Below are 72089 nucleotides of genomic sequence, written 5' to 3'. Positions count from 1 at the left end.
TCTCATTCAAAACCAGATCAGAACATAGAAAAACATAACCCATAAAATCTCGCACAATTTAACCCTAAAAATCAGAAGGAAAAAAACTAATAAATCCAAAAAAACAAAGCATAAATCAAAATTTTCAAATACGATCTCATTTAGAACCTGATCAGAACATAGAAAAGCATTACCAATGAAATCTCACACAATTTAACGCTAAAAAATGTGAAGGGGGGGCACTAATAATCCAAAAAAATCCACACACACACACACACACAAAAAAAAAATATCAAAATTTTCAAATGAGATCACATTCGTAACCTGGTGAGAAAATAGAAAAATCATCGCCGATAAAATCTCAAACAATTTAACCCTAAAAAATCAGATAAAAATCGGAAAAAAAAATCTCAAGACCTGTGCAGATTTGTAAGCGAGCATGGTATCTTCAGCTGCCTCTTTTCGCTCAACTCCAACCTTGAATTCTGCGAGATACCGATGATAATCTCCCTTCATCTTGAGATAAAACACTTTGGATTCACTAGCGGAAGCCGAAGGAATGAGATGAGAATCCAAAAGTTTCAAGATTCCTGCGCAGACTTGCGAAAGCTCTGATTCAACCTTAGATCTGTAATCTTTGACCAACAAAACGTGTTCTTCGTTCTTGCGTCCTTCTTCCTTCTGTTCAATCGAAGAGACGATTCGCCAAGCTGCACGAAGAGATCCGATTACGTTCTTATAGGCGACCGAGAGGAGATTTCGTTCTTCGACTGTGAGTTCGCTTACAGAAGAAGATCCAACGACGAGCTTCTCCATGAAACTTACCATCTCTTCGTATCGTTCGGCTTGTTCTGCGAGCTTGGCCAGGTAGACGTATTGGTCTCTGGTTAGGGTTTCTGTCGCCATTATAGAAGAGAGAGAGAGAGAGAGAGAGTTGCAGCGTCGAAGACTGAAGAGTTGAAGTTGAAGGGCTTATATTCCGACGTACTTGAATTTGAGTTTTATCTTTTGTTTTAGTATTTTTTCTGAAAAAATAGTCAAAATATTGACTACTGTAAAAACTTTGAGAGAAAGTTAAAAAAAAAGCAACGCCCCTTTCTCTCTCCTGCCCATGGTTAAAAAAAAAAGCAATATTTCTGATTTGATCACCTTGGGACATTCAAAAGCGAAATTTGCAATGGAGTTGTAGAGGATAAATTTATATGAATTAAAAAAAAAAAAAAGATAGTTATTTTTTAGGGTTGAATTTTATTTTTAAATTTGAGTGTTGGATAATCGTCCAATTTTAGCACCTTGGATCAAGTTTTAAAAATAATATTTTTAATTTTTTTTTTAAATGTGAATATTTTCATGAAATTTAAAAGATTATGTTGTTGGATTAGCAATATGATAATCAATGTGGGCCCAACAATTTTTTTTTTTAAAAAATTTGAAATCTAAAAAAATAAATATGTGAGCAGCAAACTAGACAGAGAAACTCTTTCTATTGCTGATATCATTATGCCACATGTCAAATGCTTATTGGGTTGTGGCACACATCATAGGGCGTTAAGGGCGGGCGTCAAAAACTGCATCCATTTAGTATTTCTCTTTTTTTAATAAGGAGTTTTCTAATTATTTAAGAGAGTTGTTATTGCCACACCAATTGTCTGTCATTCTTTGATTAATTTTCATAGGAATTAGTATGTTATTAACAAAAGTTGGTGTGGCAATAGCAACTCTCTAATTTAAGGTGAGCATGACATGAACGACTAGGATGGGAGGAAGATGTTCTAGAATTCATAATTTTCTACTATTTATTGGGTTTTGTTGAGGGCAACAGTTGAACTCAAGGCATCTTATTTCTCTCGAGTGTGAGTGGCGTGAGATTTTTCTATTTTTTATGAAACCTTAATTAAAAGAATATTTTTTTATTTATTTGTGATAGTTGAAAAATAAAAAATTCTTTGATTTATTTTTCTCTTGAGAGTTGTAAAGATAACTTTCAGACTTTAGTCCCACATTTATAAGAGTGATGTTCACCTAATAAAGGATCCTACTATCTCACTTACTTAAATGTGAATGAGAAAGAAAGTGGGTCAAGTGCACACATGGGACTTTAGTCTTATTGTGTTTAGGGCCAACCCGAATGCAAAACCTTAGTGCATGCGATGCACACTTAAGCGGAGGGAGCAAATCTCAAATTTAAGCCTCACATGAAAGGCCAACATTTTGCTGAAATTTGTTTAGTCCCTTTTACTTAAAGATTCATTATTTCTTTTCATCTCAATATTGATCTAACAAATCGTTAAGATAATGTGATTTAGATCGTTGGGTTCTTCAATGTTTAGAAATAAACCAAATTAAAGTTCACACGTTTTTATCATTAATCCAGTAAACTATTAGGCTCATTTAGACCATTGAGCCCAAATTCTATAAGAGAGGTTGTGTCCTAGAGATGGAAACACACAGAAAACAACTTTTTGATCACTCATATTCTTCTTCTTCTCTTTATTATTCTATATGAATCACACGGCTCATACTAGACTAATCGAGTTCGTTGTAAACTTGTTATTTCGAGTGTATGATTAGCAAGTATGTGACTGTTGAATCTTGAAAATCAATTGTCAGAGCCTTTTGGCACTGTGAAAACGATCCTAAAGAGGCACGAATTTGATTTTAATGACATCGACTTCTGTATGTCTCAATCAGTGATAAGTTCTTCCAATTTTTTCCCGCTTTTACATTATTTAGAATCTATCTGTTTCAAGAACACATAACCAAAACTCAGAACCAAAATTTACAACAAAATAACACATGAGCTTCCTTGAGATTAGTTAATTTCCAAATATTCATTTTGAAGAATTCTATGAGTAATCTTCCACCTTTGCTATTTGGGGTCTAAAATGATATTAATTAGTAATCATCGAGCATTTTCAAATAGGAAAAGGTTAAAGTGACTAAGTAGGATAGTGAGCTAACATAGAGGTGTGCAGGGAACCCTAAATGCTTTCCTTGAAATACAAGTGAAAAGTATCCACGGTTTTGTGCACACCTCCCTGTCATTCAAGGAAAGCATCTAAGGTTCCATACACACCTTCATACCAGCTTAGTATCTAACACACTGGTTTGTACAATCACTTTAGCGTGACTTTTCCAAATATGCCACTCAAAATAATTAACACAATGCACCTAATCGATTGGGATTGAGAAAAAAATTATCTTTTGTTACGACATATAATTCATAAGGAGAGAAAGAAATAGACCAAACATGGTTTTGATCCAAGATCAAAACCTATGAAGTATCAAATCAATCTATATCAACCACATCCTGATTTGATAGGCGCCAACTAATAAAATGTGAGGAATTATGCAAATTATGTTATATATTTTATATAAATAAATGAATTTGCTTAGGGTGTGTTTGATTGCGAGTGGAAAATTGTTTTTCCTAAAATATCAATATTTTTCACTATTTGATTAGCAATTTGCATGAAAAACCATTTTCCACCATAAACATCAAAATCCAACTAAAAAGGGATTTGGATTTCCCACTTCAACCGCATGGATTTCAATAGAGTCATGTGAAGGTGACATTGGATATACTGCGATTCTTACATTTCTAACATGGAGGTGCGCACATAATTGCAGATGTTGTTTACTCGAGATCCAGTGTTAGTGATTTCAAAATCCCGCTTAATTTTCCTCCCTCTCTTTAATTATTATTCTTCTTAGAAATAGGGACTCGCTCTATCTTTATTTCTAGTTTCTTCTTATTAAAAAAACAAATAAAAATAAAAATCCTTGTTGGAATCAAACCATAGAATTTAGCTTTCCACCCTTCTCCACTTTTTCATGTTAATTTTTCCACGGATTTCAAAGTTGTTGGAAATTGAAAATCAAAGCAATCAAACATACCTTCTTATTACTTATATTTTATAGTGGATCCTATTTTTCACAATGGGCATTATTGTGGTGTGTTCAATCCTAATTGTGACAAATTAATCGATGAATACCCTACATCAAAGATAAAGGGCGAAAAGTAAATAACAAGAGGCACACGATTGTTGATGGGGATTCGTTGCAAAGTCGCAAATTACATCCCCAGGATCCTGAGCCCAAACCAGTCCATCTTACATTTAAATAAAAATAATTTGTAACTCTCCCTTCCTCTTCAATTTATAACTCTTCCACCATTTTCCTTCAAAAATAGTAATTTCCTTTGGGAATATTTTTTTGAGAGATATTTACGAAAAAATTATCAACTTTTGACAAATTTACGATTTCAACTCGCTGTTCGTTTTAATTACCAATACGTGAACAATAATGAATTCAGAGGTTTTAAGGTGACTATTTCGCAAGTTTGAAGTAATAATTTCACTTTAAACCTGCAAAATTGTCACTTCATTCTGAATTTGTTTTTAATGATAAAGTGATTGTTCATGTTTTGATAATTAAAATCAATAGTGTGTCGGAATCATAAATAACTCATTTTCAACTTGCGAAATAGTAATTCACCCTTTTTTTAATCATAACCGTTATGTGTCGAGCTATGTGATCACCATTCACCATGTGTATAATCCAGATAAAATGGATTTCAGTGACCCCTAAAAGTATTAAAAAAAAAGACTTCATAAATATTTGTGATCAATAGATATTTACGAAAAAGTGATCAACTTTTGACGAATTTACAATTTTGGCTCATTGCTCATTTTAATTGCCAATACGTGAACAATAACGAATTCAGAAGTTTTTAAAGTGACTATTTTGCAAGTTTGAAGTAATAATTTCACTTTAAACCTGCAAAATTGTCAGTTCGTTTTGAATTTATTTTTAACAAAAACGTGATTGTTCATGTTTTGATAATTAAAATGAATAGTAAGCCAGAATCGTAAATAACTCATTTTTAGCTCACGAAATGATAATTCACCCTTTTTGTAATCATAACTGTCATGTGTGGGGCTGTGCGATCACCATTCACCATGTGTATATTCCAGATAAAATGGATTTTATTGACCCACACAGGTATTTAAAAAAAAAAGAAAAAACTTTGTAAATATTTGTGATCAATAGAAAACCACCAAAAAGTAAAAAAAAAAATCGGGAAATTTTGTTTTGGGGTGATAACAAGTAGGCCCTAATATGAGGATATCGGTAACAACGACATGAAAGAGTGAGGTTGACAGGAGTATAAAAGGACGAATGTGCCATTTTATTATCTACGTTTGAGTACAAAAAATTAAAACAACTCATTCGCACCATAATACCTTATTTGACAGAGCAAAACTGTGGAGCCCAACAAGTTGGTCACTTGCGTCCAAGAATGTGGGCCCATTATCTGTCTGCCTCTATTCTCTGAATCGACAGTTTTGACAACTGAGGTCACGATCGTGTGAAACTAAGGACTATGTGATCCTCAGTTTCAACAGCTCTTCTATCGTTTTCATTCAGAGTAAAGCTCCTCTGCTCCCAGGAGTTATGTTGTAATTTAAATTTGGGTCTCATTGTTGTCCACGTGGCATTTTAACAACAATGTTGGGTCCACACCTGTTGATCGTACATATCAAGGTTGAGTCTTAAAAGAATCGTTCCCCCCACTCCCATCATAGAACCGTCAATCATTTGCCTCGACATACATAATAAAAGGATTTATTATTCTACGTATCCCAAAGTAAATGATTTACGGTTATGTGATGGAGGTGTAAGAAAATCATTATTCTTTTTAAAAATCCGATGAAAAATGAACTTGCTTGACAGATTCAACGAAATATCTTTCATCCACGTCTTTAGAGAGGTTGACATGACTGCCGACATGCTTGATTCCTATCAGAATAATTTAGGTTATATTAAATTAGATTATGAATTGCTCTCTAGCAACTTTATTTTTGTTATTTATCAAGATGCCTATGGTGTTCTGGTTCTTTGATTGTAGTTGGTATGGGTTTGCCTCAACCTGTTAACCTTTCAAAAAAGAAAAAGAAAAAAAAGTGCACATAGTTTGATTGGGACTTGGGAGTGCCATATTTGACTCAAGTTCTATTTCTTATTTTAAATCAAAGCATGGAATTTGATTTTTTAAATCCATAATCTTTTTTGGTCAGTAAAACCGGTTTCAAAATCTATACTAAGAATGGCTTTTTAAAAATGGCCACATTTCTATAGTTGTGGTCGTGATTTTTAAAATCGAAAACTCGACTCAAATGTCCATTGAGTTGAGTAAAAAACTCAAGACTTGGCTTTGATGAGTGAAACAAACATATCCTAAATTAATAATATTTTGAAAATAAGGTTTCATATATTTAATAAATATTTTTTTTTTATTATTCATGAAATATTATATGGCTAGTCGAATAACTTGGTCAAGTTTCTAACTTTAATCAATGCATTTTTGACAGACTCGATGGAATTTAGAGCAACTTGACGAGTATTAACTATGATTGTGACATATATTTAGCTGAAAATTACGACAACAAAAAATTTCAAAAATACATTCTTATTGCTTTTGACATTAGTCAAGATTCTTCTTATGAGAAATATTTCTACAATCGAAACCAAACATTTTGAATTGGATTATGAGATAAAACTAGATTCCAGAATCCAAACCAGACACTCCCCAAATGCTCTAAACATTCCAAATGAAGCGGGATCAAGTCGAAAACCAACTCTAGTAACCAAGCACTAATTTGACGGTCGTTCAGTTGGGGGTCAATTTGGGTGGAAAAAAAAAAAAAGGTTTTGATAGACTAAAAAAATCACTAATATTTTTGAGACAATCGATGATATTTTTGAAATAGATGTTTTTGAAATAAATGACAATTTTTTTAAATAATAGACAAATTTTCAACTCAATCAATTAGTGGTGGATAAGATTTTCCAAATTTTAGACAAAATTCCACTAATTTTGTGACATTAGAGTGAATGACTAATTCCTTCCATGAAAGTTAGATGTTACCTTAATATATATGATACATCTTGGATTTAGTGGATGGAGGGCTACCATATTAAATGATATCGACAATTTTAATAATAGGAGACCATCACAATCGTGAGATAGGTTGATCCCCACCACTCAAATTTTGGATGCAATTTAACATGGGAATAATTATTTTTAGTAAGACTAATCTTTCTAAGGGTGTTGAGCTCACTTTTTGGCTTCCAAAAACATGATCCGATGCCAATAGGAATGTAGAGGGCAAATTCTATGAACTTTAAAAAAAAAAAAATTATAATTTCACTGCTGTATTTTAATTTTAAATTTTAGGAGTTCGGTAGAAGTTTGATTAAATGTTCATTTTCAAACCTTGAATCAAGCTCAAAAAGATTTTTTAATTTTTTAATTTTTTTTTTAATTTTAAGTTTTTCCATAAAATCTTGAGGGTTGTTGTGTTGGATTGCCAATGTGTTAATTCATTTGAGCTCAATGACTCTTAGTAAAATTTAAAATGTTACTAAGTTAGTAAGGACAGTGCCCTTTCAATAATATTATTAAAATAGAGAAAAGCATATAGAGAGGGATTAAGGATAAGCATAATCCGGCAAGGCCAGGTGTATCCACGTACTCGGTTCCAATCCAAATGGGCAAATCAACATCGTAGCCATCTTTTCATCAGTCATTTTAACCATCTTAATCTTTATTAATGACTTATGATCCAGTGATACCGGTAGCCATCTAAAACTGGTGATCCTATTAATGTTTTCCTTCTACTTTAATGGACTTACCAGATCCAAAAATTGTAGCACTTGATTTGCATCATTATGGGCTTATAATAGGCCCATTATTGATTCCAAGCCCATATTATAGTATGAATTCAATCACTAGAAATTAGCAACCAAACTATTTATTATTTGCGGTCCACTTAGAAAATACATGAATTCAATGGCTAGAAATCATCAACAAAAGTCTTCGGGTGGGCCAAATGATCATAGGGTTTAGACTCAAAGCAATGTGGTCATGATTCTGATCTATGAAACTTTGTTCCAATTGAATTTGGATTTGCATTTCGCTGCTCTAAATAAAACCTGTTACGTAGAGGTATTTAGAGATAATTGGATTCTTGAATAAACTGCCACATGTGTTGTGTGGGTTGGTGCATGTGGTCATGGTCCTCATGGATTAGTCTTGTCAGGTATGGTTGGGAAACTTGGGTTGGGTCTGTCCTATGGCCTGCCTGATGGACCAGGTTCTGATCCTCTACCAACGGGGATACCATGTTTCAAAAAAAAAAAAAAAAAAAAAGATAATTGGTTTCTTGGTTCGCTTATGTTTGTTATTTCAGTTCGCTTGTGTGTATATAAATCAAGCATGCAAGTTACAAGACAACAAATAATATTAAAAGATTTTAAGAGCTAAATAGAAAAATTTATATTTTCATACGACATACAAGAAAGAGGAAGATGAAGATGCATAATTGAATTTCTCAGAAAAAAAATCATCATCATCGTATCTTCACTATTTGGTGATGGGATTGCTTATGTTCGCAATATGTTAGTACGTAGGTTGTTCGTATTTCACGAGCCTAGTAAATTTTTTACTGTGAACTAGTTTACTTCGGGGGAATCTAGTAACACATATTCTCAACATTCAAAAATGCCATGTGACACTCAATTCCAATCCAAATGGGCAATTGGCATGTATATTGCGAGTGGATTTTAGGAATCTACATATATTGAGAGTTATGTGATGAATTATTTGGGTCGAGGTCTTCTTTTTCCTTGTCTCAAACTTTTCACATTGCCAAGTTGTCTATTGAAGGCATTTTGATGCTTGCAATATGATGCGTTCTCATGGTATCTTTAGTATTTTAATGGAAGAGTAGACGTGGTTCGACACCAAATTTTGGATTCCAAAAATGCCCTCACTTAAACAGTTAAATTTAATATAATTAAGGTCATTTTGGTCAAAAATCAGGAAAAATTGCAATCACAAGTATCTAAAATCATGTTGGAATTCTTGATAATTACAATTAACAATATCATTTTTATTATGTAATCTTTAAAACCACCGCTTAATTAATATTTTAAATTATAAATTCAATTATTTGTAGATTTTTTTTTTCATTAATAAGTTCTCTTCTATTTGATATGTTTCACGATTTAAACTCGATTGAGCTTTCATCTTGGCAAGTTTCATTTCTCATGTTGGAATTCTTCGTAGTCTTAAGCTTGATCACACATTCTCTATTGATGAAGGCATATACTTGGACAATTTTTTTGCTAGAGTCGTGATATTCTGACTCACATTTTTTTTCACTTGGTCTGTACTCAATCGATGTGACAAGTGCACATAACCATAATCTTTTTCTTCGGGATACACAAGGAAAAGATCTACGGTTCTGTGCAATTGCCACATCAACTGGATACAGACCGAGTGAAAAGTTTCGAGTCAAGTTATGATTAGTCTTTTATCAGTGATAATGACCTAGAAGATGGGCTCAAGTCATGTATGTCCGATCACGTACCTTGGAGTTTCAACATTTCAATCTTCTCTTGTTCTCTACCCTAGTGACACAATTATGTTCATTTTGAGGTGTCAAACATATTGTTGAGGATGAAATCGTGTTTTTTGTCCTTGCCAAACCAAGGCTTCAATGAAAAAAGGCCCTAGTGTAAGAAAGCTTGGAAAAGTTCTCTTGGTCTGAAGGTCTTGAGAACTAAGCACAATATAAAAATGAGTCGTGCTGGGGTGACACAAACGGAGACACAAAGGTGACAAAAGGATGTGTTGTTGTGCACATTACAGTATATGCTTTTCCACGAGATACAAGTAAATGTGTACGCCACCACATCATTTTTGTCACCTTTGTGTCTCCGTTTGTATCATTCCAGCATTTTCCTATAAAAATACCACAGACAGAGTAGATGGCGAGAGCCTAGTTCTAAGCAATAGTTATGGTACGTGCCGTTCAACATCAGGCGTTTTACTATACATTTTACCCTACAAAGGAAACCCATCCGATTTGGCTCAATTTAACGGATGAAATCATCTTAAAAGTCAAAACATGTGCTCACTTATAATTTATAAATAATTACAGACACTTCCCTTATAATTAAATCACAAATTGCAGAGACCTCCGTGCGTATGAACAAAAATCGAGACATCTTCTCTATCCCTCAAGTAAATCACAATTGTGTGGAAACTTTCTTATCTTGAAATTTCAAACTCAGAAATTTTTTAACTAGTTTTAGATGATGGGGCCAATCTAAGTCAAGTTTGCTCTTATCACTTATTGAGTTGAGGGCTGGATTCATCCTTCACATTTAGGGAAAATTTCCAAATCCTAGAAACGGGGGAATCTCTCTTGAAGGTTTTTCAATCGGTCTATCCCTTGGAAAAACGAATAGAAGCAACATATACTTCAACTGAAGCCACATATTTTGAAGTGAGATCAAAAAGTACACCATGGGTCGCATTGACATCATAAACTTCAGAACCAAGGCAGATTGTGGTCTTAACTCAAGATCTAAGAGGGACGATGTCATGAGGTTGATCCTCCATCTATGGCGAAATACCTCTCCATGCAAGAATCACACTAAAACCAAGTTTGAGAGATAGAGAGAGAAGATATCTTGGTTTTTCTTAAAATGCACTAACACAGGGACGTTGCTGTAATTTATGATTAACTAGAAGGGAGGTCCCTGTAATATTTTATAAACTATAAGTGAGCACGTGTTTTGGCTTTTGAGATGATTTCATCTGCTTGATTGTGCCATATCAGATGGCTGTACTTTGTAGGTGAAACGTAGGGTAATACCTCTGACCCCGAAAGGCTCTCTATATGTATATATATTACTCCGCAAAGCAAAGAAATTGTCAAAAAATATTTCTTAATAAGAGACAATTTGGCCACATTTTAACCAACCACTTTTGTCCTACATGGGTTAGAAGTTTTGGAATGGGCTGATTTTTGGTGAGGATGATCCTCACCAAAAATCAGCCCATTATCCTCACCAAAAATCAGCCCATTCCAAAACATGTGTTTGAAAAATGTTTTGTCAAAATGTTTGGTGCTGAACATTTCCCATATTTACTCCGCAAAGCAAAGAAATTGTCAAAAAATATTTCTTAATAAGAAACAATTTTTAATCTATATTACCTCTATGTTTCTTACTAAGAGAATTGTTGGTACAATTTTTTATCTCAACTAAAATATCCTTGTTATAAAAGAAATTATGTTTCTATGCTACATTAGGTTTTATCTTGAGAAAAGAAAACTGTTCGTCTTCGCCTTGATTCCTCTCCCCAACTTCATCTGAATCGACTCATCATTATTCACCTCCTCTCCTGCTTCATCCGTTTCTAGGGTTTACATATCTTCATAGCCAAGTTCTCTCTCAATCGATTGATACATAATGTTTTATCAATTCATTTCCAATTGTATCTTTTGTAAATTCGAATTTGAGTAGAAGATGTTTTCGATAAAAAAAAAGATTCAAAAATAAAAATTCTTGGATAGTCGTGATGAATTTGGATCACCTCATTTCTTGATTTTGACCTTCTATTTCATAATGAACAAGAACCCTAAAATAATAAATCAAGTACAAGTATAAGTAACCCACCCATGGGTTGCCTTAAGTGGTAAGGGTGAGCACGTGAAGTGTGGGTTAGGCACACGTCATGGGTTCGATTCTCCTCTTGGGTTTTTCTCATGATTTAACTGGTGGACCATGGCTATGGGTTGCTGTGGTAGTCCTCTCCGAGATTAGTCGTGGTGCTCGCAAGTTGGCCCGGACACTCGGTTCGTAAAAAAAAAAAAAAGTACAAGTATAAGTCGTAAAGGTAAATGGATAAATATAAATAAATAGTGGGTTCCATCGTTTCTATGGTTACTTCTTAAACAGTGAGGTCCTCTCTATACACCGGAGCCCCTTCCCTCATTTAATCAAATGTTATTAGTAACTTGTACAGTTCACATTCTTTGACTCTACCCATGAATTATCCAGTAATAGGTCTTTTCACAATGAGATCCACCCATACAGTAACGGCATTTAATTATGAAGGTTGGCTAGGTAGCTGACCCTGTTAGTCCGTTCTTGCAAGAGTAGGAGCATTTTGATTTTATTTTGAAAAATTCACTATTTTGGAGTTTGTTCTTTCTTTGATAAATAGAAATAATAAAAAAAGCTTATGCATTCCCTCACTAAGAGGAGTGGATCCTTGTTTGATCTTTCTTTATATTAACATCCTCTTTCCCTGGGTTGGGACATACACACACACACACACACTCTCTCTCTCTCTTTCTCTCTCTCTCTCTCTCTATACATAACCAGGTTTTTTTTTTCTCTCTCTCTCTACATTGATTGTTGTTGGTCGTCGATGAAACACATGTGAAAGTTGTAACCCTCAATGATACATATCTATGTAATATGTGTGCATGTGTGTTTTTTAATTTTGAATTTTGTGCATTTCTATAGAAAGTCTTCTAAAAAAAGAGATTTTGTTGAAACAGACTACTCAAACAAAGGAGATTTTCCAAAACAAGCGGTTAAAAATGAGCTATTTACCAACAAGGTGTGTATTTGTTTCATTTTTTTTCCTAAACCTAATGGTTGTTTGGGTTAACGAGTTTTCTTTATTTGTGTTGTTTTAACTTCATATAATATTTCTGATTTTTCATCATTTGGGTTAGTATTGTTATGTTTTCATTGAGTTTTTTTTTTTTTTTTTAATATGGTTGTTTCCAAGTATCTGGGTGTCTGGATTAATGAGTTTTCTTCACCTGGATTGCCTTCATCTTGTATTTTAGGTATTTTGTCATCTGGGTTAATTAATTTGTTGGGTATTTTTTAAAAATTTAAAATTTTTGTTTAGGTTTTCATCTGAGTGTTTGGATTAAGGGCTTTTCTTCATTTGGGCTGCCTTCATCTTACATTTTAGGTTTTATATCAATTTTATTAGTAGATTTATTTGGATTTTACTGTTATTTTGATTATTATTTGTTAGGTTATTTCAGTTTCTAGGCATTTTGTTAATGCGTTTTCTTCATTTGGACTAATTTTATTTTGTTTTTCGTTATTTTTTATCACTTGAGTGATTAAATTTATTTATTTATTTTTAATAATTTAAGAAATTTATTTTTTGTTTGTTATTTAGGTGAACCATCTATTGAGGATTCTCTGGTTGGGCACGCTTTAATTCTTGTTGGGATCATGTGAGTAAAATGAACATCTTATTTATTTATTTGGAACACTTACTCAAAGGAAAATATATTTTTGCATTTCTTTGTTAATTTCTGATTTTCAAGATCACAAGATTTTCCACGTGTACTATTTGTTTTATGCCATATCCATTTGTTTTAAATCCTATCTATCCTCTATCATCCTTCAATAACTTTCATCTCTCTTTCTTCTTTGATATACATTTTTTCATATACCAATCCTTCATCTTCATTAATAATCAACATCTTAGTTCTAACCGTCGATTTTACAAGCATGGAGTGTTTGCAGCTTGATTTCTTCATAGGTAAATATCGGAAAAAAAAAAGATGGTTGTATTATCACTCAAATAATGTAATTATTATACACCAGTCCAAGAAAAAACTGGTTTTTCCTAGGCAGTGAAAAGAAAAACTAAGAACATATCATAAAACCCAGACTACACAACCCATAATGGATGATTTTGACGTGTCTCATTGATGACTAAAATCAAGGAAATCTGTCATGAGTTTGAAAACATGGGAGGGGAATATCTCAAATTTTCATCGAAACCTGAGGGATGTATCAAATTGCCAAACTTTAATTAAATTGCTTGGTGTATAAATTTTTTAAAATAAATAAATTCACTTATAGTGTGATTTGACAATAGGATGATGTGTAAACATTGTATTATAAATTTATGGATGGTCATCATCTAATGGCATTATAATCTCATTGCCTAAAGAGTACTTGGAATTTGGAATATAATGTACGAACAAATTTAGCATTTTTATTTGCAATTAAAAAATATTTTTTTAATCAAAAGATGGACCCTACCTCTTTTATTTTATGATGATTGAGAAGTTTTCTTTTCCCTTTTTCTCCCAATCTCTAGTTAGGGTATGTTTGATTGCACATGGAAAATAGGGTGGAAAATCAATTTCCATGGAAAATGACATTTTTCAAGTGTTTGATTGCACATGGAAATGGAAATTCATTTTCCACCCCATTCAAAAAGTCCACTAAATCATGGATTTCACTTTCCCACCCATATGGGTGGGAAAATGAAATCCACCCATATTTTCCATCCTCAATTCTTCCTACCACAACCACCACTACCACCACCACCACCACCATTACACTAACTTCGCCGTCGTCGTCATCGCCGTCGACACCATCGCCGTCGCCTTCGGCTCCATCTCCGACCACCTTCTCTCTCTCTCTCTTCTTATTTTTCTTCTTCTCCTTCTTCTCCATCCCTCACCTCTTCCGCCACCACCACCACCACGTTCTCCCCCCATCTTCCTCACTTACCTCTGTCGCCGCCATCGTTGTCGTCACCGCCGCCATCATTGCCGTCGCCGTCGCCGCCACCATCGCCACAGCCTCCCCCCTCCCTCTTCCTCGTCATCTTCTTCTTCCTCTCCCCCTCCTCTCATCTTTTTCCTCCTTCTCCTCTTCTTCTTTTTTCTCATATTTTTTCCATGATTTTATCCAAGTGAAATCAAACAATGGAATTTGATTTTCCAACCCTACCTATTTTCCACAACTAATTTTCCATGGATTTCAAATTCCATGGAAAGTGACTTTCCATGCAATCAAACATACCCTTAGTGTTTTTTTTTGCAAGCAGCAACAACAATTTGTGTAGGAATGGGTAGCTTTTCCGACCCTTTTGAGTCACAGTCTTTCCCAATTTCTAGGTTTGATACTTTGATTGCCTTGCCTGTCTTTCTTAGGGACCATAAGTTTTGTTTACTGCCTTCAACTACACAGAATAAAATTATAGACTTAAAATGACAGACTAACAATGTAATTTTTATTTTTTATCTAGAATGAAAATCGAATTAGGTAGATAAAAGTTTGCCAATTACAAAGAGAAAATTGTGAAAAAGGAATTATTCGAACATTTAAATTGAATTGTGTACCTCATCATCGAAGCTTTATCCCAAAGATTTATGACTGGCTAAACAAATCTTTTACTCCATTTAATTATGCCCGTAGCCACTTTTTGTGTTATTAAAAGTGTTCATGTCCGCTTTCACTATCTCAATCCATGTTATTTTGATTTCATATACAACCCTTGAGAAAAAAAAGTTGTATGTCCTTCACTAATTTGATGGATAATGTTGTATTGTTTGTTGTTGCGAGTGTGGACATGGTGAATATATATAGGTTAATAAATAATTATAAATCGAATTAACTCTTTATCTCATCCATACTAGGATTTTAGAGCTATGTGTGTATGTGGGGGGTGGGGGGGGGGGCGCAGAAGAGAAGCCAGATGAAGGGTCGGGAGGGGAGGGGGCATATTCAAATAGAAGTTGAGACTTGAGATTGGTTTCTTAGAACTTGAGAGGTTTGGGTAATAAGGAAAGGAGGTCCATTACAAGGAGCTTCATTAAGAAGTGGAAGATAGATGTAGTTGTACCGCAAGAAACTAAGTTAGATCCATGGATAACAAAGTTGGCATAGAATCTTTGAAGGGCCTTCTCAGTTTATGTCTCTTGTAGAAGTAATGAAGATATATTTCGCTGTGTATTCTTAAGCTTTTTTATGGTCCCACAAACATGAGGCCACATTCATATTTTTTGAAACAGTTCGATGTTGTTCACTGTCCTTGGGACAATTTGCTTTAATGGCGATTTCAACTTGATCAGATTTTCTGGTCAGACAAACATGAGTGATTTCGTTAAAACTTGTGGGTAGAATCTCCCTCTTGATGGCTGCTGCTGCTTCACATGTTGTAAGCCAAGAAAACCGAACTAGATTCTTATTATTTGACAGTTTTCTCTTTATTTTGATAGGTAATATTGGACAATTTAGTAGCTTTAGATCGTACACTTTATTATTCATTGCGCCCTTTCCCGTTCTAATTTGAGAGCATGTGGCACATGCTTCGAAATTTTATTAGCTGATTTCATTGGGCAGCAAAATTGGGGTACATGTTTCATTTGAAGTTGAAAAGTTTTGGATGAGAAACTTACATGAATGAAAAAGGAGGTTTTGCTTGGTTAATCGCCAAATAATTTTCGTTCTTGAAGAAATAACTTACGGTGATAGGGAAAATGTTGGGCCCAGGATTGAAATAAAAGATGGGTTCGCCAAGCTTACTAGGTTGGAATAGATTAGTTTGTGATAAAACTTAAGCTTTAGATGGTTGTAATGGGAAATACATATTGGGCTTACACCCATAGCTAAGTTGGTTTAACACATTGCAGAGCAACTTTGAGGTCATGGGTTCAAGTCCAGCTTACCCATCAAAAGAGAAAAATGAGGCATAAATAATAAGTTTCTTCATCCCATCACAAGTGCTATGAGGAGCAACGCTATTTTGTTGTTGTATGGTTGATGGACCCCTTATAAAATAAGAGAAACTACAAAAGTCATGTCTGGATTTTATTCCAATCTTTATATGAAATCTTGCCAATTTAGGTCCACATTAAATGCCTTGAGTTTGATTGCGTCCATTTGGAATAAAAATGATTGGTTGGAGAGGACATTTGACGAGATTTCTAAATTCATTACTCAGTTGAGGGGAGATTGATCCCCTAGTCAATGGAATGGTTGTATTACCACCAGTTTGCATTTGTAGCACCCATAGATTTTTCCTGGCACCTTCGTTCTCATAAAGATCATAACTTTGATTTATTTTTTATCTTCTTCAATTATAAAGTTAAGGGCTTCTGATTTGAGGATTGGTATTTAGATGGGAGGATATTGTATCTGGGTATGCCTAACTTTTTTATGCCTTGTATAGCTTGGCCTTTTTGTAGCTAGCAAGACACTTCACTTCTTCTTCTCTTACTTCATCTTGTGTAATAGGATTTTTTGGTTCCGTTTCTCCTTTTCATTCAAAATTTTATTAACAATAAAAAATTTGTACTAGAAGCCAAACTAATTGTAATTTAGTGCTAATAGTTTGCATAGTCATAACTGCTTTCAAGATTCTAGAAAATGTTGTTAAAAATGGTATTCTAATGAACACTAGTACTAAAGAGATGGGATGTTTCTATCTTTCGCCTATATTTGAAAATCGCATTTACTGCATGATATAGACAATAGTTTGACAAATGTAATCCATAGTTATGGGGTTGAAAATTGTTCTCCAGGTGAGCGGATACTTATATTTGAATCTCCCACTCTTTTTTGTTTGTTTGACATGTACATTTGAGTCTAGTTAAATCTACACTTATTCTTACTCTGATGCTAGAGTCCCTATGAAAATCATGTGAGATAAATCTACCCACTGAATGAATGTCCATATCATGGAGATCAACCTCACAAGAACAATCCATTTCGACATTTGTAATCTCATGGAAATATATGACTTGAAGGTGAAAAATCTAGGTGCTAAAATTTGGTATCCTATTCAATGCATGTCACTTGTGCATGAGGGGGCTCACCATCTTAATCATTCGATATCTGCCATGTGTCTTAGCAAGTAGCTCTGTGTGTTTGAATGTTTGGGTGTCATAGTTGTAAGCATAGTCACCAAGTTGAAATATGGGTTTAAAACAGCAAGGGAAAACTCCTAAAGGGGAAGGAATTGAGAAAAAAATGATAACTATTGAAATAGTATAGTAAAGTTATGAAAAATGTAATATATATATATATATATATATATATATATATATATATATATATATATATATATATATCTATATATATATATATATATATATATATATATATATATATATATATATATAGATATATATATATGGGTCCCGTTCAGCAACAAACATTTTGGCAGATATTTTGGCAAAACATTTTTCAAAACATGGGTTAGAGGTTTAGGAATGGGCTGATTTTTGGTGAGGATGATTTCTACGGTGAGGAGATCATCCTCACCAAAAATCAGCCCATTCCAAAACTTCTAGCCCCATGTTTACAAGTTGAAAAATCGTGGACCGTCCATTTTTTGTAAACCATTTTTGATGGGGTTAGAAGTTTTGGAATGGGCTGATTTCTGGTGATGATGATCTCCTCATCGTAGAGATCATCCTCACCAAAAATCAGCCCATTCCAAAACCTCTAACCCATGTTTTGAAAAATGTTTTGCCAAAATGTTTGTTGCTGAACATTTCCCTATATATATATATATATATAGATAGATAATACATTAGACATTTACTCAATGTTTCCAATATATTTTTTAATAGAAAAAAGAAACACTATTGAGTATTGACTATATATGCATATAACATGTTTCCACGCATCATTATACATTTTATGATGTTAACTTTTGAGCAAAATAACACACTATTGAAAAAAAAAAATCATAACATTAATACATAATCATCAAATCCTACAATGAGCAACATTTATGAACCAAATCACAAACAACCATGAGGCCACAAAAATTAACCATAGTCTTAAAAGAAATGAGTTTTTTCTTTTTTATTTTATAATAATAAAAAATGTGTTTAAAAAGTGAATGTATTTAAAATGTAGACACTCCATTTTGCCCATACCAAACCTGAGGGCATCAAAGACATTCTGAGAAAGGATTTGACTCGAGTCAATTTTCAAATGATCATAAGGGCCCCACGTTGAGCCAACAGACAAACTACAATTGTGATTTTGGCTTAGTATGGAGGTAACCAACGGCCAAGCTTATTTTTTTAGCCTAGCCAAAGGTTACCAACGACTAGAAGGTTTCTTTTACATGGTATGGAGGCGACCAACAGTCAGAAGGAAATTTTACACTGGGTTGGGCAGTTAGGAGGCCCCATGTGCATTCGAATTTGTTAAAGTTAATTATCTTTTAATCCTCATTTTAATTGTTTTTCCCTCAAGATAGTCTTCATTTTTACCTTTTTACTCATAGTTTAATTTCATAATAAACCCACCATCAAGGTCTTCTTGTAAATTCTCATTTTCTTCTAATATAGACCCTTAGTCAATTCGATCCTCACATGAGTGTAATTACTATCCTAATCTCAAGTTGTTAGAATATAATCTAGGTAGTTTATATTTATACCCCCTAAGTCTATCCTCAATCCTAAAAGAGTCAATGTAATTAGACCAAGTTCTAGAGGTTTTGACAATTTTTCCCAACTCATAGAATTTTTTTAGAACTTGTGAGTAAAGACTAGACTAATCCTAGGTTGTTAAAGAGTTAGTTGAGTTACATGACATTAATACCCAAAATCTTCATCCATATTTATATGTCATCTAGTTTAATTCTCTAGGATTTGACCCAAAGACAAAGACCTAAGACTCTTCTATCCTCCTCAAAGAATTCTCTAGAAATTAGGACTTTTTTACAATCCTATCCTCTTGATCATCATGATTGATGAGACCTTAGGTGAGTGAAAGACCTTTAAGTCCAAGGAGAGTAGAGGCCATTTGAATTTTCTATAGAGGAAGTTTCTTGCAAATATTGAGAACTCTATGATTGAAGAATGTGACGATGGTAAGTAGTAGTGTCCAACTGCATTCCACTATTTTCCCTCTTAAAATAGCTAACAATGAAGGACCCATACAGACAGATCTACTGTTCATGGTCATGAGTAGTGGTGCGCAGAAGTATAGTTCTACAGTCCATTACAACATCTATTCTGTCACCTGATGCAAATTATTATTTTGGGACGTATGGTTATGGGTAACTATGGCTGGATGGCACATTTTGATTAGATGAAATTGGAACGATACCCTCATCTTTACTACTATAATGAAAATGTGGAGTAAAAGTGGTTCGACCACAAAATTTGGATTCAAAAAATGCCCCACCTTAATATTTAAATTTAGGGAAAATTACTAAATAGTAGTGCTAAATAGCATTAAGCGTTGAAATTTATAAGCGCTGAATTTAAGTGTTGAAAAAGTTGTTTGTTTAGATGCTGAATCATGTTTGTTACACATTGCTAAAGCTGGTAAATTGTCTTTGTTACCCTTACAATGATATTATACGTTGTTAGCATGTTTCAAATGCCTATTTCTTATCAAACACAATAAAATATATTATTTCTTATAAAATTAAAATACAAGTCATTTTTAAATAATAAATAATACTCAAATATTCAATTTATAAATAATAATTTATATTCATAAAAGTCCAAAAATTTCAAATTAAAAATAATAATGTCATACAAGTCACCAAATTTTGAAATCAACATTAAAAGAACTTAATTTTGGATGAATAATTTTCGATGGAAATGAAGGATGTGTAATTATAAAAGCACCCTTTGAATTAATAAGGGCAACTCACACCATAGCCAATTTTTTTTGTTTTATATAGGTTAAAGTTTTTGGAATGAGCAAATTTTTAGTGAGGATAGTCTCTAGAGATCATCCTTCCTCACCAAAAATCAGTCTATTTTGAAACTTCTAACTCGTCAAAAATAGTTTTTTTATTTTTATTTTTAAAAGGGACGATTTACGGTTCTTGAACTTGTTTTGATAGGGTTAGAAGTTTCAGGATGTGCTGATTTTTGGTGAGGATGATCTCCTCATTGTAAAGATCATCCTCATCAAATATCAACTTATTCGAAAACTTTTAACTCATATAAGACAAAATAATTTAGCCATGGTGTGAGTTTATTAATTTGTGGGGTGCTTATATACTAATGAGGAAATCATCCTCACCAAAAATCAACTCATTCCAAAATTTTAACCCATATAAGACAAAATAATTTAGTCATGGTGTGGGTTTATTAATTTGTGGGGTGTTTATATACTTATCCATGGGATATAAGAGGTAATGTCATTTTAAGAATAAGGGCATACTTGTCCATGCTCAAAAAATCGAAGGGCATACTTGTCCGTGTCGAAAAAAACGAAGTGCTTACCACTTCCGCACTTTTTTTCAGCATTAAAATAGTGCTGAATTTTTTTCACTTATTTTCAGCAATAAGCGCTGAAAATATAGAGTAAACAAACGCGCTATTTTGATAAAAAGTGCTAAATTTAATTTTTTTCAGCAATAAGCACTGAAAAATAGCGCAAATAAACATTGTCTTAGTAACCTTTTTCTTTCTAAATGGTCCCTCGTACTGTCGAATTCAAAAATTTTACTATCGAACTCGATGCTTTTTTATTTAGTGTCAAGTTCAAAAAATTTACTGACGAACTCACCACTATTTACTGTCAAGTTCACCACTTTTTATTTACTATCGAACTCGATACTTTTTAATTACTGTCGAGTTCACGACTTATTAAATAAAAAGTGGAGAACTCAACATTGGTAAAATCCACCCATTTTCAATTTTTGAGTTTTCCTGACTAAAATACATGGAAAGATCGACTAAAAACTTGAGATAACGACTTGTTTAAATGATTTCAACCCATAAGAACCATTCTTGGTAGATTTTCATCCAAAAACTAAGAAAAAAAGTATTTAAAAAAAAAACCATTGAAAATGGCTTCTTCTTCTTTCTTAAATCCTTTCTGACGGAAAGGAGTCTCCGAAACTCAATTGAGATGTCAAAAGTCTAATTTTTGAATGAAAATGATGAGTTCGAATGGTTAGAACATTCAATCGTCTGAAATGTGGGAGATGAGGTCCAAGGACCATTTCGAAAGAAAAAGTTTACCAAATGTCATGTTAAGCTACCACTAAAAACTTAGGGACTGTAGATGCACGAATTTGCTTTACACTTTTCCTCTTTCCTAGCTCGGGCGGACCTGCAAATCAGCCCACTCCGACGATCAAGTTAGACAAATTGATCAGTGTAATTTTTTAGAGAAGAAGAATTCAAACCCCTTTTACCCATAGTTATCTTCTTTTTATAGGCATGCCACTTGATCGTTTTCTGTGCCACCCTTTGAAATGACTAAGGGCAGTTAGCTCACTCCTTGACATGTCAGCTGCAGGAGTTGTTGTAACTGCTCTGCCACTTCTGGGTTGACTAGGGCTGGTCTGACATGATGTGGGTTGTTAGCATTGTCAATCAATGGCACATCTGTCAGGACCGTCTCTCCGACCTACACTGTCGTTATTTCGCGCCTCCTATACAATTGGTGATTCAGGTCCGAGCTTGACGTTCGCGCTCCCGAAGAATCTAATCAACTAGGCCTACATATCAGGCCATCCGAGTCTCGGATTTATACTTCTGAGCTTAATATCATGCCACGTGTCCATATTTAAGAATGTCCCCCACAATACCCCCTCTCGAGGACTCGGGCGGATTGCTCGGGTGCTCGAGAATATTAATAAGAAATTGGGAAGTTGACGCGTGGCAGCCTCTCATTGGCTCTCAGCTAGGATTAATGATTTCTTTATGGCGAATCGTCGTCTAGCCTTTTCGTTCTTCGAGGGCGGCGGTCAGTAGAGCTACTCTCGTGAGATGTGCAATGTATGCTGAGTTATACGGCGCAATTATGTACAGAGTACACGTGGCGTTCTGAGAATAGCTTGATTCGCGTGCGAATTTCGAACGGTCATATCGGATTTCTCAGCAATTAATATTCCATCATCGTTCGCTTGAGAGATCTTAACCGTTGATTTCATTTGCAGATCTCGAGGCCTCTCTGGTCTATAAATACCCTATTCATTTCCCATTTTTACTTTCACTTTCACACTCCTTGCCGTTACTCTGCCCTATTTACTCCGCTCGTGCGTCCGCTGTGCCTTTGCTACGCCTTCGCCGCGCCTTTGCAGTGCCATCTGGTCATCAGCTTCCTAGTGACCAGTTTCTAGTTCTTTTCGAAGAAGAAGGCGAAGAAAAAGGTAACAGAGTCAAGGCCACCCCTCTCCTCTAGCTTCTCCTCTCATTCCTCTGTTATTCCTCCCACATGGCCAAGGGGAAATCTCATTCCCCTGCCTGCCCTCCATTAGAGGTGGTTAGGGGCACATTCGGTGTCCTTGCCAGTGTGGGCCTGTCCTATGTGGATGAGGCCACGCTTTTCAGGGAAAGCCCTCCAAGTACCACAGTGGTACATTGGGGGCAATTTAGAGCAGGCCTCAGAGTCCCTTTAAGTAGGCTGACTCGGAAGGTTCTGAATTTTTATCGGAGAGCTCCTGGCCAAATGAGCGAAAATTTCTTCCGACTTATTAGCGCCTTTGAGCATATGAACAGCAGGCTGGAGGACGGCCTCCAGCTAGGGCTCTGGGACATCAGGGCCCAATTTCTTCTGAAGAAGTGCCCGAACAGGCCGGGCTTCTTCTATCAATCGAAGAGGAGAAGGAAGCCTTCCTTGGTCGAGTTACCCGACTCGGACAAGGAGTGGTTTTTGTTCCCGATACAGTTGTCCGGTCAGTGGGAGAATGCCTCAGGTGACGAGCTTCCCTCCCTGGCCTACTCCTCCTTCAACACCCACGGTGAGTGCTACCAAGTGTTTCTCTTCTTGTTCTTTTCTATTCCCTTGTCTGGAGACTGACTTCGTACCATCCGACTTATGCAGGTCCGACCAAGGACAAGTTTCCAGGGGATTCTGTGGTGATCACCCACCTTTTCTCCAACCTCGACTTATACAATCAAGCCACGACCTTTCTTCCTCCGTCAATCCGCCCAACAGACATGGCCCTGCAATCCAAGCGCCCCCCACCAGCTCTTGGCTCCGACTCCGAGGAGGAGGTTGCTGAGATTCCCCCCACCCTAACAACTGTGACTCCCGGGGTGGGGCGTGCCGCTCCTGAGGAGGAAGAAGAGGAAGACCACCAACCTCTTCTCAAGAGGATAAGGATGGGGCCCCGTTTTCCGGCCCCGGTGCTCTAGCTGCCCCTTCCTCCAACTCTCGAGGGGACCTGCTATCCAGCCGAGCCATCCCAGGCATCCTCGGCTGGATCGGTGCAGAGGGGGGATGCGCATCCTTCCCCCTGGGTGGTTCAACCCACGGTTAGGGGTAGGCCGGTGTCGGACATGGACTCTGCCTTGTCTGACCCGGCCGTAGCCAGGGCGATCTTCGATGCGTCCGCGCTCCCACGGGACGTGGAGAAAGTCCGCCGAAGTTTTGCCGGTGATTCGGCAAAATTTTCGAACGATGCATTCCGAGCCTTGGCAGTGGTAAGCCCTTTATCTTTCATTTCTCTTGATTTGGTACTTATTTTCTGTTTTTCCCTCCGTCTAACGCTTTTCTTCTTCCTTACTAGGCGCAACACGCTGTGGCCAAGCTCGTAGAATCCCGCGATGCTTCCGTGGACAGCCTTCAGGCCGCGGAAGGTCGCCTTCTTCAGCTCCAGGCTGAAAGGGATGCGACTGCGGCCAATTCCCAAAAACTCCAATCAAGCTTGGATAACGCACTATCTGAGCTGGAGCAGAATAAAGATAAGCTAGCTCTGGCGGAGGGGAAGATATCTTCTTTGGAAGAGCTGGTGAGGGCGAAGGAGGTGGAGCAGGAGAGAGCACTCCAAGACCAGCTTAACTCCCTCCAGACCCAGCTGGACTCTTTAGAGGAAGCCTGGGAGGCAGCTTACAATAAGCTAAAGGCGAAGCTACGGAAAGCCGAAGCTGCTGCAAAGAGGCCGGAGGTGATTCCTGAAGCTGTACCAACCGCTGCTCCCGAGCCGAGTCTCGAAGCTCTAGCTGCACCAGTTGACGACCAAGCCCCCAATGATGTCGTAGTTGCGATTGAAGCGGATGCATAATTTCTCTTTTTTTTTGTTGTGATACAATTTTCTGTAATGTAATCCTCTTTCACATTAATAGAATCACTTTTTGCAACTTTGGCATCATCTGATCTTTCTTCTTCTTTTTATTTTCATATTGGGATCTGCTGTTGAAGTTCTGTTTATGTTTTGACCAACTTTTTACGCTCGTCACTTAGGCTCGGCTCCTGTTGAGGGGCCGAGGTTTTGCCCTAGACCAACTCCTCAGTTGGGCTTGGCTCCCATGGGAGAGCCAAGGCTTTTGGCTCCGGACAACTCCTCAGTTGGGCTCGGCTCTTGTTAAGGGGCCGAGGCTTTGTCCTTAGACCAACTCCTCAGTTGGGCTCGGCTCCCGTGAAGGGGCCAAGGCTTTTAGCTCCGAACCAACTCCTTAGTTGGGCTCGACTCCTGTTAAGGGGCCGAGGCTTTGCCCTTAGACCAACTCCTCAGTTGGGCTTGGTTCCCGTGAAGGGGCCAATGCTTTTAGCTCCAAACCAACTCCTCAGTCGGGCTTGGCTCCTGTTAAGGGGCCGATGCTTTGCCCTTAGACCAACTCCTCAGTTGGGCTTGGCTCCCGTGAAGGGGCTAAGGCTTTTCCTTCAACCAACTCCTCAGTTGGGCTCGACTCCAGTTAAGGGGCCGAGGCTTTCCCTTAATCCAACTCCTCAGTTGGGTTTGGTCCCCGTGGAGGGACCAAGGCTTTAGTCTTTGAACCAACTTCTCAGTTGGGCTCGGCTCCTGTTAAGGGGCCGAGGCTTTTCCTTTAGACAGCTGGTATAGGCGTAAAAATGACTTTATTGATAATATTTCTTCAAGTTGAATACATTCCATGGTGATTGAATTACATCCCCTGTCGATGTCTCCAAGTAATATGCGCCTGATTCCCCAACTTTACTCACGATGTAGGGTCATTCCCAGTTATATCCGAGCTTCCCACTACTGACTTCCTTGGTGTTGAAAAATACCTTTCGTAGCACCATATCGTCGGCTTTGAACTCCTTATGACGTACCTTCCGATCCTAAGACCTCTTCAACACTTGCTGGTACCGTGCCAATCTCTCTATGATCCTTTCTCGCGTCTCATCCAACCAATCCAAATTTCGAGCCACCATTTCATCATTCAGTTCTGTCTCTGCCACTTGCGTTCTCGCAGTAGGAACCTGTATTTCGGTTGGGATGACGGCTTCCGTCCCGTAGGCTAGCGCGAATGGAGTGAAACCTGTTGCCCTTCTTGGTGTAGTCCGGTAGGCCCATAGTACACTGTGTAGCTCGTCCACCCATCTCCCTTTATGTTTCGCCAACTTCTTCTTTAAGTTCCCGAGGATCGTTTTGTTGGATGCTTCCGCCTGCCCATTACCTTGTGGATACCTCGGTGACGACTGAAGTGATCGGATCCCGTACTCCTTAAAGTATGATTGCACACGGTTACCTTTAAATTGTGTTCCATTGTCGGATATCAGCGCATAAGGGATCCCGAACCAAGTTATGATGTGTTCCCAAGTGAATTTGATAACTTCTTCTTCCCGAATCCGAGTGAGAGAAACAACTTCGACCCATTTAGTGAAATAATCTGTGGCGATTAGGATGAATAGCTTACCTCCCTTTCCCCGAGGTAGAGGGCCAACAATGTCCATTCCCCATATTGAGAATGGCCAGGGTGACTTCATAGGGTGGAGCTCGCTGGCTGGCTGCAAATGCATGGGGGTATGTTTTTGGCACTGATCGCAGGTCCTTACGTACTTCTTACAATCTTCCTGCATCCTGGGCCAAAAGTAGCCTTGGTTGATCACCTTATTAGCGAGCGACCTTCCTCCCGAATGATTACCGCAGATTTCCTCATGGATTTCCGCCATTATGAGCTCGAATTCTTCCTTAGTAAGGCATTTGAGAAGTGGTCCTCCGAACGACATCCTATAGAGTTCGCCTTCGACGAGTGTGTATTTACCGACCTTACGTAGCATCTTCCTGGCTTCAACCTTGTCCTGGGGCAACACTCTTGTCTGTAGATACCGCGCGTACTCGTCTATCCATCCCGAGGTTTGTCCTACCTGTGCGCATTCCCTTTCACAGTGATCTATGCTTGCTTTAGGCAAGTATTCCACCGGTAGAGTCCGTTTTTCCGTTTCCCCTAGCATTGAGGCGATGTAGGCCAGCGAATCCGCGTGCCTGTTTTCATCCCTTGGTATTTGGCATATCTCCACTTGGTTGAATTTCTCAATTTCTCGCTTTACTGAGACCAGATATTTGGACATGCGTTCATATTTTGCTTCGAATTTCCCATTGCACTGGTTTGCTATAAGTTGGGAATCGGTACATAACTTTACCCGGCCGATGTTTAATTCGCTTGCCATTCTCAGCCCATGGATAACTGCTTTGTACTCAGCTTCATTATTTGACGCCCCAAACCCGAGTTTGATTATCTTTTCTAGTCTGTCATTGCTCGGCGTCACAAGTACTATTCCAACCCCCGAGCCTGAGTAATTTGACGAACCATCGACGAACATCCTCCAGCCCGCTTGCTCCCCCCACAGCTCCACTTCTTCTGTCCCTTCGTCCTCTTTCTCCAATTCTTCCCAGTTCAGATCCTCGACCGGGAAATCAACGAGGAAGTTTACCATTACCTGTCCTTTTAATGCCGTTCGTGATTCGAACTGTAAGTCATATTCCCCGAGAATTACAGCCCATCTAGCCATCCGCCGGGACTTTTCCGTCCTATGCATCATTTCTTTCAACGGGCTGTCAGTCACCACTCGGATACGATGCGAGGAAATAGGGTCTGAGCTTATGTGCTGAGTAGACGAGCGACAATCCTTCTTTCTCCGTCTTTGTGTACCTTGCCTCTGATAGACCTAACGTTTTGCTGATGTAGTAGATAGGGTACTCCCGCCCAAAGTCAACTTTGAATAATACCGAGCTCACTGAGAATGAGCTTGTTGCCAAGTAAATTCCTAACTCCTCTCCTTCTTCCGACGAGCTAAGGATCGGCGGCTGCCCTAAGTACTTCTTCAGGTCGTTAAACGCTGCCTCGCATTTCACACTCTAGGCGAAGTTCTTTTCTTTTTGCAACAACTTGAAGAGCGGTCGGCATCTGTCAGATACTCTGGAAATGAACCGGTTCAGCGCAGCTATCCTCCCTGCTAGTTTCTGCACCTGCTTTTGGTTACTGGGGCTCGGCATTTCCAGCAACGCCCTGATTTGATTTGGGTTGGCCTCAATGCCTTTCTTGGTGATAAGGTGCCCGAGGAATTTTCCTGAAGAGACTGCGAACATGCACTTCTTCGGATTCAGCTTCATGCGAAAACTCCTCAGCCGGTCGAAAGTTTGCTTGAGATCTGCCAAATGGTTCTCCGCTTTCTTGCTTTTTACTACCAAATCGTCGATGTACACCTCTACAGTCTTTCCGATCAACCCTTCGAACATTCTTGTCACGAGCCTCTGGTAGGTAGCCCCCGCGTTCCTCAGGCCAAACAGCATGACCTTAAAATAGAACAAGCCCTGCTCAGTGATGAATGACGTTTGTTCCTGGTCCTCCATTGCTAGGGGGATTTGATTATACCCCGAGTAACCATCCATGAATGACATTCTCTCATGCCCGGCTGTAGCGTCGACCAACCTATCGATCCTTGGCAGCGGGAAGCTATCCTTTGGACATGCCTTGTTAAGGTTTGTAAAGTAGATGCACACCCTTACTCTTCCGTCCTTCTTTGGCACCGCCACTATATTGGCTACCCATTCCGGATAAGCTACTTCCCTGATGAATCTGGCATTTAGTAACTTTTCAATTTCCTCATTTACCCCCTGCCTCAGTTGGGGAGACAGCCTCCTAGGCTTCTGTCGAACAGGTCGGAAGTCTTCATCAATGTTCAATCTATGGCACGCTATCAAGGGGTAAATTCTGGGCATATCCTCCATCGACCATGCGAACACGTCCTTGTTTGCCCTCAGAAGCTGGACTAGTGCCGCTCTTTCATCCTTCGACATTGTGGTGCCAATGCCAACCTGCTGACCTCCGCTATCTCCGAGGTCTACGGCCTCAACTTCTTCAACCGCTACCATCTGCTCCTGCCGTGACACTTTCTGTAATTGTTACGAGGTCTCTCTTTCGATAGGTGGCTCCTTCCTCTTCTTCTGGGGATTGGCCTCGGTGCCCCGTCCTTGCTTCAAGGTCAGGTGAAAACATCGCTGCACCATCTCCTGACTACCCCTGATTTCCATCACTCCTTCCTTACTTGGGAATCGAATAACTTGGTGATAAGTTGAAGGGACTGCCCTCATTTCGTGTATCCACCTCCGCCCGAGGATCGCGTTATAAGCTGAATCCGCCTCTATTACCACAAATCTCGTCATTACCACCTTCGATCCCGCTGTGATCGGGAGCGTGATTTCTCCCACTGAATTGCTCGGAACGCCATTGAACCCATACACTACAGTCGGGGTCGGTTCCGCACTGTCTGAAATCCCCATCCTTTTTGGTGCGTTTAAGAAAAAAATATCTACCGCGCTTCCAGGGTCCACCAATATCCTCCAAAGCTCGACGTTCCCAACTGGGAGTGCTATCACGAGTGCATCCTGATGGGGCATTGTCGTTCCCCTCAGGTCATCTTCCGTAAAAACGATTGCCCTGGGATCCGTTCCGTTGTTTAATTTTTTTGCTGCTCGTACCTCCGATGCTACATGGTTGACACCAACCATATGCCGGATCCTTTTTACTCTCTCCCGAACCTTCTTCCTGGATGGCACCTCGGCGCCCAACACCCCTGTGATGGTATGAACTACCCTGCGCTCTTCGGGGCCTCGGCGCCTCCCTTCTAGCGACCACTTTGGTCCGGGCTTCCGTTCGTTTCCCTCGGGGGTTTTCGTTCTTGTGTCTCTTGCCAACGAGACATACCTTTTGAGCTTTCCTGCTTCGACCATATCCCGGATGATATGGCGTAACCTATAACAATCCTCAGTGGGGTGATCTTCGGCTTCATGGTACTCGTAGAACGGTTTCCTGGGTTTCCCCCTGTACCCCCGGGGCGGCTGGATGAAATCGGGTTCGCTCTTGATGTGTCTCAGTATCACAGATAACTTTTCATTGAGAGGTGCATAGATCCGGCCACTCTTCCACCTTGATTGCTCATTCGATTCTCTCCGCCTTTTCTTGCTCCCCTCACCCCCAAGAAAGATTGGCGCCTTTGGTGCTTCGTTCCCTCCCTCGCTATTGGCCACTATCTGAGTGCTTCGTCTTCTGCCCTTCACGGATTCCTCCACAAGGATGTATTTTTCCACCTTTGCATACAAATCTTCCAAACGAGTTGGGTCGGACTTGATCAATGACTCATGCAATCGTGTTTCCGGGATGACTGCAGCGATATACGCTGCGCATGCGGTTGCCTCATCCATGCCTTCTACATCCAGTACCTTCATTCAAAAACGAGTTACGAATGACCGGATACTCTCCCCGGCCTCCTGTCGAAGGTTAAACAGAGTGTTAACTCCGACCTTCTTTCTTCGTAGATGTACAAACTGCCCAACGAACATTTCCTCTAGCTCGAAAAAAGTTCATAACTGACCCCGCTGGTAACGTCTGGAACCATGTCATGGCCCCGTGCCTCAGAGTCGAGGGAAACAGTTTGTAAAGTAACGAATCATCGCTCTGGTGCAGCACCATCTGGCTTCTATAATGCAGAATATGATCCATGGGGTCTCTCGTCCCGTCATAAGTTTCGAACTTTGGCATATGGAACGTTCTTGGAGGCTCCGAATTCATTATCCTTGGCGAGAACGGCGTCCCCTTGAGTTCTCGGATTGCGTTCCGTACTTTTTGCGCGGGATCCCTGCCGTGTGCTAGTTCTTTGTCCCTCCTCTTGAGCATTTCCTCCACTTCCTTCCTCGTCATTGTTTCTTTTACTTCAGAGCTTCCTTGCTGCGTTTTGACTACTGCTGAGTTTTCGGTCCAGTCTACCTCTGTCCGTGCCGTTCGAACAACATGATCACTACTCCGCTCTGCACCTGGGCCTTCTTCAGTTTCTGCGCGCTCGCCTAGCCTTTGCCTGAGCTCTTCATTTTCCCTCCTTATGTTTGTTATCTCATCGTTCTGTTTCTCCAACCCCTTGCGCATTTCCTCCCTCATCTCCGTGAGCAAATTGTACATTGCGATCATTGGGTCTTGCGCGTTTGGAGGTGGATCAGCTAGTAGGGGATTCGATGGCTCTCCGCGTGTCTCGCCTCTAACTCTTCCCATTTTGGTCGTTTCTCTCCTTGTAAGTTTCCCACAGATGGCGCCAAATCATAGATGCACGAATCTGTTCTACACTTTTCCTCTCTCCTAGCTCGGGTGGACCTGCAAATTAGCCCACTCCGATGATCAAGTTAGACAAATTGATCAGTGTAGTTTTTTAGAGAAGAAGAATTCGAACCCCTTTTACCCATAGTTATCTTCTTTTTATAGGCATGCCACTTGATCGTTTTCTGTGCCACCCTTTGAAATGACTAAGGGCAGTTAGCTCATTCCCTGACATGTCAGCTGCAGGAGTTGTTGTAACTGCTTTGCCACTTCTGGGTTGACTAGGGCTGGTCTGACATGATGTGGGTTGTTAGCACTGTCAATCAATGGCACATCTGTCAGGACCGTCTCTCCGACCTACACTGTCGTTATTTCGCGCCTCCTATACAATTGGTGATTCAGGTCCGAGCTTGACGTCCGCGCTCCCGAAGAATCTAATCAACTAGGCCTACATATCAGGCCATCCGAGTCTCGGATTTATACTTCTGAGCTTAATATCATGCCACGTGTCCATATTTAAGAATGTCCCCCACAGGGACTATTTAGAAAGATGCCCTTCCATGAGGGTCCCTTATGTAATTTTCCCTTAAATTTAATATAATCAAACTCATTTGGGCCAAAAATAAAGAAAATTACAATCTCATTACCTTGAAATCATGTTAGCATTCAAAATTACAAAATATCTATTTTATTATGTAATCTTGAAAACCATCCCTTAATTAATACTTTAAATGACAAATGGACACTTTTTATACATGTGTGTTTGCACATGCCACCTTTTAGTTGTCGGTAATGAGAAAAAAAAAAGAGTGAGTTGAACGGAATGGGAGCAAGACAAAGTGGAAAAGTGTTTAATCCATACAAGAAAGAAACTTTCTCTTTCTCTCTCTGCTCTCAATTTTAACAAGGATTGGATTCCGTAGACTCGTGAAAAGAAACTTATAAATGAAGACGCAATTCCAACCTTATAAATATGAAATCCAATTGCCATGATTTATCTAAGGGATAATAAGTGATGTGTCCTTAAGATACGTGTTTTGTCTGATTGAATTTTTGTTTTAACGATCAAGATTGCTTGTTTATTATGAATTATTTTTTGATTAATGCTGGAGTGACCTCAGTGAGGGGACACACAGCATGGTTTTTAAACTCGTCCGAGACCGAGACGTATCGCCCGAGTTAACTCGGTATCAGAGCTGAACAATACCAACTCACAAAGTCATTTTTTTGACCGAGTTTTACATCTCACATTTAATTTTTTTAGTTATCTCACGAGACGTCTCAAACGTATCGGAAAACTCGTCCGAGACGACTCGATATTGGAGCTGAATGAGACGAGCCGCGATACCGAGTTTAAAAATCATGACACACAGGGGACATCTTGATGTGGTGGCGAGTGCATGTCTGTAGATGAATTTTTATTTTAATGATTAGGATTGCTTGTTTATTGTGAATTATTTTTTGATTAATGCTGGAGTGACCTCAGTGGGGGACACATGGGAGACATCTTGACGTGATGGTCTGTGCATGTCCATAGATGCATTTTTTTTTCGAGATACACATAAAACGCATCTACAGATATGCATGTGTCACCACGTCAAGATGTCCCCCATTGAGGTCATTCCAACACGACTTATGTTTTTTGAGTCTATGTATCTTAATCCTTTTAAAATAACTTAAAAGGAAGAGTATTTTGTTAAGTTAAGATGTAAGGTCATGATCCTTATTTTTAGTTGTGGCCCTACCTGCCAGCCCATACCTTCAATTAGTAGGTTATGATCCCAATGTCTAAAATTTATTTTATTCACCACTAGTCTTCCATGTAGTGGGAGATTCTTAGATAGTACATACAATTACTTTGTGCTCCCGTTGGATTTGACGAGAATGGGTCCATGAATGAACATTCGAATTTGAATCCGAAACATATATCGGATATCTGATAAAAAAATCCTACAGATCGAACAGTTGGAGTTCGCACAGTCGAAAGACTCGAAACCCACAGATTTCCTCCGACTGGTTCGGATCAGAGAGAGAGAGAGAGAGAGCGAGAGAGAATATATACCTGCATGCTCGTCGACCGGAGAATACGTATCGGAGTTCGTACAGTCGACATTCGAAACCCACACATTTCCTCCGAAAAATCACTCTGACTGATTCGAACTTCAGAGAGAGAGAGAGAGATAATATATATCTGACGCTCACCGACCGGAGAAAACGATGGTTACGGGAGTTCGATCGAAACCCACCGTCGACTGGTTCTTCGTTTTAGCCATTAAAGTGGTTGAGAGAAGATAAAGTTTAAAAAATAAAATTTTGTTATATAACACGAATACACAATAACATATATAACATATATTAAAGTTTTGTTGTAAAACATAAATACATAATACATATACTATATCGGAGCGGATATTATCGAATCGGATATCGCGATATCCGAATTCGTATTCGAAACTCATTCGAATTTTAAAATAACTTAAAAGGAAAAGTATTTTGTTAAGTTAAAATGTAAGGTTATAATCCTTATTTTTTGTTGTAGCCCTAGATGCCAGCCCATACCTTCAATTAGTAGGTTATGAACCCGATGTCTAAAATTTATTTTATTCACCACTAGTCTTGCATGTAGTGGGAGATTATTAGTTGTGGTCCTTCCTGCCAGCACAAACAATTACTTTGTGCTCCTGTTGGATTTGACGAGAATGGGTCCGTGAATGAAGGAAAACGTGCCATGTGATGCACACGTTAAACCCACTAACTAATAAAATTGTACCCAAAAATAAAAAATTGTTTAATCGGTGGTTTTAGTTGTCCTGATTTAAGTATGATTATATGTAAAAAGAATTAAGAATTGAAATTTTCTTAGATCTGAGCCAAGAATTAAGAGAGTAGTTTCAGCTGCATTAAAGAACAAAGTGTTGTTTGAATCTTGGTAGAACAGTTTTGGATCAACCATTTCCTAATCCATTAGGGCCTTAATCCGATAAAATTTGTGAAATTACATTACATATTTTATTTAAATAATATTTGAAATGGTGGTAGTATACATAGAGAAATATAGTAAACAGAGTCTATTTATACTTGGGTACCAAACAGGGCCTGAATGAATTCTTATTGACTCACCTGAGTCAGCTCATAATTCATACAGTTGATTCGATTCAATGGACATCTGAGTCCAATCAAGTTTTTGTTTTAAAACAATAGCTTTAAAATTGAAACAATGAGCCACTAGTATTATTCTATTCGATTCAATAGTTTTTTATTAAATGGCCACCTCTTGACCTTGAATGAAGAAAAATGTGCCATGTGATGCATGCACATGTTGGTCCCACAAAGTAATAAAATTGTACCGACCAAAAATTTGTTTGATTAGTGGTTTCAGTCATCCTGAATTAAGTATGATTATATATAAAAAGAATTAAGAGAGTAGAAATTTTCTTTGATCTAAGCCAAGAATTAAGAGGCAGAGTGCAAATCACATATTGCTTGCAAAGAATCAACAGAGTTTGGTTTCTTCTTCAGTTTGAATCTACATACCAAGAGAATTTGAAAATGGCAGCAAAAGCTTTAGTGACTTCTGCTATCACCAAATTAAAAGACTTGGCAATTGAAGAATGGCAAATCCAACAAGGAATCAACAACAACATCAAGTTCATCTGTGATGAACTTTCTACGATGAAGGTAGTACTAAGGGAAGTAGAGAAGAAAAGAGTAAGAAATGAGTTGGTGAATCAGTGGGTGGCACAAGTGAGAGATGAAGCCTACAAAATTGAAGATGTTGTCGAGGAGTTCCAATCTATGATGGAAAGTTCTCTCATCGAGTCAGGAGAACTGGCTGGCGGTTGTCTAAATATTGAGTTCTGCATTCATTATGTGCTTACTTTCTTCAAGCAGATGGGAATTCGTCATCAATTTCATTCTCAAATAGAAATCATCAAGAAAGAGGTCGATGACATCTTTACGAGAAGGATGCGATACGACCTTCCACAAGAAGGAACTGGCCCAGACGATGAAGAAACAAGGGGAGGAGATCACGGCGTGTCTAATCCTTTCGTCGAAGAAGATGATATCATCGGGATCGATCAAGATGTGAATAAGTTACGAGAGTGGCTGCTAAAAGAAGAAGAGGCGCATCGACGATCAATAGTTTCAGTTGTCGGCATGGGTGGATCCGGAAAGACGACACTCGTCAAGAAAGTCTACAAGAGCATATCCGGAGGGAAATTTGAATGTAATGCTTGGGTATCTGTGTCCCAAGATTTCCAAGTAATGGACTTGCTGAAACGAATGGTCCGACAATTTCATAAAAGTATGAATGAGCCAACTCCTAGCGAGGTGGAGACGATGACACGGGACGAGTTGCGCGAAACCATGTACAATTTTTTGCGATGGAAGAGGTATGTCCTTGTCCTTGATGATATGTGGGATGTTAATGCTTGGGAAGCTGTTAAATATGCATTACCGCTTCAAAGTGGTGGTAGGGTTATCTTCACGACCCGCATATCGGATGTAGCTTCTCCTATAGGAGAGACTTACTACATTCACCGAGTTGAGCGATTACCCCATGAGTTAGCTTGGAGTCTCTTTTGTAGAAAGGCATTTAAGAGTGGCAATCTTTTGAGGGGTTGTCCGGAGCACTTGAAAGAAATTGGAGAGAAATTGGTTAAAAGGTGCAGTGGTTTGCCTCTTGCAGTTGTTGTCATTGGTGGTCTCATGTCAAAAAAAGACTGTAATGTATCAGAATGGAATGACGTACTTGAAAATCTCGATTGGGAACTGAGTAATAATCAAGATCTTGAAAGAGTTAGTCGAGTGTTGTTAATGGGCTATAATTATTTACCTTCTTATCTAAAATATTGCTTTTTATATTGTGGAATGTTTCCGGAAGATTATCAAGTCCTGAAGTCAAGATTGATCCGTTTGTGGGTGGCCGAAGGTTTTATAGAAGTTCATCCTCGGAAAACACTTGAAGAGGTTGCACATGGGTACCTCGTTCAGCTTATTGATAGGAACATGTTACAAGCTGTAGTTTATGATCATTTAATGGGCAGTCGAAGAGCTTTTAGAATGCACGACCTCATGCGTGACATTGCCATTCACGTAATTAAGAAGGAAAACTTTGCTGAGATTTTCACAAAGCAAAGCGATACCAGAATTGTTGGGGGGCAACGTCGCGTAGTAGCAATTCAGAATAGTTCAGATAGCATTCCATCAAACACGTTTAGTGCAAAAACCCGCTCCTTTCTAACATTTTGTGTTGACAAGTTTTTTCCATCGAGTATGCTTGAAACGATATTCATGACCATCAAATGGTTGCGGGTGTTAGATTTATCAGGAACAAGGATTAAACATTTGCCAAGTAATGTGGTTCACTTGATTCACTTGCGTTATTTAAGTGTGAGGGGAACAGAGGTGAATGAACTTCCGGATTCATTATATGAGCTACAGAACTTGCAAACTTTAGATGCTCGTGCTACAAGTGTGGAAAGTTTTCTAATCCATTCACAACTAAGGCATGTTCTCTTTAATTTTATGTATAAATTTGTTCATGTGAGATTGTCTACATTGGGAAGGGGAAGGGGAAGCAACTCAAGTAACTTGCAGACACTAGGCTCGGTGGTTCTTGATGAAAGTTTAGTAAGTCAACTTTGTTACTTAACCCAGCTCCGGAAATTAAAGCTCATTAAAGTCAAAGAAGAACGTTGCCTAAGGCTTTGTGATGCCCTTGAGAAGATGCAACACCTTCGCTCTTTGGCAATACATTCATCTAGAAACGAAGAAGACATCCTTGATTTGGAAAACAACATGTCGTCAGCACCTCCCTTCCATCTCCATCTTGAAAAATTGGAATTAAATGGGGTTATGAAGGAAGGGCACTTACCGCAGTGGACACGCTCTCTGAAATGCCTAAAGAGAATTGAATTATGGGATAACAATTTAATGGAAGACCCGCTTAGCACCTTGGCACAATTGCCCAATTTGGAGGTAGTTTCTCTAAATTGGGGAAGTTGCGTGGGAAGGCAGATTGGTTGGGGTGGCACTAGCAACAGCAGCAGCGGCAATGAGGGACGGCAATTAAGTTTTCCAAAACTGAAATTATTACGGATATGGGGTTTGTTTGAGCTGGAGGAATTGAGTGAGATAGAGGAGGGGATGATGCCATCCTTACAAGAACTTGTTATAATATGTTGCCCAAAGTTGAAGAAGCTTCCCCATGGCTTTCAACATCTCAAATCCCTTCATAAACTCGTAATAGGATTCATGCCGGAAGACTTCATCAAGAGGTTGCGCCGCGACCACCATCATCATCGTGAAGGAGAAATAGTAGTAGAAGGCGAAGGAGAAGGAGTGGACCATTGGATGATCCAACACATTCCTACTGTTACAGTTTATTGATCAATATTGGTAACGTGAAGCATTGATCTCTCAAGAAAAACATCAATAGAAATCCAAAATTTGTTGGTAAGTTTCTCAATTTGTAATATTTAATTACCTTAATTATTTATTAATATATCTAAAGCTTTTCTTTTTATTTTCTTTTACACGTGCCATTGCCTAATTTCTATGCTTTAATAGTTTAATTCATAGGGAAAAAATTCCCATTCATTTAAGAGAGATTTAGTGGGTAACTACCTACATAAAGAGAGGTTCACTTGGAGATGTCAGGACTCGAGAGAGTTTTTCTAATAAAAATGCAATAGTTAGATCTGCCAAGTAAATCTCTCTTCATTATATTTCAAAAAAATATTTTCAAAATTAAAACATTTTAATTAAAGTGAGATGTTCTGTTTTCAAAAATAGTAAAATTTTCCCCACTTTCACGAAAATGTTTTAATTTCAAAAATGATCGTGATGGAGAAATAGTAGTAGAAGGTGAAGGAGAAGGAGTGGACCATTGGATGATCCAACACATTCCTACTGTTACAGCTACTGATAACTGGAAACGTGAAGCATTGGTTGGTAAGTTTCTCAATTTGTAATATTTAATTACCTTAATTATTTATTAATGTATCTAAAGCCTTCCTTTTTTTATTTTCTTTTACAAGTGCCATTGCCTATATAAATATTAATTTCTATGCTTTAATAGTTTAATTCATGGGAAAAAATCCCCAAAACAGTAGACCATTCATTTTGCAAAACTCCCTTACTCTATCAATTACTTTATGAATTACGCTACCATGACTGTCTTAGTAAGATTTCAAATCTTACTAAGTATTGTTTGGCCCACATGGATTATCAAATTGGAAATCTAACATCACATCCTTCTCGATTTAATAGAAAAAACTCAGATTTAAAAAAACAATCTGTTTGAGTTTGATCAAAGATGTTGAAAATGAATGGCTACCCAACTCTCAAATTTAGAACTAAATTTAAACAGTGGAAATTATTTTTTTTCTCAAATTTCTTAAAGTTTGATCTTTCATGTTTTTGAATGACACAAATTGATGAGTTAGGGGTGCATCCCTCACTCCAAGGTTTGCTTGGTATGAAACTTGATAAAAATGCAACAAGTAGGTCTGCCAGGTAAATCTCTCTTCATTTTATTTCAAAAAATTATTTTCTGAATTAAAACATTTTCATTAAAGTGAGATGTTCTGTTTTCTAGAACAGTAAAATTTTCCCCACTCTCACTAAAATGTTTTAATTTCAAAAATGGTAATTTACCATTTTCGGAATTAAAATGAATAGTCTACTCTTCTTCTTTTTTCTTTTTTTTTTTCATGGCATGTTTCGGTAAAACAACCTTAATTCATTTTTTTCATGAATTATAAATACCACCTATTGTAAACTAAAAAAGATAGAGTAATTTTATTTGTGCCCTTAATTAATTTTTGTGGTAAATATTTCGTTGGAACAAGGTCATGAAGATGATTCTGAGGATATATCATAACCTTGTAGAGGTGACGAGAAGAAAAAGGGACATTAAACTATCTACAAATATGATCGAACATTAAACTATCAGGTTAGTGCTTTAAATTGTTGTTGAATTTTGTTTAAATATGACATATAATTGTGATCTCAAATGTTTTCTTTCTATTTTTTCCTCTTTAACTACAGGGTGTTGGTGTTACATATTCGTTTTTTCTATTAAATTTCTAAAGTTAGTAGAAATTATCTTTGAAGCTCCATTATATTTTCTCCATTCACTAAGGTATGCTAACTTTTGGCATCAATGCCTATATGATAGCTTTATTATTATTATTGTATACGTGTGTGTAATCCAGAACCTTATGCTTTACAAACTGATAATGTGTGTGTATGTATATAATTGGCTCCATATGTTACCACTCTCTACATATTGGAGTTTGATTGGTTTTTTACTTATGGATTGATCTCACATTTGATAATTTAATCATCAAATATGACTACATTTTAATCATTCACCATAAATTTTATGTTGTTCTACATTCAAATCTCAAGAATAAGATTGCGTTTTTTGGGAGGTTGAAGATGATAGGTTTTGGTAAGAACCCACCTCCACCCCTTAAAAAAAATCATTCTGTAAAATATTTTCCTAATTATACATTAATCGATATAAATATACAAGGCATCTCAACATTCACATTAAAATGATACATTATTATTATGATTATTTTTAACGACGATTGTTATTGAACCTAGGTCCGACTATAAGTTTAATTTTTATCATAGTTTTAATACTATTTAGGACGACACGTTTTAATTAGATGAAATGTTGGAATAATATTCATTATCATAATGAGAAAAAAGAGAGATTTCACAAAGAGTCATGCTAAAGTGACCTCATTAAAATGTCCCTAATGTGCCCCAGTCACTCCAAAATTAATCTTTCACAAAAGAGTCATGATTTTTTGATACCCCTCTAACACACGTCCTCATATGTCTCATGATGTGGCATGTGCTAGAATCATAAATTTTTCCCTCAAGATACATAATAGTACATGCTCATCAATATGTGCAGTTGTGTATCCTAAGAAAAAAATTTATGGTTCTAACATATGCCATGTCAGGGGACATATGAAGCATGTGTCAAAGGAGGGTCAAAAAAATCATTATTCTTCACAAAATCCTAAATGAGAGAGTGAGAGTCTGATGGAATCTCTCTATGGGATCTTCATAAATATGTGCAGTTTCGTTTGATGGCAAGTGGACAGAAAGTAGGTAAGTGAGCCAGTTACACAACTATAAGGGAGGTAATTGCAATCATCAAAATGTTAAGAGGGTCAACATAGAATTATGCCAAGCCATATGGGATGAATGTGTTATTTATCCTATTATAAATACAGAGCTTCTATTGGCACCCCAACTTTTACTTATCACACTCCAATTACGAAAAAAAAAAGTGGATGATTGAGAGTAAGTAAAAGTTTGAATGCCAATACATGCTCACTCCTGTTTGCTTGTTTTTTTTGTTTTTTTGTTTTTTTTTGCCTGATTTCTACTTTTTGGCTTTAAGATTTTATACGAACCTAAACATAATTGTAAATTACAATTGAAATTGTTTGAATGAGTATTATATCAAGGAAGACACACAATCTAATTCTTGATTTAGTAATCCACACCCAATCTTGTTTTCTATCTTATCCCCATCTTATTACCTAAGGAATGAATGGGACCTTTCAGCCAATTCAATGGATTAGAGTTGGTCGCCAACAATGTCTACACATGGGTAACGGCGGATTAACCGCCTATTATTTTCTATATCTTGAAAGGGAAATATTCTTTGCCATTAAATTATTGTAATGAAATACTTTAAACTTTGTGGACATTTGATTTGGATTATTTGCTTTTGAATCCATATTCTCTTTTTCAAATTTTCAAAATCAAATTATCGAAATTGATCTCTCACATATCTTTTAGCTATTTCTGATGACTGATTTTAGAATTGAGAGTCACAAATCTCATTTTCTTCACCTTATTTCTAAATTTGAAAAATGACATATTATATATCTAAGTTCAAAAGCACATTAAACGAATTTCAAATTTGTAAGAAACAAGTTCTGTCTTATTTATGATTTTTCACTGCTTTCTGATTCCATTGAGAGTAACTTCAAAATCCAAATGAAGCATTGGATTCTAAAATCTGACCATGAACAATAATCGGATTCTCGAGTATAAATTAAATTTCCCAAGTAACAAGAATCTGGTCTATTATTATAATTATGGTTTGAAAAATATAATTTTTTTTTTTAATTTTTAATTTTTAATTAAGATTTACTGTAATTTTATTTACTACCACACTAATAATTCCAATATTATTAGCATTTTTTCCTTAAGGCCTTGTACAACTCAATCATAACGGTCAAATATGATTAACGCATATCTGTCTATTTTGATTGGTCGATGATCATCACCTATCAATCTTTTGACTAATCTGACTTGTTTTAAGTGTTCGTTTTAGCTAGGGCTATCAACTGTTCTGCAAAGAATTATTTTGGATCATTGTCGGATCAAGTTTTATCAAAATATCCAGCTCTGATCAGACAAATCTGAACCTGATAAAATTAAACTTGTCATACAATATATGAAGATATTTCATAAATTTATATATGATTGATCCATACCGATTTAAAATGTTATCGAATCAGATTCTTAAAAGATAAAATCCTTATCTGTTCCCAAATCTTTGATCCATGACTTAAATCATTGGATTTTAGATCTTATCCAATCCGTTGGCAGCCATAGTTGGTAGGGATGTCAATTGATTAGGTCTAGATCGAATTAGACCCAGGACAAATCCAATGAGGGTTGGACTGGAATTTATTGGATCTTAATATTCACATCCACCTGATCCGATAACCAGATCAGATCAAAGCTAATTTGATGCAGAAAATCTAGATAAACTTGTGCATAAAATAAAGAAAAATTACTTAATAGTCCTTGGCGCTAACTTTTTTTCAAATTAGTCCTTGACTTTTGTGGGTTATCAAAATAGTCCATTTAGTAAATCCCTCTTTTCAAAACAGTCCCTAAATCCCGCTCAAAATGCTTCAATAATGAGAAATGTTTAGAATGAGGTTCAAGGACTATTTTGAGAAGAGAGATTTACTGAATGGACTATTTTGATAACCTGCAAAAGTCAAGGACTAAATTGAACGAAAAGTAAGCGTCAGGGACCTGTAGACACCCCATTTTTGCACTCGCCTGATTAATCAACTCGTCAACCTGATCGCAACGATTCCCAATGATGGATGTTTATTCCAATGCTTTATTTTGTTACTAGATATGTTTCAGAAATCCAGATGAGGTATCTCAAACTGACAAAACCTTAGAAACCTCGCTACGCTAGGAAAATATAACCCTAGAAACATAGAAATCATCATCTTACAGATAAAAAGAAGCTTTACGATAAAAATCACTACAAAATGACCAAATTACCAAAATATCCCTAACCTTAAAATGTCCTTAGAGCCTACGTTACGCTTAGGAAAATCCATTCAAATACAAAATAGAAAATCGAAATCAAATAAATCATTTTGCCAATTTTCACAAAATTCGATAAAATTACGAAAATGCCCCTCATAAAGTCCACGACCATTTCATACAAAAAATTTCATAAATGACACAAACTAATATTTCCATTGAATTCCTTACGAAAAATAAATTCTAAAACATCCTAGAACATCAAAAATCGACTTGAAACATGAAAAGTCCTCTCCGAGGGTAAAATGGTAATTTCACAATTTTTATAATTAAAATTTTCGAAATTAATAAATAAAATATTAAATAATTAAATTGAAACATTAATAAAATTAATTTAAAATTTTAAACTAAAAAAATCGATCAATCAGGCTCTCAGGCAAAATTGTTGAGGGTTGCCAAGATATTTCTTCAAGGACCCCTCCATTTGGGGGTCCAAAGAATTAAATATATAATAGAGGGGGGTTCTCCAAAAAATTAAATTCAATCAAGCAAGACTAAATTCAAGGTATTAAAGTCAATCAAGTAAGACTAAAGTCAAAATTAAAGTCAATTAAGTAAGACTAAAGTCAAGATATTAAAGTCAATCAATTAAGACTAAAGTCAAAACCTTAAAGTCAATCAAATAAGACCAAAAGTCAAAACCCTTATAGAGTTCTAATTAAATAATAACTCTATTTAATAGAATTCTGTAGACACCCCATTTTTGTACTCGCCTGATTAATCAACTCGTCAACCCGATTGCAACGGTTCCCAATGATGGATGATTATTCTAATGCTTTATTTTGTTACCAGACGTGTTTCAGAAATCCGGATGAGGTATCTCGAACTGATAAAGCCTTAGAAACCATGCTACGCTAGGAAAATACGACTCCAAAAACATAGAAATCATCATCTTGCAGATAAAAAAGAAGCTTCACGATAAAAATCACTAAAAATGATCAAAATACCCCTAACATCAAAACAACCCTAGAGCCTACGTTATGATTAGGAAAACTCATTCAAACACATAAAACAATAAATCGAAACCAAATAAATCATTTCGTCAATTTTAACAGAATTTAACAAAATTACGAAAATGCCCCTCATAAAGTTCATGACCATTTCACACAAAAAATTTCATAAATGACAAAAACTAATATTTCCATTGAATTCCTTACGAAAAATCAATTCTAAAACATCCTAGAACATTAAAAATCGACTTAAAACGTGAAAAGTCCTCTCCGGGGGCAAAATGGTAATTTCACAATTTTCATAATTAAAATTTTCGAAATTAATAAATAAAACATTAAATAATTAAAGTAAAATATTAATGAAATTAATTTAAAATTTTGAATTAAAAAAATCGATCAATCGGGCTCTCATGAAAAATTGTTGAGGGTTCGTCAGATATTTCTTTAAGGACCCCTCCATTTGGGGGTCCAAAGAATTAAAGATATAATAGAGGGGGTGAAAGCGCCCTCGATCCGCGGGGTGCGCGGATCCGCTTTTGACCCTTGAGGTTTGGGAGTCGCCACCTAGTTATTGTGCTCTAGGAACCAAACTGACTCTAATATGGATAAAAAGAACTAATCTACCATAAAAAATCTGAATTCGGGAATCATGTTACGGGGTTGGAAGGTGTTAGGCACCAACCCCGCCCGGTCAAAGCCGGTCTCTACTAATTTCTCAAATATATCACATTGCTAAAAACCTAGATAAAAATAAAAAATTACATACCTTTCCGATAGCAAGGATTTTGTTCCCTCAGATCTGACAAAAAGAGCTCCTTGTACTGTACTCCCTTGCTTCGTTCTGTCTCCGGATTTGACTTCGGATCTCCTAGATCAAGGTATCTCCTTATTTTTGGATCTGAACTCTTCAAGTTTGTTACGGATTTGGGGGTGTTTTTGGAGGGATTTTAGGTGTTTTCTAGACTAAAATTGAAGGAGGGATGTTAGGTAAGGAGTTGGGACTCCAAAACTAGGGTTTATGGGGGGTTAGGGGGGCTTCTAGACCTACTTCTCTTAGGGTTTATGATTTTATACGAAAATAGGGTGTGAGCACCTCTATTTATAGAATTTTTTTAAGGTTGATTTGGATAGAGTTAGTGTTTAATTAGAGATCTTTTAATTAGAGTTGTGTTTTAGTTAAAATTATTTTAGGTAGAATTGTATTTTAATTAGAATTGTTTTAGGTAGAATTGTTTTTAAGTTAGAACTCTATTAAATAGAGTTATTATTTAATTAGAATTCTATTATGACTTTTGGTCTTATTTGATTGACTTTTAATGTTTTGACTTTAGTCTTAATTGATTGACTTTTAATATTTTGACTTCAGTCTTGCTTAATTGACTTTAATTTTGACTTTAGTCTCACTTGATTGACTTTAATACTTTGACTACAGTCTTTCTTGATTGACTTTAAATTTTTGGAGAACCCCCTTCCATTATTTCTTTAATTCTTTGGACCCCCAAATGGAGGGGTCCTTAAAGAAATATCCCACGAACCCTCAACAATTTTACCCGAAAGTCCGATTGATCGATTTTTTAATTCAAAATTTTAAATTAATTTCATCAATGTTTCACTTTAATTATTTAATATTTTATTTATTAATTTCAGAATTTTTTAATTATGAAAATTATGAAATTACCGTTTTACCCCCGGAGAGGACTTTTCACGTTTTAAGTCGGTTTTTAATGTTCTAGGATGTTTTAGAATCGATTTTTCGTAAGGAATTCAATGGAAATATTATTTTGTGTTATTTATGAAATTTTTTGTGTGAAATGATTGTGAACTTTATGAGGGGCATTTTCGTAATTTTGTCAAATTCTGTTAAAATTGGTGAAATGATTTATTTGGTTCCGATTTGTTATTTTATGTGTTCGAGAGAGTTTTCCTAAGCGTAACGTAGGCTCTAGGGTTGTTTTGAGGTTAGGGGTATTTTGGTAATTTGGTAATTTTTTAGTGATTTTTATCGTGAAGTTTCTTTTTGGTCTGCAAGATGATGATTTCTATGTTTCTGGGGTCGTATTTTCCTAGCGTAGCGTGGTTTCTAAGGTTTTGTCAATTCGAGATACCTCATCCGGATTTCTGAAACACATCTGGTAACAAAATAAAGCAATGGAATACACATCCATCATTGGGAATCATTGCAATCGAATTGACGAGTTGATTAATCAGGCGAGTGCAAAAATGGGGTGTCTACAGGGGGGTTCTCCAAAATTTTAAAGTCAATCAAGAAAGACTAAAGTCAAGGTATTAAAGTCAATCAAGTGAGACTAAAGTCAAAATTAAAGTCAATCAAGTGAGACTAAAGTCAAAATTAAAGTCAATTAAGCAAGACTGAAGTCAAAATATTAAAAGTCAATCAATTATGACTAAAGTCAAAATATTAAAAGTCAATCAAATAAGACCAAAAGTCAAAATCATAATAGAGTTCTAATTAAATAATAACTCTATCTAATAGAGTTCTAACTAAAAAACAATTCTACCTAAAACAATTCTAATTAAAACACAATTCTAACTAAAACACAACTCTAATTAAAAGAACTCTAATTAAACACTAATTCTATCAAAATCAACCCCTAAAAAAATCTATAAATAGAGGTGCTCACACCCTATTTTCGTATCAAATCATAAACCCTAAGAGAAGTAGCTCTAAAAGCCCCTAGCCTCTCATAAACCCTAGTTTTGGAGCCCTAACTCCTTACCTAACATCCTTTCTTCGATCTTTGCCTAAAAAACACCTAAAAGCCCTCCAAAAACACCCCAAAATCTATTAACAAACTCGAAGAATTCAGATCCAAGAAAGAAGAGATACCTTGCCTTGGAGATCGGAAATCAAATTCGGAGACAGAACGAAGCAAGAAGTACGGTACAATGAGTAATTTTTGTCGGATCTGAGGGAACAAAGTCTTTGCTATCGGAAAGGTATAACTTCTTATTTTTAATTTATTATTATCTAGGTTTTTTAGCAATGTAACCTATTTTGGAAGTTAGTAGAGACCGGCTTTGGCGGGGCGGGGTTGGTGCCTAACACTTTCCAACCCTGTAACATGATCCCCGAATTCAGTTTTTTCTATTCTAGATTAGTTCTTTATCTATTTAGAGTCATTGATCGGTTCCTAGACCGTAATAATTAGGTGGCGACTCCCAAACCTCAAGGGTCAAAAGCGGATCCGCGCACCCCGCGGATCGAGGGCGCTTTCAAATTCTAACTAAAATATAACTCTACCTAAAACAATTCTAATTAAAATACAACTCTACCTAAAACAATTCTAACTAAAATACAACTCTAACTAAAAGAAATCTAATTAAACACTAATTCTATCTAAATCAACCCTTAAAAAAATCTATAAATAGTGGGTCCTCACACCCTATTTTCGTATCAAATCAAAAACTCTAAGAGAAGTAGGTTAAAAAGCTTCCCTAGCCTCCCATAAACCTTAATTTTGAAGTCCCAACTCCTTACCTAACACCCATACTTCGATTTTAGCCTGAAAAATACCTAAAAACCCTTCAAAAATACTCCAAAATCGATAACAAAATTTGAAAAATCCAGATCTAAGGAAGAGATACCTTGTCTCTGAGATCCGAAATCAGATCCGGAGACAGAACGAAGTAAGGAGTACGGTACAAGGAACAGTCTTATCAAATCTAAGGGAATAGAACTGTTGCGTTCGAAGGTAAAATCCCTTTTATTTTTCTATCTAGATTTTTGTTAACAATATAGTCTTATTTGGGATAAGTAGAGACTGGAATTGGCCAGGTGGGGTTGGTGCCTAACACCTTCCAACCCCGTAATATGATTCCTAGATTCAGTTTTTCTTTAGTAGATTAGTTTCTTTACCCTTTTAGAGTCAGTATTAGGTTCCTAGACCGTAATAACTAGGTGGCAACTCCCAAACCTCAAAGGTCAAAAGCGGATCCGCGCACCCCGCCGATCGAGGGCGCTTTCAAGACCATTAAGCAATTTTTCCTAAATTAAAATTTGTAATATAATTTACATACTTTTTCATATTTCTTTATATCAGATCCCTATTGGATCAAACATGATTGATTCATTCTCGAAAGTTATATATGAAGTGGCAATCTTAAGATGACTCGAAAACCACACGAAGTTAGCAAGTTTTGGTCATAATAATGTCAATTCGTCTAACACAATTATTAAATGGGGATGGGTTTGGGTTTTGGGTGTTAACTTGCCTGACCTGTTTAGACACGTTTAGTTGTTCTGTCATTAACATGTAAATTTAAATATATTAATAATTATTTAAGAAATTTTTTTAGTGCTCATTTTTTTTTCTAAAATTCCCTAGAACATTTTCATAATACAATTTTTTTTTTTTATCAAATTCTATAAAATGTAAAAGGTGTTTTAAGATATTTTTAAATTAATAACTAGTTTAGTTTTGGTTTGACAAAGAAAAAATATTTTTTTTAATAAGTTATTTATTTATATTTATATCATTTTACTTGATTTTTTTCATTAAAATCTAAAGGTATGTAGTGTTTGATTTCTAACATTAGCAAAATGATCATCAATATGATTTAAGATCTTCCCAAGTAAAGCCATTATGTCTCATGTGATAATGAAATACATTTTGCTTAGCCAACAACAATAGCAACAACAATAATAGTAATAATATTGAAAAATACTTTCCCTACTAAGTTAGTAAGGAAAGTTTTCTGACCACATCACCTTATGGCATCAAAAATCATGATGACAAAATTCTACAAACTCTGAAAAAAAAAATTCAAAAAAAAAAAAAAAAAAAAAAAAAAAATATATATATATATATATATATATATATATATATATATATATATATATATATATATATATAAAATAAAGATTAGAATGTTATTAAATAGGTTATACATGGATTGAGTCAAGTATACCTATTTACAAATGGGTTGGGCTTGGGTTTAAGTTTTTGACACGAGTATTAAATGAGTTGGGCTTGGGTTTGGTAAATTTTCATAATACCTCAACACGACACATACTAGAACCAACCCAACCCATAGTCTTTATTTTTTTTTACAATTGATCAACAACACCACTTCATTTGTTTAGAAACAAAGCGGATATCTAAAAATATTTATCATATGATGGAGGGGCATGTTTAAATCATCCTAATTTTTACCAACTTGACAAAATTCCAATATTACTCGTCTCAAAGATATTTTATATATAACAATGCTAAAAATATGCCACCAGATTCATTTATACTCAATTGAATCACGAATCAGTACAAACAAACTAGTTCGCAATATGGTTTATAATGGGTCTGTCATTCATGAAATTTTTTATTTTAGAAGTAGAAAATCAACGTAGTGCAAAAGTTAAGAGATTTAGAACTAATAGAGGTATGAAATATCATTTTGTAGGATTTGGTAAAATTTTAAAGTCACTAGAAATTATTCATGAAACTACAATGCCTTATTCTCCAGAGATGAATGGATTTGTTGAACGCAAAAATAGGACTTTTACAGAATTAGTAAATGCCTTATTAATTAATTTTGGGGCACATAATAATTTATGAGGAGAAGCACTCTTAAAAGTTTGTTATCTTAATAGAGTACCACACTGAAAAACTAAATTAACTCTTTATGAGCTTTGGAAGGATAGAAAACCCAACATATAATATTTTAGAGTTTGGAGATGCCTAGCTTATGTAAGGTTAACTGATTCTAAAAGACCTAAACTTGGTGGTAGGGTTTCTGAGTGTGTATTTATAGGTTATGCTATTAATAGTAAAACTTGTAGGTTCTTAGACATTTCGAACAATGACATTATAGAGTCTCTACATGCAGATTTTTTTAAAGATAAATTTTTGTATAAATTTAGAAATCGTGGGTGTACTCAACCTCTTAGAATTGAAATATCACCATAATCTTTAACTATAGAACCTAGGGTTGAAGATTTTAGAAAATTTGGTTTGGAACCTTGAAAGAGTAAAAGGGCTAGGATAACAAAGGATCTTGGGTTAGATTTTCATGTCTCCACTTATGAAGAAGATCCTTCTACTTTAGAAGAAGCTTTGTCATCTCCAGATGTAGATTTCTACAAAGAAACTATCTCTGATGAGATGGAATCGTTGTTGTCCAATAAGACAAGGACGACAGTGGATTTGCCTCCAGATTGTAAACCCATAGGGTGTAAATGAGTTTTAAAGAAAAAACTTAAACCTAGTGGGTCAGTTGACAAATACAAAGCTAGGTTGGTAACTAAAGGTTTTAGACAAAGAGAAAATATATATTTCTTCGATACTTACTCTCCTGTCTTTAGGATTACATCTATTAGAGTGTTGATTGCTATTGCAACGATTCATATTTTAGTTATACATCAAATGGATGTTAAGACAACGTTCATGAATGGAGATCTAGAAAAAGAAATTTATATGAATCAACCTAAAGGGTATGAGATGTCTAGTCAGAAACATAAATTTTGAAAGCTAATCAAGTCGTTATATGGTTTAAAACAGGCTCCAAAACGATGGCATGAAAAATATTATCAAATAGTTCTTCCGGATGGATTTAGGATCAATGAAAGTAACAAATGTATCTATTTCAGATACGAGAATAACTCTTGTGCTTTGATTTGTTTATATGTAGACGATCCTCTAATATTTTGTTCTAATTTAGAATTAGTTAAGGAGACAATGGTGTTATTGTCTCAAAATTTTGATATGAAAGACCTCAGAAAGGTCAATGTTATATTAGGAATCAAAGTAACTAGAATTCCTAATGGTATTTATTTAGATTAGTCTCATAATATTGAGAAGATTTTGAGGAAATACAATTATTATGATTGTTAATTGATATGTACTCCGTTTGACCCAAGTGTTAGGTTATATTCTAATAAAGATGACAATGTGAACGAAAAGGAGTGCAAGTATTATAAAAAGCCTCAGACATGTTACAAATAGTACTAGACCTGACATAGCTTACACTACCTCAAAAAAGCTAAAATTCGCTACTTTTACGGTATTAAACTCGGCGGCCCAAGTCTCACGTTTATTGGGCCGACCCAATACCCGCAGTACTTAAGCCCAAGAAAATTATTCGACGGGCTAAGCCCAACGAACCACCAGGATTTTATTTATTTATTTATTTTTAACAAAATAAAAATTCGTGAATTTTCATCGAAGAACAGTACCGGACGAAAACTCATTCGATCTCTTGACTTGGAAGAACACCGAACGAAACTCACAGAGCCATTGGAGAACACCGAACGAAAACTCACATTAGATCTCCTGTTTCGATCGAAAACTCACATTCGATCTCCTGTTTCAATTTAAAACTCAAAAATCCTTGTTTCGATCGAAAACTGACAAATCCCTCAATCTCCCATTCGATTTTCTTTCTCAAGGAAAATGAGAATTTCTTTTCAATCTCCCGTTTCGATCGAAAACTCACAAATCCATCAATATTGAAGCATGATCGATGAATTTTTTATCTCTCAGAGCTCAAATCGAAGAGTAAATCAAAGTTCAAGTCGAAACACTAAGAACTGAAGCTCACTCATCAGTGCCACCGAACAAACCCTAAAAAAATCACTCTAGATCTCTCTTCTTCGTCTGAGGTATTGCTTAATTTCTTCTGATTTTGTTTCTTTGTTGTTAATCTGTTGATACATTGCTTTCTGATTTTATTTCTTTGTTATTATTCTGTTAATTTCTTCTGATTTTGTTTCTTTGTTGTTAATTTGTTGATACATTGCCTTCTAGTTTTCAATGAAAAATGGTAGCTATTTCAAAAAAGTAAAAGAAAATTTCCACAATTCGTGATACTAGGATTAACTGAGGGTTAGGCAGACCTATACAAAAGGAACAAAGACCATTACATTCTATTATAAGATTCTGTCCTCTACAACTTTGAAGCATCGGATTATGTTTTTGGGATGCCAAAAGGGGAGTGTAAGGCCTCTTAATGAGGATGAAATCCTTAATAACTTAGTAAGGCTAGTCACACTCTTACTAATATTGTTCTGGTGTCATGGTACACACCCTTTGGGGTTACTGACCTTCAGTACAAACAGTTGGTTCTCGCATTTAAGCCGTCCGATTTCGTGTTTTTTCGTTACTCAAAGGATATTAATTTAGATGTATACGTTATATTAGATATGATGCATTAACACTTAACATAAAATCTTTATTGTTTCACCACAGAGGTTGCCGCTTTCAATGAATGCAAAGGAATTTTCCATCATGATCTTGTTTTTGAACAGGACATAGTTGTAAGCATTGATTTTAGTTAAGTTTTTCTCATTTTGTAGATTTGGTTGGTCTTCTCGACATCTAAGGCCTACTTACATTTGTTTGCCTTTACTAGTATCATTTTCTTTCTATCTAAAAAATTTGAAGACACTTAGATATGACTTTGGACAGAACTGATGATAAAGATGATGATTTGCTTAGACATGTTTTATCTTCTTCAGCCATTATAATGATCACATTATTTGTCGTTGAATCTACAGCCCAATTGTTCCTCGAATTGTACTTGCAACCACGAAGCGGATGTCACAACGAAACCCATGACACTTATAGTTATTCTAAAAATAAATAAATAAAAGGGTAAAGCTTAGTAGTAATTAAAATCATAATAGAGAGAGAGAGAGACTAATTGAGTATTAGAGATAAGATTATGAGTACTACTTTTTTGGCAATTAATTGATACCCAATGCTCTAGTTTTAGTTCTCTCTCTTTATGCACACAAGGGGTACAACTTGGACAGGTCCAATTGAACCTTAAGCAGAGCACGTGGTGGAGTTTTCCTATCATGGGTGAGCTCGGGTTAGATTTGACCTCGTCGTCATAAACTAATAAGTTTTAGTTACTTTAAAATTTAAATGGATGGCTGAGTAATTACTTATTTATGAAGTTAGGTTCCAGACTCTCTTTTCATGTAAACAGTTGTTATTGAAGTAATGGGGGGGGGGGAGAGTTTTTTAATTATTGAATGAGAATCGACTATAGAATTTCTTAAATTCCACTGAATCTATTGGATTTTCCTGGATTAGATGGCCTAGGAGCCACTGTCGTGTATTTTGATAGGCATGAGGTAATTTCCATAAATCTCAATTCTGTTTTAGATTTTCCTAAGTTGAAACTGAATTACAATGAGTTATATATTGATATGCCATATCTTTTTCTCATGAAGCTTGGGATAAGAAATATGATTAGATTATATTAGCTTCTATTAGTTAGAATTTACATCTAACTTGATCTCTTTCTAAATTACTCTATTTAAACCTTTCTAGGGTTATTGAAATCTCAACCAACAACTAATGGAGTTCTCAATTTTCTATTATAAGGTGCTTGTCATATATAGATTGTCCTCTATGCATCATATCTTCTATTGAATTCCTAGGTAGGTAAATGAACTCATCTTCGATATGCATTTCAGCATATGAACATTAATTAGATCCAACACCAAAAGGCCAACTATTCTAGTCGGCCAAAGATTTAAATGATCAACATTGTGCCTCAACATTGTGGTTTGAGACTTTAACTAGAGAATCTAGAACCCTATTATGGGTTAGTTGACAAGTTTAATTGTAGCAACTTAAGTAGGATAAAGGATTTTGTTAATGCATCTATGAACCAAGTAGTTAGCTTTGGAGCTTTAAGATGAACAATCTCTCAAGGGAGATGTATGGTGGACAATATTGCTATGAATGTGTTGATGCAGCATTTTCCTAATTGCACTGGTAGCATAGATACATTTTTACAGGACACAATGACACATTTCTTGAAATACATGATGTACATGATTGTGGTATTACACAATGACTCTCTACTTTGTGAGAACTTGGCTTATGTTCTTATGAACTTTGTGCATGTGTAGGCTGTCGGGAAAGTACTCCCTGCACTGAATGGGAAACTGACCGGGATGTCTTTCCGAGTACCCATGGTGGATGTCTCTGTGGTGGATCTTACTGTGAGGCTGGAGAAGGCGGCCACTTATGACAAGGTCAAAGCTGCTATCAAGTAGGGATTGAAAATTATTTACTTCCTAAATTCCTTGTTGAAATAGTTAAGAGTGAATTATTATAAGTAGATGCCCAAGTACTATTAACAAAGATAGAAGCTTGGTAAATACTAGATCTTTGTGTTAAAGTAGTATTTTTATTTTATATTTTAATATCATTTCTTTTGATGCATCACCTTTTGGCCCTTACATTGATATTCAAGATCAGTAACATTTGGTTCTTCTTGATGTTTTGCTAATAACTTTGTCCAAGCCCAAAACTGCTGGTTATATTCCCTTAAAGTTTCTAATTCCATTCTGGGACTAGAAGATAAACTCTTTTGAAGTTTCCATGTCCCTAGGAAGCTTTTTGGTGTTACCCATTTGAACATCATTATTTTTTCAGTGAATAACTTCTAAATGGATTGTGTATGAGTTATACATGAGCAACTCTTACTAAACAAAGTTCTTGCTCTAACTGCATCTCATGGTTTTGGATTTTTTACAGCTCCTCTTAAGTGCACAAGTAGCTGGTCTTTTGACGAAAAACTTCAAAACCTTGTTTCCTCATGTTTGTTATTAAAACCTTGTTTCTTGAATGGGTTATTTTAAAATAAAATACACAACAAAACCTTGTTGTACAGTCTAATGATTTGAATTGACAAATGATTTTGAGTTTCCTGAATACTCTTTTCTGTTTCATTTCTAACTTGCATTGTTCATTCAGGTTATAAAATATTCCAGTGGTTGCAATCTTGCTGTTTATATCTGGAGTCTGGGATGTACTGTTTTGGAGATGGCCACAACAAAACCTCCTTGGAGCCAATATGAAGGGGTCAGTGATTTGATATTAAGATTCGGATTTTGAAATTTGACTCAAGTTTAATTGTTTCTTATATAATCGTAACCCTGTATTCAAATTATCTCTTTTCTTTCTTCTAATTAATTTTTTTTATGTTTTCTTGAACAATATTACAAAAGTTTAGAAATTTTTTTTTTTTGTTTTTAACGAAGGCTCGACAATTTCCAGTTCCATACATTGAATCACATCTCTTCATTTATAGTTTTCCTACATTATTGAATGATATCTCCGACATTAGTGACAAAAACAATCCAACTATTACTTTATTTTTTTATTAGAAGGGTATCTCGGCCAGCTTGTTTTTTTTATGAGAGACTAGTTAATCCAACTATTACTTATTGCACCCCAATTACTGAATTTTCTATAACACCCTAAATCACACCATTTAAAATGAGAACAAACATTTTCATACCAGAATTTTCCCATAACACACTCAGAGAAATTGTACAAGACACAAAATACATGGAATGCTACTATAGTGCTGCCTACAAAAGCCCATCAAAGAGCACCCTGAAAAGTTATAAGCCAAGAATGAATGAGGATCGAATATTCTAATAGAAATAAATTAATCTTTTTCAAAAGCAAGTCCATATAAGTACATCATAATCTAGATAATAAATTCACATGAACATATGATTATCAAGGGAGGGTGGCATTGATTATAATCTGTTGGGTTTGGTGATATAAAATCACCATTCTTTTGTTTCTAAGTGTTTGATGAGTTTTCCCACATTAAATGCATTGCAGGCTTTCAAACGTTTCTGCAATTACATTTAAATGTTTTGCCATATAAAATAAGAATGTGGCAATATGTCATTCATACATTGAAACTAGCAGACTGCATGTACAATGCACGTCTTGCTTAATGATATTATTTTTCTTTAATGATTAGTAGAGTTTTCTGAAAAATAAGAGTTTTTTGTTGTAATGGTAGTAACAGAAATGTAATTGAAAAGATATTTGGGTAGTAAATTAACTATTTTACTTCTGTGTAAATCATTTTTGTTATAAAGCATGAAGATTTTTAAGGATAATATAGGAGTTTTTCTTATTGATTAATTAAAAATTTTGTATTTAAATTAATAATTGTTGGAAAGAACTCAGCAAGAGCTCCTATTTGGGATACTTTGTAGAAATACTAGAATTCCTTGTGTAGAACATTGGAATGCTATAAATAGAATAATGAAATATTTGAAGAGAACTCTCGATTTAGATATTCATTATCCAAGGTTTCCCACTGATCTTGAGGGATATAGTGATGCTAATTGGAATACCCTTTCAGATGACTCAAAAGCTACTAGTGGATATGTATTTAACATTGGTGGTAGAGTAGTTTCTTGGAAGTCAATGAAACAAACTATCATTGCTTAATCCACAATGGGGTCAGAATTGATAGTATTTTCTATGGCAAGTAAAGAAGCAAGTTGGCTTTGGGTCTACTTTTAGATATCCCTATTTGGGATAGGCCTGTTCCGACCATTCTTATTCATTGTGATAGAACTGCTGCCATAGTGAGAGTACATAATCGTTATTATAATGATAAATCATAACAAATGCGTCGCAAACACAATAATGTGAGAGAATTGATAGCATTTGGTACCATAAAAATAAACTTTGTGAGATCTGATGATAATCTCGCAGATCCTTTGACTAAAGGTTTAGCAAGGGAAAAAGTTTAGAGTACATTGAAAGGGATGGAACTTAAGCTCATAGATAAATTACCAATGATAGAAATCCTACTTGGGAGCTAGAGATCCCAAGAATCAGGTTCAAAGGGAAAAATAAGTCATTGAGTAATAAGTGGAAGTCATGCACAAAATAGAGTTTTACTCTTAGTTCATCTCGATTATTTTAAAGTGCATGATATGCTTTGCAGCGATCAAAAGGTTGAGTTATGTAATTCTTAATGATGATTATAACTCATTATTGAGTAGGGTGATTAGCTGCAAAGGCACCATAGATAGTCTCGTTGATGAAATCATATAGTGTAGATAATGATGAGTTTTTAAATTCTTAATGAAGTCTATAACTCGTTTTTCGAGTATGGTGCATAGTTATGAGAGTACTCTTGATATACTCACCTACCTATATGAGTGTGGAAGTGAAGCCGCTTCCTATGAGAATGGGACTAATTCTTTATAACACTCATTATTACTAGGGTAAAGCACATGGTTGTAATGTGTTGGCTAGTGGAATTTACACTTAAAAGTGTTGTGTGTAATATGTGGTCTCTCTATTATTAAGAATTTGAGTTTAAGACTTAGTCAATCTAATTCTTATACTTTGAACATATTATTACTATATGAAGGTTCAAGTCATATGACACGTTCACTTAAGCACGATACTATTTTATCTTTGCCCAAAAGTATTATTTTATTTATTTGATTAAAATAAGTGGGGGGGGGGGGGGAGTGTTGGAGATATTTAATATAAAAAAATAATTTTTATAATTTATTATTATTAGTACTATTAGTACTTTGTTCTCTCTTTAACTTTTATTAATGGTATGGTACATTGATGGAAGGTAAGGATGATATTTTCCGTTTAAAGACAAGAGTAGAGCTTTTGGGTTGGGCCCAAAGTTTTTTCCCTAAGCGGGGAAACTCTACACCGAGTTAAATCAATGACACATACACACATGTGCACCGAGCCGAATCGAGTCAGATCGATGCAGTGAGGTGAGGTGATGTGTTTTTGAATAATTACTTATCTTTTTATTACGAATTGCATTTTGTAATAATTAATTATTTTTTACCGTTTGATATTAAAATATTTTTTTACCATTTGGACTTGATGCTCCTAATAATTCTTCTAGTTGTTTAGATTGTGCTAATTAAGGCATTAAAAATATATTAGCCATTTAGGATTCTATTTTCTATATATTCAAACTTAATCCCTAAGGGAAAGTAGATCTCTCCATTCTTTCTTTCTTCTTCGAGTGATCTTCTTCTTTATTGTTTTTCTATGCTCAAGCTGTGCTTAATTTTATTCTCAGTTTTTTCTTTTCTATTTTCTTGAATTAAAAATCTATTTTTTCTAGGTAAAGATTTTGGGTGTGAATTTGGATTCCTGTCTAAAGTGTAGTAAACAGAAGAAAATTTAGTTGCTATTGGGCCATTTTATCTTAGGGGTGTTGTGTCATTGTTCTACTTGCACGTCTGAAATTTTGTAGAGGCTCGAAACGCCTTAACAGAGAACGACTAAGTCCGTGCCTCGATTCAATTCAACTATCACTGTCTTGTAGGTCAGATAACAATACTCCTAAAGTTCTGATAAAAGTCAAAAGGATCAAGACTAGGTAACATCAAATTTTTTTAGTCTCTATCTTTTTACAATTGATCAACAAATATTTATAAGAACATGGAGGGGTATGTTTAAATCATCCTAATTTTTACCAACTCGACAAAATTCCAATATTACTCATCTCAAAGACATTTTATATATTACAATCCTAAAATATGCCATCAAATTCATTCATACTCAATTGAATCGCAAACCAGTACGAAACAAACTAGTTTGCAACATGGGTTGTACCAGGTCTGTCATTTTTGCATTGCAATGAATTTGTACAAAGTGATTTGCAACCCAATCATTCTTATTCATTGAATTTTGTAATTGGACTTAGTGAATCCAATAGTGAAGATATACTATACTTTAAACCACAAGATTACGTCTCCTACAACCTTCAAACCTCAAGTACAATCTAATTTTTTTTTTTTTTTGAGGAGAGTGAATGTTTTTGGATAGAAAATCCTTAAAATACATTGAAGATAATATATTACAGTTTGGAAACATGGGTGTATCTCTAATATTGAGCAAAATGTAGAGGTGCATCTTTAATTCATTTAAGATCATATACTCTCAGAATCGAGGGGTGAAACCAGAAAAAGCTAAAAATATTATTTAATGGAGAGAATAGGTACATGTTACAGAGAGCTGAAACTTGTTTTACTAATGGAGCTCTGCACCTCTCGAGCTCAAAGAATTATCTTCCTCCCAAGAGAATCTCAATCTCACCCAAAATTTCAGGTTTGTCCCCAGTTTCTTCTCACTTTACAATTCAATATCGAAACAAAGCCCTAGATTTTTTTTATTTTTTTCTATTTAAGAATTTATCTTTCTTTAGTTTCTTCTTATTTGTTTGTGAGAGGTTTAGGGTTTATCGTAAAGATCAAATACCCTAATATCAATTCGAGTGTTTACTTCACCGAGGTTTATGGTTTAGGTGCATTTTCCCCATTTTATTGTAGACTATTTGAACATGAAGACCATATTTTTTTTCATTATTTATCCCAATTAACACACTAGAAGTTGGACGTATGTGATATATAGGTGCATTGTAGAAAGGCCATAACTAAGGATAGATACTGGAGAATTTTGTATAGGTTGTTAACCTTTTTGGAAGATTTAAGTTTGATGGAAAGTTGGGGGCACAACGTGGTTTTAAAGATCATCTGAGACCGAGGAGACTCATCTCGATATGATTCAAGAACGAGTGGGATATTCTATTTGCATTGTCCTTCACAATCACTCATCCGATATGTCTCATCTGATATTTTTGAAATTTTTGATAAAAATAATTAAATATTTATTGTCTTAATGAAATATTATATTGTGCCTAAGCATCTTCTTATCCATTGTATTTTATAAAGGAATTACAATTATTTGAATATATATAGGTTAATAAATAATTATAAATCGAATTAAACTCTTTATCTCGTCCATACTAAGATTTAGAACTATGGGGCTCAGGGGAGAAGAGAAGCCGGATGAAGGGTCGGCAGGGGAGGGGGCATATTCAAAAAGAAGTTGAGACTTGAGATTGGTTTCTTGGAACTTGAGAGGTTTAGGTAAATAAGGAAAGGAGGTCCATTACGAGGACGTAGTTGTACCGCAAGAAACTAAGTTAGATCTATGGATGACAAAGTTGGCATAGAATCTTTGAAAGGGCCTTCTCAGTTTATGTCCCTTGTAGAAGTAATGAAGATATATTTCTTTGTGTATTCTTTAGCTTTTTTATGGTCCCACAAACATGAGGCCCCATTCATATTTTTTGAAACAGTTCGACGTTGGTCACTGCCCTTGGGACAATTTGCTTTAATGGTGATTTCAACTTGATCAGATTTTCTGGTCAGACAAACATGAGTGATTTCATTAAAACTTGTGGGTAGAATCTTCCTCTTGATGCCTGCTGCTGCTTCACATGGTTTAAGCCAAGAGAACCGAACTAGATTCTTATTATTGGACAGTTTTTTCTTTATTTTGATAGGTAATATTGGACAATTTAGTAGCTTTAGATTGTACACTTTATTTCTTGATGATTGAGTTATTCATTGCGCCCTTTCCCGTTCTAATTTGAGAGAATGAGGCACATGCTTTGAAATTTTATTAACTTATTACCATTTGGTGGGTGATTTCATTGGGCAGCAAAACTGGGGTATATGTTTCATTTGAAGTTGAAAGTTTCGAATGAGAAACTTACATGAATGAAAAATAAGGTTTTGCTTGGTCAATCGCCAAATTAGTTTTGTTCTTGAAGAAATAACTTACGGTGATAAGGAAAATGTTAGGCCCAAGTCCCTAGAAAACATCAATGAGAGGATTGAAATAAAAAATGGGTTCTCCAAGCTTACTAGGTTGGAATAGATTGGTTTGTGATAAAACTTTAGCTTTAGATGGTTGTAATGGGAAATACATATTGGGCTTACACCCATAGCTAAGTTGGTTTAACACATTGCGAAGTACCTTTGAGGTCAAGGGTTCAAGTACAGCTTACCCATCAAAAGAAAAAAATGAGACGTAAATAATATGTTTCTTCATCCCATCACAAGTGCTAGCAGGAGTAATGCTATTTTTTGTCGCATGGTTGATGGACCCCTTATAGAATAGGAGAAACTACAAAAGCCATGTTTGGATTTTATTCCGATCTTTATATGAAATCTTGCCATTTGAGGTCCACATTAAATGCCTTGAGTTTGATTGCGTCCATTTGGAACAAAAATGATTGGTTGGAGAGGACATTTGATGAGATTTCTAAATTCATTACTCACTTGAGGGGAGATTGACCCCCTAGTCAATGGAATGGTTGGATTACCACCAGTTTGCAGTTGTAGCACCTATAGATTTTTCTAACTTACTAAGTTGGCAGCTTTGTTGTCATGAAGATTATAACTTTGATTTATTTTTTATCTTCTTCAATTATAAAGTTAAGGGCTTCTGATTTGAGGATTGGTATTTACTAGGAAGGATATTGTATTTGGGCATGTCTAACTTTTTTATGCCTTGTATAGCTTGGCCTTTTTGTAGCTAGCAAGACACTTCACTTCTTTTTCTTCATCCTGTGTGGTGGGATTTTTTGGTCCCATTTCTCCTTTTAATTGAAAATTTTATTACCAATAAAAAAGTTTGACTAGATGCCAAACTAATTGTAATTTAGTGCTAATAGTTTGCATAGTCATAACTGCTTTCAAGATTCTAGATAATGTTGTTGTTAAAAATGGTATTCTAATGGACACTAGTACTTATATTTGAATCTCTCACTCTTTTTGTTTGCTCGACATGTACATTTGAGTCTAGTTAAATCTACACTTATTCTTACTCTTGGTGCTAGAGTCCCTATGAAAATCATGTGAGACAAATCAACCCACTGAATGAATGTCCATATCATGGAGATCAAGCTCACAAGAACAATCCATTTCGACATTTGTAATCTCATGGAAATATATGAATTGAAGGTGAAAAATCTAGGTGCTAAAAATTGGTATCCTATTCAATGCATGCCACCTGTTCATGAGGGGGCTCACTATCTTAATCATTCGATGTCTGCCATGTGTCTTAGCACTAGCTCCCTGTGTTTGAATGTTTGGGTGTCATAGTTGTAAGCATAGTCACCAAGTTGGAATATGGGTTTAAAACAGCAAGGGAAAACTCCTGAAAAGGGGAAAGAATCGAGAAAAACAACTGATAACTATAAAAAATAAATTGTATAATAATGTTATGAAATATGTAATATATAATACATTATTGAGTATTGACTGTATATGTTTCCAATAATGTAATATATAATGTTATGAAAAATGTTTCCAATATATTTTTGAATGGAAAAAAAAAAAAAAACAGTATTGAGTATTGACTATATATGCATATGACATGTTTCCACACATCATTATACATTTTAGGATGTTACCTTTTGAGCAAAATAACACACTATTGAAAAAAAAAATTTCATAACATTAATACATAATCATCAAATCCTACATTGAACAAAATTTATGAACCAAATCACAAACAACCATGAGGCCACAAAAATTGACCATAGTCCTAAAAGAAATGAGTTTTTTTTATTTTATAATAATAAAAAACGTGTTTAAAATGTGAATGTATTTAAAATTTAAAAAATGCTGCCTCTTTTATTATTATTTTTTAAATCATAGTTTTTATTATTTTAATGTTAAAGGTACAAAACACTTTTAAACGAAACTTCTAAAAATAAAATGGAGTTTTTTTTTACTTTGGTTGTAAGCATCGTTCTTTTATTTAATGTATTGATGGAAGTAAACGTGTTTATGGTGTGATGTACTGCAAAGTATATAGAGGCTATAGTAGTGGAGTTAGGGTTACATTATAAATTGCTAGCTATTACTCTCTTTAAGTTAGAGATGGATGGAGCTAGGAGGCTTCATGTATACTATCCGCACTCAGTGGATTTGAGCATCACCATGGATGTTGTCATCGGAGTTCTTCACTGGTGACTAACCACTTCACATTTTGGTGTCTCTATTTTTCTTCTTCACTACCCATCAACCATCTCAGTTGTGGCACACTTCTCAAGGCATATATGGTCACCTCAATTTTTTTTCGAAGCTACGGGTTACTAACGTTGGAAAGGACTGATTTGAGGGTATGATAGTCAACATGGCAGGACAACCATGTGGCCCCACCGATGGAAGCAGAAAACAGAAAGTAATGAGTAGGTGTAGATTTTGCCTAACTCTTTAATTTTATGGTAATCATTTTTTAGTGAAATCCTTGTATGCATTTCCTAGCAATTGCTGACCGTAACGACATAATGATGGAGCAATAACAAGTAAATAAATGGAAAAAGGGCTTTGAACAATCTCATAGTCATCTTCCACCTCTTACTTATCAACAAAAAGAAGAAAAATACCCATCTTCCACCTCGTCTCGTATCATAACCTTGTTATTTTACAATAGGCCTCTTATTATTATTGTTGTTGTTATTTTGATTTTTATTTTTGATTGGTAATTCTCTTTTGAATGAGATAAGTAACTCCGTGATGGTGGGTATTGAACCCAGGTCTATGTATCGTCGCCCATAGTAGGCTTTTCTTATGTTATTTCAAACCATTATGAAATTTTTGTTAGGTAATTTAATTTCAATATCATTCTAGGTGCTGATGGGGTCATTGGCTATAGATAGTCTTCTCATTTCTTTTGCTCCTTTCAGGATTGATTTATTTTGCTAGGCCCTTACTGAGATTTGCAACTTCTGAGGAGACAAAAGAGTCTCACTGAAGAACAAAACGTACCTTATGAAGCAATACCTACAGAAGAAGTACCAAAATCAGAAACTCTCATGGGTGAACAAATGCAGGCCTTTGAATTTTTAGAGAAGCTCAACATATAGGTTTTGTTCAATCTTTACCTTTCACATTCTGTCCTGAAGAGTAACTTGAAATTATATAGCACTAGATCTTTGTGCTTAATATTTACAACTGTCTAGCATATGATTTGTTGTTTTTTTTTTTTTTTTTTTTTGATAGGTAAACGGAAAGTACGAAGGACAAAAAAGGGAAGGTCAAGATGACAAACCCAAGAAATAGAGAAAACAATACTAGGATTCCGTTGCATTACACACTCTGTCCCAATGAAATAGGAAATCCTCAAAGAACACCCCATTAAACTCTTCATAAATCTTAACCAAAAAAACAGAAGGCCAATGACAGAAATAAAGAGATCATGACTTGAATGCGTCCTTCCTTCTAAGATTCTAGAGTTTCTTCCTTCCAAATACCCCACATGATCGCAAAAGGAGTAAGACTCCAAATCAACTTCTTCGATAAGCGGAAGCTTGACCCTAGTTGAATCCATTCCTTGAAGACACCTCTAACAGATCTCGGGGCACAATTAAATTCTTCAAACAGAGAAAGGAAATGGTCTCATAACTCCTTGCCACCAAACAATGCACAAACAAACGATTGGTTGACTCCTCATCTAACAAACACATGCAAGAGTAATTCGGATCACACAAGCCTCTTCTTCTCATGTTATCAAGCGTTGGGATTCTTTCGAGAACTGTTGACCAAACAAAGAAATCCACTTTAGAAAGCACCCTTGGGCACCAAACAAACAAAGAAAGCCACTTTATTTGTGTTTTTAGGTGTGGAGTTACATTATGTAACATCATCTTCATCTTCAACCTGAATTAATCATTCCTGACCAGTGCATTAGTGGTCTTCTTCAGTTATGCTGTGTATGCCCAAACTGGCTCATTCTCCACTGTCTTTCCTCTATTTTGTAACTAATTGGGACTAAATTTCTAAACTTGTGAGTTGAATGATTCTTCTTCATTATTATATATATTGCATTTTGGTGCAATGAATTTTTGACATGTTTACTTGTTCTCTTCAGTGTTTTCAAATAGCATATGCGACCATAAGCGATTGCATATGCCAGGTTGCAGATGCGATTTTGCATATGCTATATGCGATAGCATATGCAACAACAACTTAAAAGATGCTTAAAAAATCAGAAAAAATTGGAAAACACTAAAATAGATATTTTGATTAAATTAGAAATGTTGTCCAAAATTACATAGATACGAAAAAACACAAGAATGAAGCATCGATCCAAATATATAATATTTAATACAAGTCATACACATAGAAATTGAAAATATCCGAAGTATAAAATAAGTGAACAACTAATTTTGATGATAACTTGCCATATACTCCACACAATTGTCCTTAATTCATTGTAGTACATCTCCGGTGTCACCACCCCCGTTATTGTCGTTGTCGTCGTCACTCCCATTCCCATCATCGTTCGAGAATTACTAAATGGATTATTTTGATAACCTGCAAAAGCCAATGACTAAATTGGAAGAAAAGTAAGCGTCAGGGACCATTAAGTAATTTTTTCTAAAATAAAATTTATAATATAATTTACATACTTTTTCATATTTCATCATATCGGATCCCTATTGGATCAGGTATGGTTGATTCATTCTCGAAAGTTTTATGTGGGGGTGGCGATCTCAACATGACCTGCGAACATGACTTGAAAACGACATGAAGTTAGCGGGTTTGGGTCAAACTTAATTGGGTTTGGGTCATAATAATGTCTACCCGTCTAACACGATTATTACATGGGGTGGGTTTGGGTTATGGGCGTCAACTCACCTGACCTGTTTAGACATGTTTAGTTATTTTGTCATTAATATGTAATTTTAAATATATTAATAATTATTTAAGAATTTTTTAAATTGCTCAATTTTTTCTAAAATTTCCTAGAACTTTTTCATAATACATTTTTTTTAATCAAATTCTATAAAATGTGAAGGGTGTTTTAAGATATTTTTAAATAAATAAATGGTTGAACTTTAGTTTGAGAAAGAGAAAATACTTTTCTTAATAAGTTATTTATTTATATTTATGTCATTTTATTCCTTTCTTTTTTCCATTAAAATCTAGAGGTATGTAGTGTTTGATTTCTAAGGCCATTATATCTCATGTAATGGTGAAATACATTTTGCTTAGCCAACAACAATAATAATAGTAATAATAATTATGAAAAATATTTTCCCTACTAAGTTTTCTGACCACATCACCTTATGATATAAAAAAACATGATGACAAAATTCTACAAACTTTGAAAATATATATATGGGTCCCGTTCAGCAACAAACATTTTGACAAACATTTTGGCAAAACATTTTTCAAAACATGGGTTAAAGATTTTGGAATGGGCTGATTTTTGGTGAGGATGATCTCTACGGTGAGGAGATCATCCTCACCAAAAATCAGGCCATTCCAAAACTTCTAGCCCCAGTTTACAAGTTGAAAAATTGTGGACCGTCCATTTTTGATAGGATTAGAAGTTTTTGAATGGGCTGATTTTTGGTGATGATGATCTCCTCACCGTAGAGATCATCCTCACCAAAAATCAGCCCATGTCAAAACCTCTAACCCATGTTTTGAAAAATATTTTGCCAAAATGTTTGTTCCTAAACATTTCCATATATATATATATATAGGGTCCCGTTCGGCACCCTAAGTTTTACCACACACTTTAACAAACGCGTTTTGTCTTACATGGGTTAGAAGTTTCGGAATGGGCTGATTTTTGGTGAGGATGATCTCTATGGTGAGGAGATCATCCTCACCAAAAATCAGCTCATTCCAAAACTTCTAACCCCATCAAAAATGATTTACAAAAAATGGACGGTTCACGATTTTTCAACGTTTAAACATGAGGCTAAACATTTCGAAATGGGCTGATTTTTGGGGAGGATGATCTTCTAATCATAGAAATCATCCTCACCAAAAATCAGCCCATTCCAAAACTTCTAACCCATGTAGGACAAAAAACGTTTGTTGAAGTGTGTGGTAAAACTTAGGGTGCTGAACATTTCCCTATATATATATATAGGGAAATGTTCAGCACCCTCAGTTTTACCACACACTTTAACAAACGTTTTTTGTCCTACATGGGTTAGAAGTTTTGGAATGGGCTGATTTTTGGTGAGGATGATCTCTACGATTAGAAGATCATCCTCCCCAAAAATCAGCTCATTCCGAAATGTTTAGCCCCATGTTTACACATTGAAAAATCGTGGACCGTCCATTTTTTGTAAATCAATTTTGATGGGGTTAGAAGTTTTGGAATGAGCTGATTTTTGGTGAGGATGATCTCCTCACCATAGAGATCATCCTCACCAAAAATCAGCCCATTCCAAAACTTCTAACCCATGTAGGACAAAATGCGTTTGTTAAAGTGTGTGGTAAAACTTAGGGTGCCGAACGGGACCCATATATATATATATATATAGGGTCACGTTCCTAAGACTCATATTGAGACTCACATTGCGACACACCGTTTTGTCTTATATGGGCAAAAATGTTTGGAATGAGCTGATTTTTTGTGAGGATGATCTCTGTGATGAGGGGATCATCCTGGCAAAAAAATCATCCCATTCCAAAACTTCTAACCCCATCAAAATTGATTTACAAAAATTGGACGGTCTGTAATTTTTCAACAAAAATCGGACGGTCTAGAAGTTTTGGAATGGGATGATTTTTTGCCAGGATGATCTCCTCACCATAGAGATCATCCTCACAAAAAATCAGCCAATTCCAAACATTTTTGCCCATATAAGACAAAATGGTGTGTCGCAAAGGGGGTCGTAATGAGGGTCTACGGAACGCGACCCTATATATATATAGGGAAATGTTCAGCAACAAACATTTTGGCAAAACATTTTTCAAAACATGGGTTAGAGGTTTTGAAATGGGCTGATTTTTGGTGAGGATGATCTCTACGGTGAGGAGATCATCATCACCAAAAATCAGCCCATTCAAAAACTTCTAATCCTATAAAAAATGGACGGTCCACAATTTTTCAACTTGTAAACTGGGGCTAGAAGTTTTGGAATGGCCTGATTTTTGGTGAGGATGATCTCCTCACCGTAGAGATCATCCTCACCAAAAATCAGCCCATTCTAAAACCTCTAACCCATGTTTTGAAAAATGTTTGTTGCTGAACGGGACCCTATATATATATATATATATATGGGTCCCTATCCGTGGCCAACAGTTTGGCAAACATTTTGGCAAACACTTTTTCAAAACATGGGTTAGAGGTCTTGGAATGGGCTGATTTTTGGTGAGGATGATCTCTACGGTGAGGAGATCATCCTCACCAAAAATCAGCTCATTCCAAAACTTCTAGCCCCATTTTACAAGTTGAAAAATTGTGAACCGTCCATTTTTTGTAAACCATTTTTGATGAGGTTAGAAGTTTTGGAATGGGCTGATTTTTGGTGATGATGATCTCCTCACCATAGAGATCATCCTCACCAAAAATCAGCCCATTCCAAGACCTCTAACCCATGTTTTAAAAAATGTGTTTGCCAAAATGTTTGCCAAACTGTTGGCCACGGATAGGGACCCTATATATATATAGGGAAATGTTCAGCACCCTAAGTTTTACCACACACTTTAACAAACGTTTTTTGTCCTACATGGGTTAGAAGTTTTGGAATGGGCTGATTTTTGGTGAGGATGATCTCTATGATTAGAAGATCATCCTCCCCAAAAATCAGCCCATTCCGAAATGTTTAGCCCCATGTTTACACGTTGAAAAATCGTGGACCGTCCATTTTTTGTAAATCAATTTTGATGGGGTTAGAAGTTTTGGAATGAGCTGATTTTTGGTGAGGATGATCTCCTCACCATAGAGATCATCCTCACCAAAAAGCAGCTCATTCCGAAACTTCTAACCTATGTAAGACAAAACGCGTTTGTTAAAGTGTGTGGTAAAACTAAGGGTGGCGAACGGGACCCATATATATATATATATATAATATATAGGGTCAGGTTCAAAGGACAACCATTTCTACACACATATAGACAACGTGTTTTGTCTTATATGGGAAAAAATGTTTGGAATGGACTGATTTTTTGTGAGGATGATCTCTGTGATGAGGGGATCATCCTGGCAAAAAATCAGCCCATTCCAAAACTTGTAACCCCATCAAAATTGATTTACAAAAATTGGACGGTCTATAATTTTTCAACAAAAATTGGACGGTCTAGAAGTTTCATAATGAGCTGATTTTTGGCAAGGATGATCTCCTCATCACAGAGATCATCCTCACAAAAAATCAGTCCATTCCAAACATTTTTGCCCATATAAGACAAAACACGTTGTCTATATGTGTGTAGAAATGATTGTCCTTTGAACCTGACCCATATATATATATATATGGGAAATGTTCAGCACCCTAAGTTTTACCACACACTTTAACAAATGTTTTTTGTATATATATATATGGGAAATGTTCAGCACCCTAAGTTTTACCACACACTTTAACAAACGTTTTTTGTCCTACATGGGTTAGAAGTTTTGGAATGAGTTGATTTTTGGTGAGGATGATCTCTATGATTAGAAGATCATCCTCCCCAAAAATCAGCCCATTCCGAAATGTTTAGCCCCATGTTTACATGTTGAAAAATCGTGGACCGTCCATTTTTTGTAAATCAATTTTGATGGGGTTAGAAGTTTTGGAATGAGCAGACTTTTGGTGAGGATGATCTCCTCACCATAGAGATCATCCTCACCAAAAATCAGCTCATTCCGAAACTTCTAACCCATGTAAGACAAAACGCATTTGTTAAAGTGTGGTAAAACTTAGGGTGCCGAACGGGACCCTATATATATATATATATATATATATATATATATATATATATAGAGGGTCAGGTTCAAGGGCCATATGAGAAAACTTTCGTTTTTCAAAATAAGGGTTAGAGGTTTTGGATTGAGCTGATTTTTTGCAAGGATGGTCACTATGATGAGAAGATCATCCTCACAAAAAATCAGTTCAATCAGAAACTTCTAAATCCATCAAAAGTGATTTACAAATTAGTGATAAAAATTGGTAAAAAATCGACGGTCCACATTCTAAATCACTTTTAATGGGGTTAGAAGTTTTAGATTGGGCTGATTTTTTTTTTTTGGATGATCTTCCCATTATAGAGATCATCCTCACAAAAAAATCAGCTCAATCAAAAATTTCTAACCCATATTTTAAAATTTTATTTACCGTCGAAAGTTTTCTCATATGTTTTCTCATATGGCCCTTGAACCTGACCCATATATATATATATATATATATATATATATATATATATATATATATATATGGGAAATGTTCAGCACCCTAAGTTTTACCACACACTTTAACAAACGTTTTTTGTCCTACATGGGTTAGAAGTTTTGGAATGAGCTGATTTTTGGTGATGATGATCTCTATGATTAGAAGATCATCCTCCCCAAAAATCAGCCCATTCCGAAATGTTTAGCCCCATGTTTACACGTTGAAAAATCGTGGACCGTCCATTTTTTGTAAATCAATTTTGATGGGGTTAGAAGTTTTGGAATGAGCTGATTTTTGGTGAGGATGATCTCCTCACCACAGAGATCATCCTCACCAAAAATCAGCTCATTCCGAAACTTCTAACCCATGTAAGACAAAACGCGTTTGTTAAAGTGTGTGGTAAAACTAAGGGTGGCGAACGGGACCCTATATATATATATATATATATATATATATATGGGGACGGTTCAGCAGCCCTAAAGTTTGCCAAGTTTGGTGCCAAACATTTTTCAAAACATGGGTTAGAAGCTTTGGAATGAGCTGATTTTTGGTGAGGATGATTTTGTGAGGATGATCTCTTTGATGAGGAGATCATCCTCACCAAAAATCAGCCTATTCCAAAACTTCTAACCCCATCAAAAGTGATTTACAAAAATTGGACGGTCCATAATTCTTCAACTTGTATACTAGGGTAAGAAGTTTCAAAATGAGCTGATTTTTTGTGAGGATGATCTCTTCACCGTAGAGATCATCCTCACAAAAAATCAGCCTATTCCAAAACTTCTAACCCCATCAAAAGTGATTTACAAAAAATGTTTGGCACCAAACTTGGCAAACTTTAGGGCTGCCGAACCGCTCCCTATATATATATTTCAAATAAAGATTAGAATTTTATTAAATAGGTTATACATGGGTTCGGTCAGGTATACCTATTTACGAATGTGTGGAATTTGGGTTTAAATTTTTGACACAAGTATTAAATGGTTTGGGTTTGGTAAATTTTCATAATGGACCTCAACAGGGCACGAAAATACCTAATCTGACCCATTGCCACCCCTAGTTATACGATCAACATGGACTGGATTTCAGATCTGATCTGATCCATTGATAGCCCTACAACTACTAGCCGGTTAATGGGTTATGGGACCGAAAAATATCTGCCACAAGGAGTGTTTTGACAGGAACAACACATGAGGCAGGTGTTTGCGATCAATACCCTGCTTCTTTCCCGTTAAAGTTTAACCCATGAGGGACACGTTGGGCACATGATTTAGTTCTCTAGCTAAGCTGTCAAATACTCCAATGTTTGTCATTTAAAAAAAAAAAAACAGGGACTTTGGGATCGGAACGGCTACTACCGAGTCTGATTCCTATCAGGTTCAAATTATAAATAAGAGAGATTTACTCGGCAGATCCAACTGTTGCATTTTTATTACCCGCCAAACCTTATTTTATCAAGTTTGTTATTATTTTACACACCTTGGAGTGGATTCTTAAGATTTTTCTTCTAAATCCCTTTTATTTTCTATGGAAAATTGATTTTTGAAAATCGACTTAAATATGTGACTTTTCTAATTTCATCTTCAGACAACCAGTTTGGCCCCTGCAAGTGAAATTCTATGGGTTTGCCCATGCTGATAGGTAACTCAAAAACTCAATTGATGTGTATCTTGTAAGAACCGTAGATTTTTGCTCTCGAGATACACAACTGTACATCCCCAAAACACATGTGCAATTGTGTATCCCGAGGAGAAAAATCTACAGTTCTCGCACTTACCAAGTTAGTAAGTTTTTGAGTTACCCTATCAGGTTGAGTTATAAAATCAGCAATTTAAATATCACTTTATTGGTAGTGTCCCAATAATATGACTCGCTAGGTGGCATACTCAATTGACACCATGACATGGACAAGTTCGGGAATCGTAGATTTGTACACCTCAAGATACACGCGGTTCCCTCAGGATACATTTTTTTATGGGAAAATGCTATCATGTATCCAGAGGTATATAGATATATGGTTCCCAAACTTGTCATGTCATGGAGTCATTGAGTATGCTACCTGATGAGTCATATTATCACGACTGCAATGTTTTATCCTAAATTGCAGATCATACCTTAAAGAATTTTGATAATATGACGTAGTTTTTGGCTAATGCCGCAGACGCCCTTTTCTCTCTCCTGCTCGTAGTGAAAAAAAAAAAAAACAAAGAAAACTTTTTGGTCTGATCACCTTGTGACATTCAAAAACATGATCCGATGCATTGGAGTTGTAGAGGACAAAATTATATGAACTTAATTTAATTTTCTTTGGTAACTATCTTAGAATGGGAGGGACAAAGTGTCTAACACCTTCATTGTCCTTCAACCAAACCTCCTTATCTTAGATTTTTAGGTAGATCATTTCCTTTTATCTTTTAGATATGAGTCACTACAAGCCAAAGAAAAAAGAGATTTCAAAATATTTTTATAATGTGCATTTACACTTTAATTGAATGGTAGTGACTCCTTAATCCGTGTAGATGAGCTCAAACCTTCTCCAAGATTTGAAGTCGGCGTATCTATAATAATAATATATAATATAATATAATAATATTTATATTTATATTAATTGCACCTCATCTCTTTAACACTTTAATAATTTCAAATCAATCCCTCTTATATAAATAATTACACTTAAACTCAATTTTATAATAAAAATTTATTTAAAGATTTTAATAATAAAAAATAATCAAATAATATTTTTTTTCCATGTATTTTTGTTTTTTTTCGTTATATTCATTACATTAGACCAATTTTAACTATGTATCTCGAATTTTCAAAATTTCTCTTTGATTTTTCTCTATTAACCAAAATACCCCTTAAGCCATAAATTCCCTTAATAAAATTAATATTCTCGTAATTTATCATATTAAATTCGGATTTAAGCATGCTGACAATCTAAACTTTGTTTTTTGATACTTTTAAACTCAATGATTATGTCCATTTGATTACAAGAGCTTTGTATAAAATTTAGAGTTTTATCTACTTTGATTAAATGCTTTAATTCTCTGATCATAATCATACTAAGGTTCTTCGAGATGTATAT

General features: G+C 35.8%; 3 protein-coding genes and 1 long non-coding RNA gene across 4 annotated transcripts in view; 2 read left to right on the top strand and 2 right to left on the bottom strand.

Moving 5' to 3' along the window:
• Nucleotides 1-981, bottom strand: part of LOC147404979 (14-3-3-like protein G-BOX factor 14 kappa) — a 12907-nt gene extending 11926 nt beyond the window's left edge. Inside the window, exon 1 of the mRNA XM_086441102.1 lies at nucleotides 397-981. Within this exon, the coding sequence (XP_086297228.1) occupies nucleotides 397-885 (489 nt within the window). The 5' untranslated portion in view covers nucleotides 886-981. The remainder of the gene's footprint in view (nucleotides 1-396) is intronic.
• A 27727-nt stretch (nucleotides 982-28708) lies between these two features.
• Nucleotides 28709-30007, bottom strand: LOC147404978 (uncharacterized). Its single transcript, XM_086437948.1, has one exon. It carries the CDS (start codon nucleotides 30005-30007, stop codon nucleotides 28709-28711), a length of 1299 nt encoding a protein of 432 aa, XP_086294074.1.
• Nucleotides 30008-34439: 4432 nt separating this feature from the next.
• On the top strand, nucleotides 34440-37283 carry LOC147404977 (disease resistance protein RPM1-like). The gene has a single exon (XM_086437946.1). It carries the CDS (start codon nucleotides 34440-34442, stop codon nucleotides 37281-37283), a length of 2844 nt encoding a protein of 947 aa, XP_086294072.1.
• A 13585-nt stretch (nucleotides 37284-50868) lies between these two features.
• LOC147404976 (uncharacterized) lies at nucleotides 50869-63723 on the top strand. The gene is made up of 5 exons (XR_015178027.1): nucleotides 50869-51509; nucleotides 53121-53263; nucleotides 53971-54078; nucleotides 62573-62752; nucleotides 62889-63723. It is a non-coding gene; the product is annotated as an uncharacterized LOC147404976 (long non-coding RNA).
• The last annotated feature ends 8366 nt before the right edge of the window (nucleotides 63724-72089 follow it).

This window comes from Akebia trifoliata, chromosome 4 (genome assembly GCF_017979445.1).
Source record: "Akebia trifoliata isolate Shusen 1 chromosome 4, ASM1797944v1, whole genome shotgun sequence".
Classification (NCBI taxonomy): domain Eukaryota; kingdom Viridiplantae; phylum Streptophyta; class Magnoliopsida; order Ranunculales; family Lardizabalaceae; genus Akebia; species Akebia trifoliata.
Note: the sequence above shows the minus strand (reverse complement) of the source record. Positions and strands in the feature narration are given on the sequence as shown.

Bases quoted from the DNA above. Each gene is read 5' to 3' on its own strand.
- LOC147404978 (XM_086437948.1), bottom strand. From the start codon at position 30,007: ATGGATGAGGCAACCGCATGCGCAGCGTATATCGCTGCAGTCATCCCG.
- LOC147404977 (XM_086437946.1), top strand. From the start codon at position 34,440: ATGGCAGCAAAAGCTTTAGTGACTTCTGCTATCACCAAATTAAAAGAC.